This window comes from Pseudophryne corroboree, chromosome 5 (assembly GCF_028390025.1).
Source record: "Pseudophryne corroboree isolate aPseCor3 chromosome 5, aPseCor3.hap2, whole genome shotgun sequence".
Lineage (NCBI taxonomy): Eukaryota > Metazoa > Chordata > Amphibia > Anura > Myobatrachidae > Pseudophryne > Pseudophryne corroboree.
The window spans coordinates 519,028,099-519,100,187 of NC_086448.1; positions in this window are offsets into that span (position 1 = coordinate 519,028,099).

Here is a 72,089-nt window from a genome sequence, read left to right on the forward strand (position 1 = left end):
CCACGCCCAGATAATCGCATCTAAACAAAATGCTGCGATTAGCCAGCCGATCGCCCCAGACCTCCAACGCCACCATAATGGGAAAAACTCCAGAAGCAAAAGGTCCTTCGTGAAACCCCCGCGATGCCATTCTGCCGGCCACGAGGCCGCGCACCAAGATCCCTCCAGATGGCAACCGAATCCAGAGGCGCCCGCTGCGTCGGTGAACAGCTGCAACCTAGCGCTGTCCGCCATTGGGGCCTGCCATATACACACCCCGTTGAAGTCCTCGAGGAACGAGGCCCATATTGCCAACTCCCTCTTAATCTCTGAGGACAAACGCACGAAATGGTGCGTTCTGGCACACCCCGCAGTCGCCCTTCACAGCTTCCGGCAGTACACACCTAAAAGCGAACTCAAATGAGCCGGAAGGCGCCTGGAGCCTTCTTAGGAACCACCCCCACTGGAGAGATGACCAAGTCATCCCCCGAAGGAACACGCCGCGTTGTTAAACGCAAAACATTTTCCTTTTGTGGTGGCACGCCCCCCTGCGCGGACTGCCGACCTACCTGACTTGGCCAATCCGCCGTCCGCGCCGAACCCCTGGGAGGACGACCCTGCGTGGTGCCCGTCCGCCCCCGGCTTCCGGGGCTCCTCCGCCTGTAGCGAAGCCCGGGTGACCTTGAGCCCAACCTCAACGTCCTTGAACCCGAAGTCCATGACCTGCAAACCTTCCTGTTGTTCCCTGAATTCCTGATCGTACCTGCGCCACTCCGATCCCGAAGACGTGCGCTGCATGTCATGTACGAGATGCAGGTACCTAATTATATTCGTGTGCTCTGCCGGCCTGTCCTCCAGGTACGATGCCGCGAAGACCCAGAACCCGGCCAGGCAATTATCGAAGGTACGGAATGCCTCAGCCCCGATGCCCTTCTTTGCGCTGCCACCTTATACTCTTTCTTCGCGACCTTCGTCAATACGAACACGTCCACGAAGTCCCCCCTCCAAATCTTCTTGCGGCAGCTATCTCGCAGCCCCCGCAGTACAGCAGTATAGACGAATCGCACGACACCGGGCAAATTGCGAGCTTCTTGGCCCTACGCGCTTCCTCGCTAAGCCGCTTGCGCCTGTTCCGCTGGCCCGCTGCCCTCTTGGCGAATTTAGTTGCCCGCTTCTTTGCCCTAGTTGTGCTACTGACTTCGGACGCCTGTGACGACATTGAAGATGAAGAGGAGGAAGAGGAAGAACTAAGCGAACTAGAGCTCGTGGAGGAACCCGAATACCGACTGCACCACCTTACCTGATGCCGCCGACTGCCCCGACATGGAATCTTCCGGCGCGTCCAAATCGTTGCCTTCCTCCTCGAAATCTGCCATCGCCTCATCCCCGAGCTCCCTTGAAAAAGAGGAAGAAGCGGAGGACCCCTCCAGCACTCGCGGCACATGCCGCGGCCTCCGTGCTGGGGGCGTTGCGGCCGTGAACTCCCCCGCGTCCTGCCCTGGACCCTGTTGTAATTCTGCGGCGACCGTCCCGAGCTCACGGCAGGCGCGTGCCACCCGCTGCGCCGCCATAGCCCGCAGCCCGCCGGAACGAACAGCCGTTCTAGGGGAGGCAGCCTAACACCTTCACCGCTGTGGCCAGGGCCGAGCCAGCGCTCCGGAGGGGTCGTGACTGCCCCAAAACGCGGTCCTGGGTCCTTCGCCGGGGCCCGCGTGCGACCACGCGCTCACCGCCCGACATGCGTGTGCCGGGCATCCGACGCACGCTGCCCTTGCGGGAAAGCGGAGGCACCGCTGTCGGCGCCCGCACTGCCCTTGCCTCCGAATTTGTCCCCTCTTCCCGTGTATCGGAACTATCCGATGCCGCAGGGGGGGTGGGACCGCCGCGAGCTCCTGCGGCGCGTGCAGCAGCCCCGCGGCCACTAACCCATTCCCTGTCCCCCCTCCTCCCCCGCAGGCCGCTAGATTCCGGCCCCGGGGGAGTGATCTGAAAAGACCGGGAACCCCGCGGCGCAGCAGAGCGCGCGCGCACCGCTCCGCTTGCAGTGGACACGGGCTCGCGCACCTCCCGTGCGCGCACCCCGTGACCTCTTGCTGCCGCACCCCTTCTCCTTGGTATCGCACTGCCCTGCCAGTGATCATAATTGCCCTGTCTCCCCTCTCCCCCCGGCTAGCGGCGCCAGAGGCGAGCGTGGGCGCGCGCGCACCTCGGGCGCACGCCCCACTGCTCTCTGTCACCACAAGGCCTCTTGTCTGGGCTCCTGCATTAAGAGCCCCATTAGCTTAACCTGGTTGATCACTGCCTCTCCCCATCCCTCCCCGCTCCACACCGTGTTCCGGCTGCGGGGGAGAGGGCTGAGGAGACAAGGAGGAAAGCGGCGCGTGGGCGCGCGCGCGTCCCACCGCTTCCGGTCCGTGCTCTCTCAGCCGAAGCGTTTGGGGATGACGCCGTGCGAGGCCCTGCGACAGGCCTCGCTCGGCTGGCCACCGTCCCCCGCCCAGTGCCCTCCCCCCGCCTGGAACCACTAGCCGGCCCCGGCAAGGGGGAAGAGCTGGGCATCGAACTCGGTCTCCGGTCCCTGGATGAGCGCACGGCGCGGCGCGCTCCCGCGGGCACCCGGCACTGGGGCTTCCCCGGCCATGCCCGGAGGCAAGGGCTGCTGCCCGCCCACCTCCGGGCGGCCTGACTCCCTCTCTGATCCTCCTCGTCGGCCGCTCCCGCCAGTCACAGCCGGCCCGGCTTCCGCCAGATCCCTCGAGGAGGCCCTAGGGGACGGGACGCCGTCCCCAGGGCCAGCCAGCTCGCCCCCGGAACCAGCCCCCACCGCCAGATGAGCGGTAACGGGCTGGGGTCCCGGCGGACCGTCGTGGGCGAGTGGCAGCCAGAGCACTGATGTGTGACCTAAATGCAGGGAGCTGACAATAGAGATGGCTACTGACTCTCTGTCTCAACACAGTGACTCGAATCATCAGGAAGTGTGAATGACTCGAGTCACTCACTGTTTCATGAGTCGAGACAGCAGCAGCAGCAGCTTCTCTCAGACAGAGGGAGGAAACTCTGTGTCCTGTGTCCTTCAGTCAGTGTGTTCTGCTGTCTTTAGCTGTGATTGGCCAGAGGCTATACCAGGTGACACCCAGTGGGAGGGGGGAGGGAGCAGTCACGACTCACCAGTCAGTGAGTGCTGTGCTGCTGTGCCTGATCCATGTCATGAATCATGATTCATCCTGAGTCTGCCAGTGAGTTGAGACAGTTGTACACTGTGTAGACTCAGTGACTCAGTGAATGAATCTGATTCATGCAGCAGGAGGTGGAGCCCCTGTGGTACAGGGCTCTCGGCTCAGTGCTCACTGATCCTGCTCAGTGTGATTGTGGGTGGCAAACTCCCTGGAGCCTAGATAGTGGATAATATAATAAATCCAAGCCCACCTAAAATCATCCAATTAGCAAAGTATGCAAAATAAAAAAAAATGTTTTTATTTGGTTTAGTTACAGAATGAATGATGTGTTTCATGGCTGTTAAGCTTTCTCTCCTCAGCCAAAAGTAATGTCATATTCTATAACTAGTATGCAATAAGTGGTTATTAATAATATATCAACATAACAGTAAATCTATGTTAATATATTATTAACAATCAGGGCATAAGCAGCTGCCTCCCCCAGATACACTGTACAATCACTGCAGCTGAATAACTCCATGAGTCCAGCACTGATCCTCCAGCACTGGCAACTCACTGATTCATGTGCAGTCTCTGCAACACATTCCACTACAGATGAGTCATGACTCATGTGCCGAGACACTGACTCGAGACACTTCACTGAACTGAGTCATGTGTCTCAGCTCAGTTCAGTGAATCACTTTGCCCATGACTAGCTGACAAAACACTGAAATGTATAAATCCGAAAAATTAAATGGGGGGATTCTGCAAAGCAGCACTCACCCCAAAGCAAATCCACCAAGAGAACTAAGATGGCCTCACCTTCCCTATATATATCAAACCCTCCCCCTAAAAGGCTGTACTTTCCTAACAGCTAGGTCCACCCCTCCCAAGATGTTTAACTCTTTCCTTTCCTATGCAGTCAATTCTCTCTCCTTGTTGTCTGAGTTCGTATTTCCAAGTGGAATCATCAAGCCTGGTGACTCGCGGCCTTTATAGCAGAACTCCAACCTCCACTCCTATAAAATAGATGTGAGTGGAGGTTGGAGTTCAGATCTAAAGACTGCGCAAAAAAATTAAGTGGTGCTTATAATACATTTAAGCAGTGCCGTAACTAGGCATTTTAGCGCTGTGTGCAAGAACCGACAGTGGCGCCCCCCCCCCCCCCATGTAAGATAGGGGCAGAGCGTGCCGCAGGCGCGCAAAATATTTCTAGGGGCATGGCTTCACGGGGAAGGGGCGTGGCCACAAAATAATAGCAATTCATACTACGGTGCACAGTAGTCTACATTATTCAAATTACGCTGCACAGTAGCGCCACTACACCAGGTAGAGCCCCTTTTATACATTACAGCAGACAGTGTCCCCCTTTTTACACATTGCGGCAGCCAGTCCCCCTTTTTACACATTGCGGCAGATAGACCCTTTTTACACATTGCGGCAGCCAGTCCCCCTTTTTACACATTACAGCAGCCAGTCTCCCTTTTAACACATTGCGGCAGCCGGTCCTTCTTTTTACACATTGCGGCAGACAGCGTCCCTTTTTTACAATTACAGCAGACAGCGTCCCCATTTTTACACATTACGGCAGACGGTGTCCCCCTTTATACACATTGCGGCAGCCAGTCCCCCTTTTTACACATTGCGGCAGCCAGGACCCCATTTTACACATTGCGGCAGCCAGTCCCCATTTTTTACACATTGCGGCAGCCAGTCCCATTTTACACATTGCGGCAGCCAGTCCCATTTTTTACACATTGCGGCAGCCATCCCCATTTTTTACACATTGCGGCAGCCAGTCCCATTTTTTACACATTGCGGCAGGCGGTGTCTGAGAGAGAGACAGAGAGAGAGAGAGACAGAGACAGAGACAGAGAGAGAGAGAGAGAGAGAGGGGGGGGGAATATACTTACCTTCTCCCCGCTGACAGGCTCCTCGTGCTGCTCCCTCGGTGGCGGCAGTGAGATGAGAAGGAGGAGGGAGGGGGAGCAGGGAGCCGCAGCAGCGCTATGTTATTGGTAGTAAGCGCCGCTGCAGCATCCCCCTCTCCTTCTGTATTGGCTGCCGGGCAGCCAATTCAGAAGGAGAGGGGGATGCTGCAGCGGCGCTTACTACCAATAACATAGCGCTGCTGCGGCTCCCTGCTCCCCCTCCCTCCTCCTCCTTGTCCGCTGCCTCCGGCGCTGGTCTCTCTCCTCCAGCGCGGCGCACGGCGCACACAGAGGCGGCATGTAATGAGTCAATTTGACTCATTACATGCCGCTGGCCGTGCGCCCCCAGGGCAACTGTGCTGTGTGCCAAGCCCCCTTGGCACACACATAGTTACGGCTCTGGTTTGGCAAGCCTTACATATGGCAGACAACCGGGATAGCCCCGACTTAGGAACTTACTGATGACCACCAGTGATAATTCAGGAAAATGAATAAGTAGTTCTTGCAGCTTGGCAGATAGCTCAGTCCCTGGTAGAGCTGCATAGGATACTGAGGTATACTTAGTCAACTGAGGCTGAGGATTTTGAATGGAACTCTTGTGTCATGCAAAGGCACCAATAAGTCTACAACAAAGGGTCTGCAGGTTAAAGGGCTCTCATCAAGTCCCTATGGCCATAGATATTGCAAGTATTTATTATGCATGTGCACTCCCTGCTAAGGCACCCCCAATTCTCTGTCAACGTGTCACCCTGAGGGAGGAAGGGTCTGGGGAGCTGTCAGTATTAATGGTACCTGGCTCCTTTGTACACTAGTAGCGGTGGTGACGCTGGGCTCCTTCCCTGTTGACTGCCCCCTCCCCCCGCGCGCGCTCCGGGTCGCGGTATCTCTCTTTCTATACCGAGCTCACACATGGCTTGCCCCTCTGGTCCTGGGCCTCTGGTCACAGCTGCAGCTGCTGGGCTCCCCCTTGGCTCTGCTGCGGCTGGCGGCTCCTCTCTCCCCTCTTGGTGGCAGCGTTTCCCGACTGGCGATGCGCTGCTGCAGCTGGCGGCTTTGGTCTCCCCTCTCGGCGGCAGCGTGTCCCGACTGGCGGTGCGCTGCTGCGGCGGGCGGCTCTGTTAGGTGCTACTGCGGCTGGCGGCTGTTAACAGCGGACGGGTCCCCAGTCACGGCTGCAGCTCTCCTCCTCACAGCGCTGCTTCCGGTCTGGCTCCGGCGCTGGTCTCTCTCCTCCAGCGCGGCGCACACAGAGGCGGCATGTAATGAGTCAATTTGACTCATTACATGCCGCAGGCCGTGCGCCCCCAGGGCAACTGCGCTGTGTGCCAAGCCCCCTTGGCACACACGTAGTTACGGCTCTGCATTTAAGCTGGGTACACACTGGAGCAATGTCGTTCCATAATGCCATTTTAGAAAGACATAGCGCTTACACAGGGCCAACCCCACGCATACGCGGGGTACTCAGTGTAACATGTATAAGGGGTACTACTCATGGACGTGCGGTGAGGTAAATGGCTCAGGAGGTTGTTGCTAGTACCAGAGCTAGATGTACACACAATCTATGAGCCCAATAGTTCATGTGGGCATTGTACACAGGTGCAGCAGTATATACAGTACTGCTGGAAATTTGGTGAACTTTGATTAGAGATGTGCAGATATATTTAAGATTGTATTTTTCATATACTTTATCAAATTAAAATTCTGGCTTATACGTTATTATGACAGTAAAGGCTCTGCCTCACCCCACTGCAGGTCACTTTTACTATTGTGTGGTGTAATGTGAATAGCAGATAGTACTGTTTGGTGTATTGTGAATAGCGGGCACCACTGTGCTGTATAATGTGAATGGCGGACACTTCTGTGTGGTGTAATATGAATAGCGGACAACACTCTGTGGTGTAATGTGAATAGCGGACAACACTGTGGTATAATGTGAATAGCGGACACTACTGTGTGGTGTAATGTGACTAACTGACACCACTGTGCTGTGTAATGTATATAAGGGGTGCTACTATGTGGTGTAATGTGAATAGCGGATACTACTGTGTGGTGTAGTGTGAATAGCGGACAACACTCTGTGGTGTAATGGGAATAAACGGACACTACTGTGTGGTGTAATGTGACTAACGGACACCACTGTGTGGTCTAATATGTAGAAAGAGTACTACTGTGTGGTGTAATGTGACTAGCGGACACCACTGTGCATTGTAATGTGAATAGCGCACACCATTATACGGTCTAATGTGAATAGTGGACACCACTCTGTGGTGTAATGTGAATTGGTACTATTCTGTGGCAATGCTCCTTCACCACGAAGCCAAGCCTCTATATATTCCATTAGGGGGCGCAAAAATATATGTTCGCTTACCCCAAAAATTAGGTTAGGGCCGGCCCTGGCTCAAAGTTTGCCAGTATAAAGTTGCATACACACTGCGTGTTTTTGCCCAGCGTATATGCACAGCGACGATCGCTGACATCGCTTGGCTGAAAATCGCTCAGTGCATACACACTGAGCGCTTTTCCCCCCTGCCCAGCGATGTCAGCGGGGGTGAACGGCTTTCCATAGCAGGACGCGATGGAAAGCCGTCCACCCTGCCGTTCATCTGCTAGTAATACCAGCAGATGAATGGCGGCCGCCGGCAATGAAGCGGGGGCGCGCATCAGCGCTCATCGCCAGGGCATACACACTAGGCAGTTTTGAGCTGAAAGCAGCTCAAAACATCAAAAGTGAGCTGCTTTCAGCTCAAATTCGCCCAGTGTGTATGGGCTTTTAGTCGCTATGTCATATCAGCACTTCTAAATTTGCACTGTCACCGATTCACAAGTTGTGAGTATTAGGTCATTGCAGAGGACGACATGTGACATGTCATCAGTGGGGGCGGGTTGGCACTCCAGTGGTGCAGCAGTGTGAAAATCACCTCTCTCTAACATACAGATGGAGCCCCGCTAGTCGTGGCTCCGTCTGTGCCTAGGCGCGCCTAGAACTCAGCGTCTCTGTCTTCAACTGGGCAGTGAGGATTTATTTGTAATTTGACTGACAGGGACTGTTTAGGAGAGACAAAATAGAATCGCGGCAAAAACACAGGCATGTCACAGCCGTTTTCTGGATGTGTCTCAGCCTACAACTGCGACCTTATACGCACCAGCGTCTCAATTCCCACGGCCATTCCGTACAACTACAGGGTTGCTTACATGCCAACTCAAAGGTCAAATAGACCCAAAACACATGGCTACAGCATTAGCATAATTTCACACTTCCGCTGAGTATTGTATTGCAGCTGCAAATGCACTAGCATACATTTCTGAATCCGTTCCAGGCATCCAAAGTGTCAAAAAAATTTAAACCAATTTATTTAATCAACCTCAAAATATGTGCTCACATTTTCAAAAATCAAACAGGCTACTGTTGCAGGTCCACAGATCGTGGGAATGATGTGAGCTTGGAAACCTGAACACTGATGCACAGATCACTGCTCAGCTAATGGGCTTAAATGCGAGAGATAAAATATATATGAGAATGCGCTGTTTATATATTATCTGGCTTTAATGGTGAGATCATTGCAAGCGCCATTGGCAGATGGAGAGGGAACGAGAAGACATGCTAGACATGAGTATAGAAAAGAAAATCAAAGGACATTGCACTAGCAATGATTACTGACCCAATTCAGCAACAGCATCGTAATCCGAATCTTTACTTTGTGCAAGTGCCTGGTCCTCACATTTTTCTGTTTCCTGGAAAGTTTCCCGAACCACGTACCGGGACCGTTCACCGAACCTCAGCGGCCTGCGGAATAAAGAAATGCAAAGACGTTAGATGGTGCTCAAGCACGGTATTTGAAACGTAATTTCGACTCTTACGCTATAACTATCACTAGCACAGGGCAAGTATTTCGCAATAATAGAACGTCAGTATTGTCTTATGCCTTAATGTTTGTTTTTTTTGCGCGGCCCAACAGTTTCGACAGATAAAGCATCTGTAGAATGTTGGGGCGCACAAAATATTTATCGATCCATCGATCTTTCTATGTATACAGTATACATAAATATATAAATGTACATATATTTATATGTACATATATGTATATCTATCTATCTATCTCTCTCTCTCTCTATCTATCCGTAATGCCCATGCTACAGCTGATAAGAGGTACAGAGGGCATTGGGTGGGCGGAACCTTTACTTGGGGGTAGCATTGACATTCTTACAGCCATGGATGGTGTGTGCGCCGTTTTTCTACTACCTGGCTTGATCAGCGGCGAAAAAGCTTAGGGCGGTGTCTGCCGATGGAGGGGGAGTCCAGAAGACCTGTCGAGGAGGAGCATCACAGTGGAAGGGAGGTGCTGCCATGGGGAAGGTGTACCTGCAAAAGAGGAGACAGGAGTGCACCCGCGGTTTACCGGCCCCCTTGACGTCATGACGAAGCCCCCAGCGAGAGGCAAGTTGATGCAGTCCAGCCATGATGATGCCTGCGTGAAAGAGCCCATGCAGGTCCTGCGCCCCCATATCAGGAAAGGTTCCAGGGGTACCCTGATTTACATACCCCTACCACCACCCCATCCCACTCCCCGCTGCCACTCCCCCTCCGTGGCCCACCAGGGTGTTTTACCCCTTTTTAGAAGAGCTTGAAGGCCTACCTTTTGGGTGAACGTGCCTTTCATTCTAACATATTTGTCTTCCCTAGAGAGTCCTCCGAATCGCGTTCCTAGGACCGTTCACCTAAGCTCAGCGGCCTGCTGAATAAAGAAATGCAGAGATGTTAGATGGGCGCTCAAGCAAGGTATTTGAAACGTCATTTATACTCTTATGCTATAACTTTTGCGAGCAAAGGACAAGTATTTCGCAATAATAGAAAGTCAGCATTGACTTATGCCTTAACGTTTTTGTTTTTTTGCGCATTCCAACAGTTTCGACAGATAAAGCATCTGTCGAATGTTGGGGTGCGCGGTGCGAAATATGTATCGATCAATCTTTTTATGTATATGTATATATATATATATATATATGTACATATATTTCTATGTACATATATCTATATCTGTAATGCCCACGTTACCACCGATAAGAGGTACAGAGGGCATTGGGTGGTCAGAACCTCTTTTTGGGGGTAGCGTTGACGTTCTTACAGCCATGGATGGTGCGTGCACTGTTTTTCCACTAGCTTGTTTGATCGGCGGCGAAAATTCGTAGCGCAGATGCGTCTGCCAATGGATGGGGAGTCCAGAATACCTGCCGAGGAGGAGCATTATTGTGAAAGGTAGGTGCTGCTGCTGGGAAGACGTACCTGCAAAAGAGGAGACGGGAGATTACCCGTGGTTTACCGGCCCCCTTGACGTCCAGATGAATTCCCCAGCGAGAGGCAAGTTGACATGGTCCAGCCACGATGACGCCTGCGTGAAAAAGCCCACGCAGGTCCTGCGTCCCCAGATCAGATAAGGTTCCAGGGTTGCCCTGATTTACATCCCCCTACCTCCACCCCATCCCACTCCCCACTGCCCCTCCCCCTCCGCAGCCCACTAGGGTGTCTTACCCTTTTTTAGAAGGGTTTGAAGGCCTACCTTTTGGTTGAAAATGCCTTACTTTCTAACATATTTGTCTTCTCTAGAGAGACCTCCAAATCGCGTTCCTGGTACCGTTCACTGTAGCTCAGCGGCCTGCGGAAAAAAGAAATGTGGAGACGTTAGATGGGCGCTCAAGCAAGGTATTTGAAACGTCATTTCTACTCTTATGCTATAACTATCGCGAGCACAGGACAAGTATTTTGCAATGATAAAACGTCAGCATTGTGTTATGCCTTAATGTGGTTTTTTTTTGCGCGGCCCAACAGTTTAGACAGATAAAGCAACTGTCGAATGTTGGGGCGCGTGGTGCAAAATATTTATATTTATATTATATTTCTATGTGTATATATATATATATATATATATGTGTGTGTGTGTGTGTGTGTGTGTACATATATTTCTATGTACATATATGTATACCTCTCTCTATCCGTAATGCCCACGCTACCGCTGATAAGAGGTACAGAGGGCATTGGGTAGGTGGAACCTCTTTTTGGGGGTAGCATTGACATTCTTACAGCCATGGATGGCGTGTGTTTCATTTTTCTACTACCTGGCTTGATCGGCGGCGAAAAAGCGTAGCACAGTGGCGTCTGCCGATGGAGGGGGAGTCCAGAAGACCTGCCGAGGAGGAGCATCATGGTGGAAGGGATGTGCTGCCATGGGGAAGGCATAACTGCAAAAGAGGAGACAGGAGTTTATCCGCGATTTACCGGCCCCCTTGAAATCCAGACAAAGCCCCCAGCGAGAGGCAAGTTGACGCGGCCCAGCCACGATGATGCCTGTGGGAAAGAGCCCATGCAGGTCCTGCGCCCCGAATCAGGTAAGGTTCCAGGGTTGCCCTGATTTACATCCCTTTACCCCATCCTACTCCCCGCTGCCCTTCCCACTCCGCGGCCCACCAGGGCGTCTTTCCCCTTTTTAGAAGGGCTTGAAAGTGCCTTTCTTTCTAACAAATTTGTCTTCCCTAGAGAGTCCTCTGAATCGCGTTCCTGGGACCGTTCACTGAAGCTCAGCGGCCTGCGGAATAAAGAAATGCGGAGACGTTAGATGGGTGCTCAAGCAAGGTATTTGAAACGTAATTTCTACTCTTACGCTATAACTATTGCCAGCACAGGGCAAGTATTTCGCAATGATAGAACGTCAGCATTGACTTATGCCTTAATGTTTGGGTTTTTTTGCGCGTCCCAACAGTTTAGACAGATAAAGCATCTGTCGAATGTTGGGGTGCGCGGTGCGAAATATGTATCGATCGATCTTTCTATGTATATGTTTATATATATATGTGTACATATATTTCTATGTACATATATGTAGAGTATATCTCTCTCAATCTACCTGTAATGTCCACGCTACCGCCAATAAGAGGTACGGAGGGCATTGGGTGGTCAGAATCTCCTTTTGGGGGTAGCATTAGCATTCTTTCAGCCATGGATGGTGCGTGCACTTTTTTTCTACTACTTGGCTTGATCGGTGGCGAAAAAGCGTAGTGCAGCGGCGTCTGCCAATGGAGGGGGAGTCCAGAATAACTGCCGAGGAGGAGCATCACGGCGAAAGGGAGGTGCTGCTACAGAGAAGGCGTACCTGCAAAAGAGGAGAAAGGAGTTTCCCCGTGGTTTACTGGCACCCTTGAAGTCCAGACGAAGCCCCCAGTGAGAGACAAGATGATGCGGTCCAGCCACGATGACGCCTGCATGAATGAGCCTATGCAGGTTGTGCGCCCCCGGATCAGGTAAGGTTCCAGGGGTGCCCTGAGTTACATCCCCCTACCCCCACCCCATCCCACTACCCGATGCCACCCCCCTCCGCGGCCCTCCAGGGCGTCTTACCCCTTTTTAGAAGGGCTTGAAGGTCTACCTTTTCTTTCTAACATTTTTTGTCTTCCCTAGAGAGTCCTCCAAATTGCGTTCCTCGGACTGTTCATTGAAGCTCAGCGGCCTGCAGAATAAAGAAATGCGGAGACGATAGATGGGCGCCCAAGCAAGGTATTTGAAACGTCATTTTTACTCTTACGCTATAACTTTTGCGAGCACAGGACAAGTATTTTGCAATGATAGAACAGCAGCATTGTCTTATACCTTAATGTTGTTGTTTTTTGCGCGGCCCAACAGTTTTGACAGATAAAGCATCTGTCGAATGTTAGGGCGTGCAGTGCAAAATATTTATCGATCGATCTTTCTATGTATATTTATATATATATATATTTCTATGTACATATATGTATATCTCTCTCTCTCTATCCGTAATGCCCACGCTACCGCCGATAAGAGGTACAGAGGGCATTCGGTGGGCGGAACCTCTTTTTGGGGGTAGCGTTGGCATTCTTACAGCCATGGATGGTGCGTACACTGTTTTATTACTACCTGGCTTGATCGGCGGCGAAAAAGCGTACCGCGGCGGCGTCTGCCGATGGAGGGGGAGTCCAGAAGACCTGCCGAGGAGGATCATCAGAGCAGAAGGGAGGTGCTGCCGCGGGGAAGGTGTACCTGCAAAAGAGGAGACAAGGAGTTTACCCGCGGTTTACCGGCCCCCTTGATGTCCAGACGAAGCCCTCATCGAGAGGCAAATTGACACGGTCCAGCCACAATGACGCCTGCGGGAAAGAGCCGACATAGGTCCTGCACCCCTAGATCAGGTAAGGTTCCAGGGGTGCCCTGACTTACATTCCACTACTATAAATTGGAGGGTTCTGCGCACTGTGTCTTTATTCTATAGCTAGCTGGGGTGTGCTGCTCGTTCTGATGGGCGTTCCAACCCACCTATACGTAAATGGAGAAGCTTAGTGGATATTAGAGATGAGCGGGTTTGGTTTCTCTGAATCCGAACCCGCCCGAACTTCATGGTTTTTTTCACGGGTCCGAGCAGACTCGGATCCTCCCGCCTTGCTCGGTTAACCCGAGCGCGCCCGAACGTCATCATGACGCTGTCGGATTCTCGCGAGACTCGGATTCTATATAAGGAGCCGCGCGTCGCCGCCATTTTCACACGTGCATTGAGATTGATAGTGAGAGGACGTGGCTGGCGTCCTCTCCATTTAGATTATAAGAGAGAGAGATTTACTGGAGCTTAGGACTAGGAGGAGTACTGTAGAAGTGTAGAGAGTGCAGAGAGTTTACTAGTGAGTGACCACCAGACAGTGCAGTTTATTTAATATATCCGTTCTCTGCCTGAAAAAAGCGATACACACAGTGACTCAGTCACATACCATATCTGTGTGCACTGCTCAGGCTCAGCCCAGTGTGCTGCATCATCTATATATATTATATATCTGTCTGACTGCTCAGCTCACACAGCTTATAATTGTGGGGGAGACTGGGGAGCACTGCAGTGCCAGTTATAGGTTATAGCAGGAGCCAGGAGTACATAATATTATATTAAAATTAAACAGTGCACACTTTTGCTGCAGGAGTGCCACTGCCAGTGTGACTGACCAGTGACCTGACCACACTGACCACCAGTATAGTTAGTAGTATACTTATATTGTGATTGCCTGAAAAAGTTAAACACTCGTCGTGTGACTTCACTTGTGTGTTGTTTTTTTTTTTATTCTATAAAAATAAAACTCATTCTGCTGACAGACAGTGTCCAGCAGGTCCGTCATTATATAATATATAATATATACCTGTCCGGCTGCAGTAGTGATATATATATATTTTTTATATCATTTATCATCCAGTCGCAGCAGACACAGTACGGTAGTTCACGGCTGTGGCTACCTCTGTGTCTGCACTCGGCAGGCAGTCCGTCCATAATTGTATACCACCTAACCGTGGTTTTTTTTTCTTCTTTATACATACATACTACTACGACATCTCTTTATCAACCAGTCTATATTAGCAGCAGACACAGTACAGTACGGTAGTTCACGGCTGTGGCTACCTCTGTGTCTGCACTCGGCAGGCAGTCCGTCCATAATTGTATACCACCTAACCTTTTTCTTTGCATCATGTGCTGATTGGGGAGGGTTTTTTGGAAGGGACATCCTGCGTGACACTGCAGTGCCACTCCTAAATGGGCCCGGTGTTTGTGTCGGCTACTAGGGTCGCTAATCTTACTCACACAGTCAGCTACCTCATTGCGCCTCTTTTTTTCTTTGCGTCATGTGCTGTTTGGGGAGGGTTTTTTGGAAGGGACATCCTGCGTGACACTGCAGTGCCACTCCTAGATGGGCCCGGTGTTTGTGTCGGCCACTAGGGTCGCTAATCTTACTCACACAGCTACCTCATTGCGCCTCTTTTTTTCTTTGCGTCATGTGCTGTTTGGGGAGGGTTTTTTGGAAGGGACATCCTGCGTGACACTGCAGTGCCACTCCTAGATGGGCCCGGTGTTTGCGTCGGCCACTAGGGTCGCTAATCTTACTCACACAGCTACCTCATTGCGCCTCTTTTTTTCTTTGCGTCATGTGCTGTTTGGGGAGGGTTTTTTGGAAGGGCCATCCTGCGTGACACTGCAGTGCCACTCCTAGATGGGCCCGGTGTTTGTGTCGGCCACTAGGGTCGCTAATCTTACTCACACAGCTACCTCATTGCGCCTCTTTTTTTCTTTGCGTCATGTGCTGTTTGGGGAGGTTTTTTTGGAAGGGACATCCTGCGTGACACTGCAGTGCCACTCCTAGATGGGCCCGGTGTTTGTGTCGGCCACTAGGGTCGCTTATCTTACTCACACAGCGACCTCGGTGCAAATTTTAGGACTAAAAATAATATTGTGAGGTGTGAGGTATTCAGAATAGACTGAAAATGAGTGTAAATTATGGTTTTTGAGGTTAATAATACTTTGGGATCAAAATGACCCCCAAATTCTATGATTTAAGCTGTTTTTTAGTGTTTTTTAAAAAAAACACCCGAATCCAAAACACACCCGAATCCGACAAAAAAAATTCGGTGAGGTTTTGCCAAAACGCGTTCGAACCCAAAACACGGCCGCGGAACCGAACCCAAAACCAAAACACAAAACCCGAAAAATTTCAGGCGCTCATCTCTAGTGGATATACCACAATAAAACTGCGCTCAACCCCTAAGGTGTGTGTGTTTAGCTAACGAATGCACATCAGATTTAATAAAGGATAATGTATGAACAGACCCAAATATGAGTTTGCACTTGGATATAAAAATCACAAAAATAACAATATGATGCGAATTAATTGTTGTGAGCCACTGTATTTATTGTATACTGGCCAATCTAAAGGTGTGCAGTAAATGCCCAGGGTGGGTGATATTGTCTCTTATAAAGTTCATGCAGGTTATAATACAGACTGCGGCGTCCCGCACATCTGCTGTTGAAAAGACTTTAGGAAAAAAATAATATTAATAACAAATGCTGGTGTTGGTAAAAAATCTTTAAAACCATCACGATGCCCTGAGCTTACGGTGGTGGCATAAGTGGGGTAAAAAAGGGGTCTCCGGACTGGTTTCCCCTCTCTGCCCCTGCTGCCCGTGGTGCATCCTTGTTCAGACGCCCCCCGGGTGCAGGTCGGTCAGAGAAGTGGACCTGTCTAGCGGTGGGGAAAGGATTCAGATGCTGCTCTGCAGAGCGGCTAGCTGTGCCTCTCCCACCGCTTACAGAGAACTCACCTGTCGCCCGCTCCAGCTGCACGCCGTGCTCCGTCACCGGCTTCCTCCGCTGTCTGGTATCCTAGCAGTGTTGCTGGCTTCCGGGTTGGTCCGGTCACGTGACTGGGTATTTTTGATGTGGGAAAGAGTCTGCCTGATGAAGTCTTTGAATCTGTAGTGGTTCTTTCTTTGTAGTTCCTCCAACACGTTTCAACCTTTCGGTTATAAACAGTCCCTAGAAGTATATTTGTTCTAATAAAAAAGGATATTTATGTACATATAGTAATTTTTGGCTTGAGGAGCCTGCACACAACTCAAGCCGAGTGCCAAACATTTGTTTTTTTACTTTATTGCTCCTCTCCCTGATGTCACATTGAGATAATACATACCTCAGTTTTTTTTTATGTGAGTAAGTTATACAATAGTATAATCCAAATTCATCCCGTAGTTTTTGCGTGATGCCGGCTGTAAGAATGCCAAAACTACCCGCCAAGAAGAGGTTCAGCCCACCCAGTGCCCTCTGTATCTCTTGTTGGATGTAGCATTGGCATAACAGATAGATAGAGAGAGAGAGAGATAGAGAGATACATATATGTACATAGAAATATATGTACATAGAAAGATTGATCGATAAATATTTCGCACCATGCGTCCCAACATTTGATAGATGTTTTATCTGTCAAAACTGTTGGGCTGCAAAAAATTAAAAACCTTAAGGCATAAGACAATGCTGACATTCTATCATTGCGAAATACTTGTCCTGTGCTAGCAATAATCATAGCGTATGAGTAGAAATTACTTTTCAAATACCCTGCTTGAGCGCCTTCTAACGTTTCTGTATTTCTTTATTCTGCAGGCCACTGAGCTTCGGTGAACGGTCCCAGGAACGTGATTTAGAGGTCTCTCTATGGAAAACAAATATGTTAGAAAGAAAGGCACTTTTGGACAAAAAGTAGGCCTTAAAGCCCTTCTAAAAAGGGGTAAGACGCCCTGGTCGGGGGCCCAGAGGGGGAGGGGCAGTGGGGAGTGGGATGGGGCAGGGGGATGTCAGTCAGGGCACCCCTGGAACCTTGCCTGATCCGGGGGAGCTGGACCTGTGTGGGCTCTTTCCCGCAGGTGTCATCGTGGCTAGACCGATTCAACTTGCCTCTCACTAGGGGCTTCGTCTGGATGTCAAGGGGGCCCGTAAACCGTGGGTAAACTCCTGTCTCTTTTTTTCAGGCACGCCTTCCCTGTGGCAGCACCTCCCTTCCAACGTGATGCTCATCCTCGGCAGGTCTTCTGGACTCCCCCTTGACTGGCAGACGCCGCCGCGCTAAGCATTTTCGCCACCGATCAAGCCAGGTAGTAAAAAAACTGCGCACGCAACATCCATGGCTATGCCAATGCTACCCCCAAAAAGAGGTTCCGCCCACCCAATGCCCTCTGTACCTCTTATCATCGGTAGCGTGGGCATTACAGATATATATATATATATATATATATATACACATAGAAATATATGTATATATATATATATATATATATACATAGAAAGATCGATTGATCGATAAATATTTTGCACCGTGCTCCCCAACAATCAACAGATACTTTATCTGTCAAAGCTGCTGGGTCGCACAAAAAACAACATAAAGGTATAAGACAATGCTGCCATTCTATCATTACAAAATACTTGTCCTGTGCTCGCGATAGTTATAGCGAAAGAGTAAAATTGACGTTTCAAATACCTTGCTTGAGCGGCGATCTATCGTCTCCGCATTTCGTTATTCTGCAGGCCGCTGAGCTTCAATGAACAGTCCAAGGAAAGCGATTTAGAGGACTCTCTAGGGAAGACAAGTATGTTAGAAAGAAAGGCACTTTCACCTAAAAAGTAGGCCTTCAAGCCCTTCTAAAAAGGGGTAAGATGCCCTGGTGGGCCGCGGAGGCAGGGGGGCAGCGGGGAGTGGGATGGGGTGGGGGTAGGGGGATGTAACTCAGGGCACCCCTGGAACCTTACCTGATCCGGTGGCGCACGATCTGCATGGGCTCTTTCCTGCAGGTGTCAATGTGGCTGTACCGTGTCATCTTGACTCTTGCTGAGGGCTTTGTGTGGATGTCAAGGGGGCCGGTAAACCGCGGGTAAACTCCTGTCTCCTCTATTGCAGGTACGCATTCCCCGTGGCAGCACCTCCCTTCTGCCGTGATGCTCCTCCTCGGCAGGTCTTCTGGACTCCCCTCCATCGGCAGACGCCGCCGCGGTACGCTTTTTCGCCGCCAGGTAGTAGAAAAACGGCGCACGCAGCATCCATGCCTGTAAGAATGCCAATGCTAACCCCAAAAAGAGGTTCCACCCACCCAATGCCCCCTGTACCTCTTATCGGCGGTAACGTGGGCATTACGGATAGAGAGATATACATATTTATATATATATATACATATTTATATATATATATATATATATATATACATAGAAAGATCGATCGATAAATATTTTGCACCGTGCGCTCCAACATTCGTTAGATGTTTTATCTGTCGAAACTATGCACAAAAAAACCCCAAAACGTTAAGGCATAAGACAATGCTGATGTTCTATCATTGCGAAATACTTGTCCTGTGCTCGCAATAGTTATAGCATAAGAGTAGAAATGACATTTCAAATACCTTGCTTGAGCGCCCATCTAACGTCTCCGCATTTCTTTATTCCGCAGGCCGCTGAGCTTCAGTGAACGGTCCCAGGAACGCGATTCAGAGGACTCTCTAGGGAAGACAAATATGTTAGAAAGAAAGGCACTTTCACCCAAAAGGTATGCCTTCAAGCCCTTCTAAAAAGGTGTAAGATGCCCTGGTGGGCCACGGAGGGATAGGGGCAGCGAGGCGTAGGATTGGGTGGGGGTAGGGGGATGTAAATCAGGGTACCCCTGAAACCTTACCTGATCCGGTGGTGCAGGACCTACATGGGTTCTTTCACGCAGGCGTCATCGTGGCTGGACCGCATCAACTTTCCTCTCGCTGGGTGCTTTGTCTGGACATCAAGGGGGCCGGTAAACCTGCGGGTAAACTCCTGTCTCCTCTTTTCCAGGTACACCTTCCCCGCGGCAGCACCTCCCTTCCACCGTAATGCTCCTCCTCAGCAGATCTTCTGGACTCCCCTTCCATCGGCAGACAAAATACATTTTAACCAGAATTTGCACAGGCTCAAGTTCAAAATGACCATATGCTCTGTATATAAATATATAAACAATATATACATATATTGCACACCTGGAAAGCAAACATTTATATATGTATATATGTATGTATGTATGCATATATAAATACATAGATATATATATCTCAAGATCTATTTCGCAGGAAAATCAGACTATATATCAATCACTAATCAGGCAGTTTATCTTGACTCATGAAGTTGCAGTGTACATGTCAATCCAATACTACATATCATAGAGTCACTGGTCATGTTACTTGCAACCTTTCAGTGTTACTGTTGATTAAGTAGCAACGAAGTTGGGATCTACAAGATAATATTTGTTTGACTAAAGTGAACTTAGAGTAAACCGTGAGATTGCCCTTTGAATTGGCTTTTGTAGAAAAAAATATAAAGCTGTGGATTATTGCTTATCGGTGTACTGTTGAAGGGACAAACGCTCAGGGCTGCAGCCATAGATCTCAGGACCAGATGCTTCTTCCATGGACTGCTTTACATGGCCCCAAGCATTGTTCTGTGTTAATCCCTGGAGGAAAAACTGAAAATATTGTTCACAAAGACATTGTGTGATCAATGTCTACAATATAAAATATGCAAGAACAAAAGCATTTTGTTTCCCCCAGCACCCTGAATGATAGCAGTAACCAGATATATGTAGACAGTGGAAAAAGTGGAAAAAGAGGGATGGCGCTGAGAATAAATCGCTAATACTTATCTGAATATCAGGATGTGCTGATATTGTGGGTGGTCTTCCTTCTCCTTCTGTTTTCTTTGAAGGTAATCTTCCAAAGAATTTCAGATGGTGTATGTAAATAGAAAAATTGGAATAACTAGGTTATATACTAGTTCCAATTTATTCTATGTAAATTATGCGATATAATTTTTTTGCCGGATATACCTAGCTTACACAATAAATAGTAAGTCACAGCACATAACGGTTTCTTTAAATGATGATTGGAGCTAGAAGATCTCTCAATCAGGCGCACTTTTTAAAGTGAGTGCGTACCTCCACTTACACTATAACGATAGCTGGTAAACTTATAAAGGTATCTTTTTTTTCTTCAAATTCGTATCGGGGTTTGATCTTAATTTCAGATGATGTTACAAATACATAGACATGGATATCTCCAATGCGTACCTAACTTACACTCGTTAGGTGCAATATCCTCATGTAAAGGTATCTTTATAGGTGTAGAAAGTCGTACCAGTACTCACGATGTTGGTGTGTGTTACATTCGCATCAAGGTATCTTTGTTCTTCATGAAGATTGAGGCTTGTATATATATGTGATGAATTTTAAAAATTTATTTAACAGAATTTCTTTTTACAAAACAATAATGAGATCCAAAAATTTTTTTTAAAATAAAATATTATATTGGCTGCCGGAGGGCACCGCCCGTATTAGGATTTAGGAAGACCAGCCAAATCTGTACATAGGAACCGGTAACTATGAAACTGAGATGGAAAAAACAAAGAAGGTCGTACCTTTAATCCAAACAGCGGGCGGTGTGGTATCCAGCAGGCAATAGTCCTCAGCCGACGCGTTTCGAGTATGCTACTCTTTTTCAAGGCTGATGGAGGACTGTGTTTGCGGGTTATTTAAGGTAAAAGGCCGGAAATTAAAAAAAATGACATCACTTCCGGTTCCGGTGAATCTCGGAAGGTGTGCATCTAAATTACTAGTTTTTCTGATGTTAATACATCCTAATCAATAAAACTGTGGGGTATATAAGTATTCTGTATTGTTTAATGATGATCTAACTTCATTTAATAAAATTATAGAAAAACCGCAGCACCGGAAGTGATAGTGCGGGTTTCTGGGAAATGTAGTTTTTTTCTATTAAACGAATATTACTTTTTCCTATGGAGTGTTCCTTTTTGGATATTAACATATTCTGTGCATTGGTTTGAGATTACTTCAGTTCGTTGGTGATATAGTGATAAGTCCTATATAAACTCTGAAAAAGAGTGGTGTTTATGTGCCGCAACCGGAAGTCCGCAACCGGAAGTCTTCTCCGAGGCTTCTGGGTAATGTAGTTCTCATAGTGAAACAGAGTCGCGTTTTTTTCTGTTGTTATTTCTTGTGTTAAACATTTTTAGTACATAAGAATCAGTCCAAGGACTTAGGAGATGTGTCCGAAAACTTGACGATAGGTGCTGTTATACGAAAAAAAGCGTTCCTAATCGGGTGCCGCAACCGGAAGTGGCCCGCCATGGTTTCTGGGAGATGTAGTTTTTGGAAAGAGACACTCGATTTTATCTCCCTCATATTGGAGCCTGCATCGTCCATAGAGGGGGAATCTTGGTGCATGTGGTCGATGTTGATAGTTGTCTGAACGATGTTTCAAATAAAGTTGAAGTTGGGTGGTTCTATTTAATGTTTTTTAAAACTACAAAATATAGAAGTTTATAAACAATTAGTATAGATGACCTCCTTTAGAGGCAAATGACAATTATTAAAGTGATAAAAGTATCATCTTTTTAGGTGAAGTAGAATGAGAAGAAAGGTTTTTAGATATAGTTGGAACCAGTGTGAGGAGGTGCTTATAAATGGGTATTTATAAATAAAATGGTATTTCATAAATAAAAAACCCACTGGATCAGTGTGCATGCATTTATTTATTTTATGGTGAGTATCAGAAAAAAGGCTAGTGTGATTAGGGTGGTCATAGAAATGAAAACGTTGTTCATAAGAACCACTTAAGTTCAAAATCGTGGTTCAATCCTCTTGGATGGAGTGTTTTCAAATCAAAGATGGTTCGCATTTCTGTTCTTGCTAGTCTGTTTTCTATGTTTTTGTCCTTCCATGTTGTCTTTATGTGTTTCAACCCGACGAATCTTTTTATATGGTTAGTGGAACAATTGTGTTCCATCTTAAAATGGTTGGACAGGTGGTGTGTTGGGAGTCCTCTTTTAATATTCCTTAAATGTTCGGAAATTCTTGTCTTAAAAGGCCTGGAGGTCCTCCCAATATATGATAGACCACATGAACATTCAATTAGGTAGACCACATTTGAGGTGTTACATGTAATGAAATCTGTGATTTTCATAGTTTTGTTATTGATTTTGACCTCTGTGTATTTGGAATTGGAATCTTTGATGTTCCGACATCCTATACATGTCCCACACCGGTGAAATCCTTTAGTTCTAATTAGATTTTTTGATGGTATGGGAAATGCACTTCTTACTAACATGTCTTTTAAATTCCTTGATTTCCGATATATGAACGATGGTTTTTCGGGAATTATCTTCTTAAGGACAGGATCTCGTTGTAAGAGATGCCAATTCTTCTGAATTATTTTTTCCAATTGTTTGTGTTGTGTATCATATTTGGTAATAAATGCCCATTTCGCATGGTCCTTATTTTTTTCCCCTTCTTGTTTTTTTTCCCGTGGTTGAAGTATAATGTCCCTCTTTTTTTTGTCTATTTCCTCTATTGCTTGATCTAGTATTTCCTCTTTGTATCCCTTCTCCATGAATTCCTTCTTCATTAGTTGGGTTTGTTCGTTGCAAATTTCTTTTTTGCTGCAGTTGCGTTTGACTCGAAGGAACTGGCTCTTGGGTACTCCTTTGAGCCAGATATGATGGTGTTGACTATCCATGGGTATATATGTATTTACATCTGTGGGTTTGTGGAAAGTTTTTGTTTGTATACTGTTGTCTTCTATGTAGATGGTTAGATCCAAAAAGTTTATTTGGACTTTACTGTGAGATAGAGTGAAAATTATATTGAAATCATTGTTATTGATTGATTCGAGGAATGTTAATAGGGAATCTTCATCTCCCTCCCATTAGAGTAGGACATCGTCTATATATCTTTGCCATTTGATTAATTGGGTACCCCAAGCTACGCTATGGTAGTGTTATGCACACCAGTGCCTGCAGGAAAGTACTAGTGTCAGAACTGTTATGCACTCCAGTGTCTGCAGGAATGTACTGGTGTTTGAACTGTTATGCAAAACAAATGGACTCACAGACAAACTGGGGAATATGACATAACGTACACAGAAGGTGATAGGGTAACAAAATACACACACAGTGAACAGAGAAGCCCAGAGGCTAAGGAACTGGGTATCTCCCTTGTATTAGAACTGCTCAGATGTAAAAAGCAAGATGTTGTGTTTTAATACGTAGAGAACCCGAAATGCTGTTGCTAAGGGCAACAGCAAAACCCTAAAGGGTTACCAACGGGTGTGGCAGTAAACTCCTTGGTCAGAGATGGAATGATAGACACAAGGAGAGCCTCCACAATCCTGATTCTCACTTGCAGTGCACATGTTTAAGCTTACTGCCACTAAACTGACCCCTGACACCTAGCACAGTGAGACAGGATTAGACAGGCAAGTGTTAGAATACAGCCGCAAACTTGCTAAGTTCACAGAGTAATAACAGAACCCCAGCAAGCTAAACGACTGACTCCAGTCTTACTGCTAGGTCTGGATTGGCAGAGTGTAATACCAAATCCCCAGGCCTATTTGCAGTAAGCAACAAACAAATACAAAGCTACACAGTACTGGCTAACTTTCATGAACTGACTAACCAACAGAGATTCAGCAGCATCTGCTTACCCTGAAAAGAGGCCTTATAAAGCAGGTGCTGTCCACGCCCCACTCAGACCTCACAGACTGTGAGCACAAAAACCAGCACCGGATCCCCTGCCGTGCACAGAGCCTATAACCACTGCACAGCAAAAGACCCGAACCGGAGTATCAGCTGCGCTCAGGTTACTCCACTAGCACTTGTCTCCCGGTTGCCATGACGACGTGGCAGCACAGGGCAGGAGACCCTAACAGGTAGATGTTCTCTTCCTCCCAATAATTCATGAATAAATTAGCGTAGCTTGGGGCGAATTTCGTCCCCATTGCGGTTCCTGTGCGTTGTAAATAGAAATCCCCATTGAAGAAAAAAAAGTTGTTTTCTAGAATGAATTTTATGGAATCGATGATGAAAGCTTTTTTCTCTTCGGAGTAGTCGGACTTCTCTAGGGACCATTTGATGGCTTCTATCCCTTTGGAGTGTTCTATACAAGTGTAAAGAGATGTCACGTCTGCTGAAGTGAGAAGGCAATTGGTGTTCCATTCAAAACTTTTTAGTTTGGTGAGCGTGTCTCCTGTGTCTTTAAGATATGACTTACCCTTTACTACTAGGGGTTGTAAGAAGGAGTCAATGAGTGACGATAAATTCGATGTCAGGCTATTAGTTCCGGCAATAATAGGCCGTCCTGGTGGATTGGTGAGGCTTTTGTGGATCTTAGGTAGTATATAGATACTTGGAGTATTCGGTTCTTGAATGTCCACAAATTCATACTCGCTTTTAGTGATTCCTCCTTTTTCCAGATGTTTTATAATCATTTTCTCAAAACTTTCTTTTATTTTGTTGCTGGGATCTCCTTTTAATTTGGTGTAGGTGGATGTTTCTGCCAATTGTCTGTATACTTCTTTTGTGTAGTCTTCCTTGTTGAGAATGGCAATACCACCTCCCTTGTCGCATGGCTTGATTACTATGGTTTCGTCCTTTGCCAGATCCTGAATCATAGCTTTTTGTTTCTTGGTTAGATTTGGTTTGATCTTGGGTTTTTTCATGTGTTCTACTTCATCTAAAACTATTTTTGTGAAGGTGTCTATGAAATTCCCCTTCATATATGTAGGGTAGAAGGTAGATTTCTTTCTTTTCTTCTTTTTCTGGGATTCCTCGTCTTGATTCTGTTCCTCATTTTTTTGTTCCAGGTGATCTTCGTTGTTGGTGGTATTATTTTCTGTTTTGCTGGCGAAGAACTTTTTTAAGGTGATTTTGCGTATAAATTTTTGGATGTCAACATATTTATCAAATTCTTCCGTTTGTGATGTCGGTGCGTATTTTAAACCTTTTTTTTTAATTTTTTCTTCTTCCATTGTTAGAACTCTATGGCTTAAATTGTATATAAGCTTTCTGTTCTCGGGAACATGGGTATCGGCAATGGGTTGTTCTCCAGTTTTTTGGGCGATTTTTTTTATTTTTATTTTCTTTTTTATTCCTCCACGACAGCCCCTTTTTTTTGGTGGATTTTTTTGTGTCGTTTCCTTTCGGGGATCGTTTTTTAGTGATATATTTTTGTCTGTGGACTCCTGTCTGTCTGTTGTATGTTTCGTCGTCCATCTGGAATCCTGGACCTTTCTCCTAAAAAAGGGGATTTTGATGATCGGCGGTTCTTTTCTATTTCTCTTTTTTCATGATCTTTAGTGGTCTTCAATGGAGTCCTCCGGGTTTTTCTTCTATTGGTTTCTTCATATCCTCTTTTCGTAGAGGTTTGTCTAAACCAGTATTTTGTTCTTGATGGATAGCGTTGTGAGTGTCTGGATCTGTAGTCTCTATATCTTCTTTCTTTCTCATCTTGATATTTGGTTGTTATTTGGTTGTGGTATCTTGATTCGGATGATTTTGATCTCCTGAACTCCCTTTCTGACTGGTCGCACTTTCTTGATGTATACTATAATGGTGATAATTCTTATCGTGAATTAGATCTCTGTTTTCTTTCCATGGTCTTTGTTGGTTTCTATCGCGAGTTCGATCTCTATTTTCTCTCCAAGATCTTTGTTGATTGTAGGGCCTCCCAGATCTTTCCATGAGTGGTCTTCTCACGTCCTCAATTTTTTTTATGTTGACGATTTTCTTTATGATGAAATTTTGATGATGGATGATGGGTTCTTACTGGACTTCTATTTCTTATCTCTGTCCGTTGTCCTTTTCTTTTGTCCTTTATTACGCCAAATTTGTAGTAGTCGAAGTCTCGTTGGAGTTTACCTTGCTTTTTCTTAATTAGGAACTCTGTGTTTTTTTGAATTTTTTCAGTTACCTCTTTTTCCAAAGTTGCAAAAAGAGGAATTTTTTCGAAGGGTTGAATAAGAGATTTTAATATTTAAATTCTTTCGTTGATTTCCTTGAGTTTTTCCTTTCTTTCTTTAAGGATCAGGTTCATGAGAGAAAAGGAACAGGTTTCCAGTATTTCTTCCCATTCAGACCAGAAGCTGTGAGAAGCATCTTGAAATGAGGCTGGTTTGATGATTTTTAGGCCCTTGGGTATAACTTGGTCAGATGTGTATTTCTCTAAGGTGGCCACCTCCCACCACAATTTATTTTCTTTTAGCAGCCATTCACATAGCCTATGCATAGCAGTTTCTAGGTTATCGTCTGTCATTTCTATATTTTCTTCTTGAAAGTCAATTCTGAAGACTTCTTCTGTTTTTTTCTTTCTGTCTTCAATGTGTTTAAACATGGTGCTGCCTGAATTCCCCTGAAGGGATAAATATGCACAGTTTTATAGATGATTGTTTGGGGAATCCGTTGGCGCTCCAAATGGTCTCTGCTGCCTCCTACTTTTATCCCGGATCTATCCCAGAAGATCCAAAAGGAAATATGTAGACAGTGGAAAAAGTGGAAAAAGAGGGATGGCGCTGAGAATAAATCGCTAATACTTATCTGAATATCAGGATGTGCTGATATTGTGGGTGGTCTTCCTTCTCCTTCTGTTTTCTTTGAAGGTAATCTTCCAAAGAATTTCAGATGGTGTATGTAAATAGAAAAATTGGAATAACTAGGTTATATAGTAGTTCCAATTTATTCTATGTAAATTATGCGATATAATTTTATTGCCGGATATACCTAGCTTACACAATAAATAGTAAGTTACAGCACATAACGGTTTCTTTAAATGATGATTGGAGCTAGAAGATCTCTCAATCAGGCGCACTTTTTAAAGTGAGTGCGTACCTCCACTTACACTATAACGATAGCTGGTAAACTTATAAAGGTATCTTTTTTTTCTTCAAATTCGTATCGGGGTTTGATCTTAATTTCAGATGATGTTACAAATACATAGACATGGATATCTCCAATGCGTACCTAACTTACACTCGTTAGGTGCAATATCCTCATGTAAAGGTATCTTTATAGGTGTAGAAAGTCGTACCAGTACTCACGATGTTGGTGTGTGTTACATTCGCATCAAGGTATCTTTGTTCTTCATGAAGATTGAGGCTTGTATATATATGTGATGAATTTTAAAAATTTATTTAACAGAATTTCTTTTTACAAAACAATAATGAGATCCAAAAATTTTTTTTAAAATAAAATATTATATTGGCTGCCGGAGGGCACCGCCCGTATTAGGATTTAGGAAGACCAGCCAAATCTGTACATAGGAACCGGTAACTATGAAACTGAGATGGAAAAAACAAAGAAGGTCGTACCTTTAATCCAAACAGCGGGCGATGTGGTATCCAGCAGGCAATAGTCCTCAGCCGACGCGTTTCGAGTATGCTACTCTTTTTCAAGGCTGATGGAGGACTGTGTTTGCGGGTTATTTAAGGTAAAAGGCCGGAAATTAAAAAAAAAATGACATCACTTCCGGTTCCGGTGAATCTCGGAAGGTGTGCATCTAAATTACTAGTTTTTCTGATGTTAATACATCCTAATCAATAAAACTGTGGGGTATATAAGTATTCTGTATTGTTTAATGATGATCTAACTTCATTTAATAAAATTATAGAAAAACCGCCGCACCGGAAGTGATAGTGCGGGTTTCTGGGAAATGTAGTTTTTTTCTATTAAACGAATATTACTTTTTCCTATGGAGTGTTCCTTTTTGGATATTAACATATTCTGTGCATTGGTTTGAGATTACTTCAGTTCGTTGGTGATATAGTGATAAGTCCTATATAAACTCTGAAAAAGAGTGGTGTTTATGTGCCGCAACCGGAAGTCCGCAACCGGAAGTCTTCTCCGAGGCTTCTGGGTAATGTAGTTCTCATAGTGAAACAGAGTCGCGTTTTTTTCTGTTGTTATTTCTTGTGTTAAACATTTTTAGTACATAAGAATCAGTCCAAGGACTTAGGAGATGTGTCCGAAAACTTGACGATAGGTGCTGTTATACGAAAAAAAGCGTTCCTAATCGGGTGCCGCAACCGGAAGTGGCCCGCCATGGTTTCTGGGAGATGTAGTTTTTGGAAAGAGACACTCGATTTTATCTCCCTCATATTGGAGCCTGCATCGTCCATAGAGGGGGAATCTTGGTGCATGTGGTCGATGTTGATAGTTGTCTGAACGATGTTTCAAATAAAGTTGAAGTTGGGTGGTTCTATTTAATGTTTTTTAAAACTACAAAATATAGAAGTTTATAAACAATTAGTATAGATGACCTCCTTTAGAGGCAAATGACAATTATTAAAGTGATAAAAGTATCATCTTTTTAGGTGAAGTAGAATGAGAAGAAAGGTTTTTAGATATAGTTGGAACCAGTGTGAGGAGGTGCTTATAAATGGGTATTTATAAATAAAATGGTATTTCATAAATAAAAAACCCACTGGATCAGTGTGCATGCATTTATTTATTTTATGGTGAGTATCAGAAAAAAGGCTAGTGTGATTAGGGTGGTTATAGAAATGAAAACGTTGTTCATAAGAACCACTTAAGTTCAAAATCGTGGTTCAATCCTCTTGGATGGAGTGTTTTCAAATCAAAGATGGTTCGCATTTCTGTTCTTGCTAGTCTGTTTTCTATGTTTTTGTCCTTCCATGTTGTCTTTATGTGTTTCAACCCGACGAATCTTTTTATATGGTTAGTGGTACAATTGTGTTCCATCTTAAAATGGTTGGACAGGTGGTGTGTTGGGAGTCCTTTTTTAATATTCCTTAAATGTTCGGAAATTCTTGTCTTAAAAGGCCTGGAGGTCCTCCCAATATATGATAGACCACATGAACATTCAATTAGGTAGACCACATTTGAGGTGTTACATGTAATGAAATCTGTGATTTTCATAGTTTTGTTATTGATTTTGACCTCTGTGTATTTGGAATTGGAATCTTTGATGTTCCGACATCCTATACATGTCCCACACCGGTGAAATCCTTTAGTTCTAATTAGATTTTTTGATGGTATGGGAAGTGCACTTCTTACTAACATGTCTTTTAAATTCCTTGATTTCCGATATATGAACGATGGTTTTTCGGGAATTATCTTCTTAAGGACAGGATCTCGTTGTAAGAGATGCCAATTCTTCTGAATTATTTTTTCCAATTGTTTGTGTTGTGTATCATATTTGGTAATAAATGCCCATTTCGCATGGTCCTTATTTTTTTCCCCTTCTTGTTTTTTTTCCCGTGGTTGAAGTATAATGTCCCTCTTTTTTTTGTCTATTTCCTCTATTGCTTGATCTAGTATTTCCTCTTTGTATCCCTTCTCCATGAATTCCTTCTTCATTAGTTGGGTTTGTTCGTTGCAAATTTCTTTTTTGCTGCAGTTGCGTTTGACTCGAAGGAACTGGCTCTTGGGTACTCCTTTGAGCCAGATATGATGGTGTTGACTATCCATGGGTATATATGTATTTACATCTGTGGGTTTGTGGAAAGTTTTTGTTTGTATACTGTTGTCTTCTATGTAGATGGTTAGATCCAAAAAGTTTATTTGGACTTTACTGTGAGATAGAGTGAAAATGATATTGAAATCATTGTTATTGATTGATTCGAGGAATGTTAATAGGGAATCTTCATCTCCCTCCCATAAGAGTAGGACATCGTCTATATATCTTTGCCATTTGATTAATTGGGTACCCCAAGCTACGCTATGGTAGATGTTCTCTTCCTCCCAATAATTCATGAATAAATTAGCGTAGCTTGGGGCGAATTTCGTCCCCATTGGGGTTCCTGTGCGTTGTAAATAGAAATCCCCATTGAAGAAAAAAAAGTTGTTTTCTAGAATGAATTTTATGGAATCGATGATGAAAGCTTTTTTCTCTTCGGAGTAGTCGGACTTCTCTAGGGACCATTTGATGGCTTCTATCCCTTTGGAGTGTTCTATACAAGTGTAAAGAGATGTCACGTCTGCTGAAGCGAGAAGGCAATTGGTGTTCCATTCAAAACTTTTTAGTTTGGTGAGCGTGTCTCCTGTGTCTTTAAGATATGACTTACCCTTTACTACTAGGGGTTGTAAGAAGGAGTCAATGAGTGACGATAAATTCGATGTCAGGCTATTAGTTCCGGCAATAATAGGCCGTCCTGGTGGATTGGTGAGGCTTTTGTGGATCTTAGGTAGTATATAGATACTTGGAGTATTCGGTTCTTGAATGTCCACAAATTCATACTCGCTTTTAGTGATTCCTCCTTTTTCCAGATGTTTTATAATCATTTTCTCAAAACTTTCTTTTATTTTGTTGCTGGGATCTCCTTTTAATTTGGTGTAGGTGGATGTTTCTGCCAATTGTCTGTATACTTCTTTTGTGTAGTCTTCCTTGTTGAGAATGGCAATACCACCTCCCTTGTCGCATGGCTTGATTACTATGGTTTCGTCCTTTGCCAGATCCTGAATCATAGCTTTTTGTTTCTTGGTTAGATTTGGTTTGATCTTGGGTTTTTTCATGTGTTCTACTTCATCTAAAACTATTTTTGTGAAGGTGTCTATGAAATTCCCCTTCATATATGTAGGGTAGAAGGTAGATTTCTTTCTTTTCTTCTTTTTCTGGGATTCCTCGTCTTGATTCTGTTCCTCATTTTTTTGTTCCAGGTGATCTTCGTTGTTGGTGGTATTATTTTCTGTTTTGCTGGCGAAGAACTTTTTTAAGGTGATTTTGCGTATAAATTTTTGGATGTCAACATATTTATCAAATTCTTCCGTTTGTGATGTCGGTGCGTATTTTAAACCTTTTTTTTAAATTTTTTCTTCTTCCATTGTTAGAACTCTATGGCTTAAATTGTATATAAGCTTTCTGTTCTCGGGAACATGGGTATCGGCAATAGGTTGTTCTCCAGTTTTTTGGGCGATTTTTTTTATTTTGATTTTCTTTTTTATTCCTCCACGACAGCCCCTTTTTTTTGGTGGATTTTTTTGTGTCGTTTCCTTTCGGGGATCATTTTTTAGTGATATATTTTTGTCTGTGGACTCCTGTCTGTCTGTTGTATGTTTCGTCGTCCATCTGGAATCCTGGACCTTTCTCCTAAAAAAGGGGATTTTGATGATCGGCGGTTCTTTTCTATTTCTCTTTTTTCATGATCTTTAGTGGTCTTCAATGGAGTCCTCCGGGTTTTTCTTCTATTGGTTTCTTCATATCCTCTTTTCGTAGAGGTTTGTCTAAACCAGTATTTTGTTCTTGATGGATAGCGTTGTGAGTGTCTGGATCTGTAGTCTCTATATCTTCTTTCTTTCTCATCTTGATATTTGGTTGTTATTTGGTTGTGGTATCTTGATTCGGATGATTTTGATCTCCTGAACTCCCTTTCTGACTGGTCGCACTTTCTTGATGTATAATGGTGATAATTCTTATCGTGAATTCGATCTCTGTTTTCTTTCCATGGTCTTTGTTGGTTTCTATCGCGAGTTCGATCTCTATTTTCTCTCCAAGATCTTTGTTGATTGTAGGGCCTCCCAGATCTTTCCATGAGTGGTCTTCTCACGTCCTCAATTTTTTTTATGTTGACGATTTTCTTTATGATGAAATTTTGATGATGGATGATGGGTTCTTACTGGACTTCTATTTCTTATCTCTGTCCGTTGTCCTTTTCTTTTGTCCTTTATTACGCCAAATTTGTAGTAGTCGAAGTCTCGTTGGAGTTTACCTTGCTTTTTCTTAATTAGGAACTCTGTGTTTTTTTGAATTTTTTCAGTTACCTCTTTTTCCAAAGTTGCAAAAAGAGGAATTTTTTCGAAGGGTTGAATAAGAGATTTTAATATTTAAATTCTTTCGTTGATTTCCTTGAGTTTTTCCTTTCTTTCTTTAAGGATCAGGTTCATGAGAGAAAAGGAACAGGTTTCCAGTATTTCTTCCCATTCAGACCAGAAGCTGTCAGAAGCATCTTGAAATGAGGCTGGTTTGATGATTTTTAGGCCCTTGGGTATAACTTGGTCAGATGTGTATTTCTCTAAGGTGGCCACCTCCCACCACAATTTATTTTCTTTTAGCAGCCATTCACATAGCCTATGCATAGCAGTTTCTAGGTTATCGTCTGTCATTTCTATATTTTCTTCTTGAAAGTCAATTCTGAAGACTTCTTCTGTTTTTTTCTTTCTGTCTTCAATGTGTTTAAACATGGTGCTGCCTGAATTCCCCTGAAGGGATAAATATACACAGTTTTATAGATGATTGTTTGGGGAATCCGTTGGCGCTCCAAATGGTCTCTGCTGCCTCCTACTTTTATCCCGGATCTATCCCAGAAGATCCAAAAGGAAATATGTAGACAGTGGAAAAAGTGGAAAAAGAGGGATGGCGCTGAGAATAAATCGCTAATACTTATCTGAATATCAGGATGTGCTGATATTGTGGGTGGTCTTCCTTCTCCTTCTGTTTTCTTTGAAGGTAATCTTCCAAAGAATTTCAGATGGTGTATGTAAATAGAAAAATTGGAATAACTAGGTTATATAGTAGTTCCAATTTATTCTATGTAAATTATGCGATATAATTTTATTGCCGGATATACCTAGCTTACACAATAAATAGTAAGTCACAGCACATAACGGTTTCGTTAAATGATGATTGGAGCTAGAAGATCTCTCAATCAGGCGCACTTTTTAAAGTGAGTGCGTACCTCCACTTACACTATAACGATAGCTGGTAAACTTATAAAGGTATCTTTTTTTTCTTCAAATTCGTATCGGGGTTTGATCTTAATTTCAGATGATGTTACAAATACATAGACATGGATATCTCCAATGCGTACCTAACTTACACTCGTTAGGTGCAATATCCTCATGTAAAGGTATCTTTATAGGTGTAGAAAGTCGTACCAGTACTCACGATGTTGGTGTGTGTTACATTCGCATCAAGGTATCTTTGTTCTTCATGAAGATTGAGGCTTGTATATATATGTGATGAATTTTAAAAATTTATTTAACAGAATTTCTTTTTACAAAACAATAATGAGATCCAAAAATTTTTTTTAAAATAAAATATTATATTGGCTGCCGGAGGGCACCGCCCGTATTAGGATTTAGGAAGACCAGCCAAATCTGTACATAGGAACCAGTAACTATGAAACTGAGATGGAAAAAACAAAGAAGGTCGTACCTTTAATCCAAACAGCGGGCGATGTGGTATCCAGCAGGCAATAGTCCTCAGCCGACGCGTTTCGAGTATGCTACTCTTTTTCAAGGCTGATGGAGGACTGTGTTTGCGGGTTATTTAAGGTAAAAGGCCGGAAATTAAAAAAAAATGACATCACTTCCGGTTCCGGTGAATCTCGGAAGGTGTGCATCTAAATTACTAGTTTTTCTGATGTTAATACATCCTAATCAATAAAACTGTGGGGTATATAAGTATTCTGTATTGTTTAATGATGATCTAACTTCATTTAATAAAATTATAGAAAAACCGCCGCACCGGAAGTGATAGTGCGGGTTTCTGGGAAATGTAGTTTTTTTCTATTAAACGAATATTACTTTTTCCTATGGAGTGTTCCTTTTTGGATATTAACATATTCTGTGCATTGGTTTGAGATTACTTCAGTTCGTTGGTGATATAGTGATAAGTCCTATATAAACTCTGAAAAAGAGTGGTGTTTATGTGCCGCAACCGGAAGTCCGCAACCGGAAGTCTTCTCCGAGGCTTCTGGGTAATGTAGTTCTCATAGTGAAACAGAGTCGCGTTTTTTTCTGTTGTTATTTCTTGTGTTAAACATTTTTAGTACATAAGAATCAGTCCAAGGACTTAGGAGATGTGTCCGAAAACTTGACGATAGGTGCTGTTATACGAAAAAAAGCGTTCCTAATCGGGTGCCGCAACCGGAAGTGGCCCGCCATGGTTTCTGGGAGATGTAGTTTTTGGAAAGAGACACTCGATTTTATCTCCCTCATATTGGAGCCTGCATCGTCCATAGAGGGGGAATCTTGGTGCATGTGGTCGATGTTGATAGTTGTCTGAACGATGTTTCAAATAAAGTTGAAGTTGGGTGGTTCTATTTAATGTTTTTTAAAACTACAAAATATAGAAGTTTATAAACAATTAGTATAGATGACCTCCTTTAGAGGCAAATGACAATTATTAAAGTGATAAAAGTATCATCTTTTTAGGTGAAGTAGAATGAGAAGAAAGGTTTTTAGATATAGTTGGAACCAGTGTGAGGAGGTGCTTATAAATGGGTATTTATAAATAAAATGGTATTTCATAAATAAAAAACCCACTGGATCAGTGTGCATGCATTTATTTATTTTATGGTGAGTATCAGAAAAAAGGCTAGTGTGATTAGGGTGGTTATAGAAATGAAAACGTTGTTCATAAGAACCACTTAAGTTCAAAATCGTGGTTCAATCCTCTTGGATGGAGTGTTTTCAAATCAAAGATGGTTCGCATTTCTGTTCTTGCTAGTCTGTTTTCTATGTTTTTGTCCTTCCATGTTGTCTTTATGTGTTTCAACCCGACGAATCTTTTTATATGGTTAGTGGTACAATTGTGTTCCATCTTAAAATGGTTGGACAGGTGGTGTGTTGGGAGTCCTTTTTTAATATTCCTTAAATGTTCGGAAATTCTTGTCTTAAAAGGCCTGGAGGTCCTCCCAATATATGATAGACCACATGAACATTCAATTAGGTAGACCACATTTGAGGTGTTACATGTAATGAAATCTGTGATTTTCATAGTTTTGTTATTGATTTTGACCTCTGTGTATTTGGAATTGGAATCTTTGATGTTCCGACATCCTATACATGTCCCACACCGGTGAAATCCTTTAGTTCTAATTAGATTTTTTGATGGTATGGGAAGTGCACTTCTTACTAACATGTCTTTTAAATTCCTTGATTTCCGATATATGAACGATGGTTTTTCGGGAATTATCTTCTTAAGGACAGGATCTCGTTGTAAGAGATGCCAATTCTTCTGAATTATTTTTTCCAATTGTTTGTGTTGTGTATCATATTTGGTAATAAATGCCCATTTCGCATGGTCCTTATTTTTTTCCCCTTCTTGTTTTTTTTCCCGTGGTTGAAGTATAATGTCCCTCTTTTTTTTGTCTATTTCCTCTATTGCTTGATCTAGTATTTCCTCTTTGTATCCCTTCTCCATGAATTCCTTCTTCATTAGTTGGGTTTGTTCGTTGCACATTTCTTTTTTGCTGCAGTTGCGTTTGACTCGAAGGAACTGGCTCTTGGGTACTCCTTTGAGCCAGATATGATGGTGTTGACTATCCATGGGTATATATGTATTTACATCTGTGGGTTTGTGGAAAGTTTTTGTTTGTATACTGTTGTCTTCTATGTAGATGGTTAGATCCAAAAAGTTTATTTGGACTTTACTGTGAGATAGAGTGAAAATGATATTGAAATCATTGTTATTGATTGATTCGAGGAATGTTAATAGGGAATCTTCATCTCCCTCCCATAAGAGTAGGACATCGTCTATATATCTTTGCCATTTGATTAATTGGGTACCCCAAGCTAGGCTATGGTAGATGTTCTCTTCCTCCCAATAATTCATGAATAAATTAGCGTAGCTTGGGGCGAATTTCGTCCCCATTGGGGTTCCTGTGCGTTGTAAATAGAAATCCCCATTGAAGAAAAAAAAGTTGTTTTCTAGAATGAATTTTATGGAATCGATGATGAAAGCTTTTTTCTCTTCGGAGTAGTCGGACTTCTCTAGGGACCATTTGATGGCTTCTATCCCTTTGGAGTGTTCTATACAAGTGTAAAGAGATGTCACGTCTGCTGAAGCGAGAAGGCAATTGGTGTTCCATTCAAAACTTTTTAGTTTGGTGAGCGTGTCTCCTGTGTCTTTAAGATATGACTTACCCTTTACTACTAGGGGTTGTAAGAAGGAGTCAATGAGTGACGATAAATTCGATGTCAGGCTATTAGTTCCGGCAATAATAGGCCGTCCTGGTGGATTGGTGAGGCTTTTGTGGATCTTAGGTAGTATATAGATACTTGGAGTATTCGGTTCTTGAATGTCCACAAATTCATACTCGCTTTTAGTGATTCCTCCTTTTTCCAGATGTTTTATAATCATTTTCTCAAAACTTTCTTTTATTTTGTTGCTGGGATCTCCTTTTAATTTGGTGTAGGTGGATGTTTCTGCCAATTGTCTGTATACTTCTTTTGTGTAGTCTTCCTTGTTGAGAATGGCAATACCACCTCCCTTGTCGCATGGCTTGATTACTATGGTTTCGTCCTTTGCCAGATCCTGAATCATAGCTTTTTGTTTCTTGGTTAGATTTGGTTTGATCTTGGGTTTTTTCATGTGTTCTACTTCATCTAAAACTATTTTTGTGAAGGTGTCTATGAAATTCCCCTTCATATATGTAGGGTAGAAGGTAGATTTCTTTCTTTTCTTCTTTTTCTGGGATTCCTCGTCTTGATTCTGTTCCTCATTTTTTTGTTCCAGGTGATCTTCGTTGTTGGTGGTATTATTTTCTGTTTTGCTGGCGAAGAACTTTTTTAAGGTGATTTTGCGTATAAATTTTTGGATGTCAACATATTTATCAAATTCTTCCGTTTGTGATGTCGGTGCGTATTTTAAACCTTTTTTTTAAATTTTTTCTTCTTCCATTGTTAGAACTCTATGGCTTAAATTGTATATAAGCTTTCTGTTCTCGGGAACATGGGTATCGGCAATGGGTTGTTCTCCAGTTTTTTGGGCGATTTTTTTTATTTTGATTTTCTTTTTTATTCCTCCACGACAGCCCCTTTTTTTTGGTGGATTTTTTTGTGTCGTTTCCTTTCGGGGATCGTTTTTTAGTGATATATTTTTGTCTGTGGACTCCTGTCTGTCTGTTGTATGTTTCGTCGTCCATCTGGAATCCTGGACCTTTCTCCTAAAAAAGGGGATTTTGATGATCGGCGGTTCTTTTCTATTTCTCTTTTTTCATGATCTTTAGTGGTCTTCAATGGAGTCCTCCGGGTTTTTCTTCTATTGGTTTCTTCATATCCTCTTTTCGTAGAGGTTTGTCTAAACCAGTATTTTGTTCTTGATGGATAGCGTTGTGAGTGTCTGGATCTGTAGTCTCTATATCTTCTTTCTTTCTCATCTTGATATTTGGTTGTTATTTGGTTGTGGTATCTTGATTCGGATGATTTTGATCTCCTGAACTCCCTTTCTGACTGGTCGCACTTTCTTGATGTATAATGGTGATAATTCTTATCGTGAATTCGATCTCTGTTTTCTTTCCATGGTCTTTGTTGGTTTCTATCGCGAGTTCGATCTCTATTTTCTCTCCAAGATCTTTGTTGATTGTAGGGCCTCCCAGATCTTTCCATGAGTGGTCTTCTCACGTCCTCAATTTTTTTTATGTTGACGATTTTCTTTATGATGAAATTTTGATGATGGATGATGGGTTCTTACTGGACTTCTATTTCTTATCTCTGTCCGTTGTCCTTTTCTTTTGTCCTTTATTACGCCAAATTTGTAGTAGTCGAAGTCTCGTTGGAGTTTACCTTGCTTTTTCTTAATTAGGAACTCTGTGTTTTTTTGAATTTTTTCAGTTACCTCTTTTTCCAAAGTTGCAAAAAGAGGAATTTTTTCGAAGGGTTGAATAAGAGATTTTAATATTTCAATTCTTTCGTTGATTTCCTTGAGTTTTTCCTTTCTTTCTTTAAGGATCAGGTTCATGAGAGAAAAGGAACAGGTTTCCAGTATTTCTTCCCATTCAGACCAGAAGCTGTCAGAAGCATCTTGAAATGAGGCTGGTTTGATGATTTTTAGGCCCTTGGGTATAACTTGGTCAGATGTGTATTTCTCTAAGGTGGCCACCTCCCACCACAATTTATTTTCTTTTAGCAGCCATTCACATAGCCTATGCATAGCAGTTTCTAGGTTATCGTCTGTCATTTCTATATTTTCTTCTTGAAAGTCAATTCTGAAGACTTCTTCTGTTTTTTTCTTTCTGTCTTCAATGTGTTTAAACATGGTGCTGCCTGAATTCCCCTGAAGGGATAAATATACACAGTTTTATAGATGATTGTTTGGGGAATCCGTTGGCGCTCCAAATGGTCTCTGCTGCCTCCTACTTTTATCCCGGATCTATCCCAGAAGATCCAAAAGGAAATATGTAGACAGTGGAAAAAGTGGAAAAAGAGGGATGGCGCTGAGAATAAATCGCTAATACTTATCTGAATATCAGGATGTGCTGATATTGTGGGTGGTCTTCCTTCTCCTTCTGTTTTCTTTGAAGGTAATCTTCCAAAGAATTTCAGATGGTGTATGTAAATAGAAAAATTGGAATAACTAGGTTATATAGTAGTTCCAATTTATTCTATGTAAATTATGCGATATAATTTTATTGCCGGATATACCTAGCTTACACAATAAATAGTAAGTCACAGCACATAACGGTTTCGTTAAATGATGATTGGAGCTAGAAGATCTCTCAATCAGGCGCACTTTTTAAAGTGAGTGCGTACCTCCACTTACACTATAACGATAGCTGGTAAACTTATAAAGGTATCTTTTTTTTCTTCAAATTCGTATCGGGGTTTGATCTTAATTTCAGATGATGTTACAAATACATAGACATGGATATCTCCAATGCGTACCTAACTTACACTCGTTAGGTGCAATATCCTCATGTAAAGGTATCTTTATAGGTGTAGAAAGTCGTACCAGTACTCACGATGTTGGTGTGTGTTACATTCGCATCAAGGTATCTTTGTTCTTCATGAAGATTGAGGCTTGTATATATATGTGATGAATTTTAAAAATTTATTTAACAGAATTTCTTTTTACAAAACAATAATGAGATCCAAAAATTTTTTTTAAAATAAAATATTATATTGGCTGCCGGAGGGCACCGCCCGTATTAGGATTTAGGAAGACCAGCCAAATCTGTACATAGGAACCAGTAACTATGAAACTGAGATGGAAAAAACAAAGAAGGTCGTACCTTTAATCCAAACAGCGGGCGATGTGGTATCCAGCAGGCAATAGTCCTCAGCCGACGCGTTTCGAGTATGCTACTCTTTTTCAAGGCTGATGGAGGACTGTGTTTGCGGGTTATTTAAGGTAAAAGGCCGGAAATTAAAAAAAAATGACATCACTTCCGGTTCCGGTGAATCTCGGAAGGTGTGCATCTAAATTACTAGTTTTTCTGATGTTAATACATCCTAATCAATAAAACTGTGGGGTATATAAGTATTCTGTATTGTTTAATGATGATCTAACTTCATTTAATAAAATTATAGAAAAACCGCCGCACCGGAAGTGATAGTGCGGGTTTCTGGGAAATGTAGTTTTTTTCTATTAAACGAATATTACTTTTTCCTATGGAGTGTTCCTTTTTGGATATTAACATATTCTGTGCATTGGTTTGAGATTACTTCAGTTCGTTGGTGATATAGTGATAAGTCCTATATAAACTCTGAAAAAGAGTGGTGTTTATGTGCCGCAACCGGAAGTCCGCAACCGGAAGTCTTCTCCGAGGCTTCTGGGTAATGTAGTTCTCATAGTGAAACAGAGTCGCGTTTTTTTCTGTTGTTATTTCTTGTGTTAAACATTTTTAGTACATAAGAATCAGTCCAAGGACTTAGGAGATGTGTCCGAAAACTTGACGATAGGTGCTGTTATACGAAAAAAAGCGTTCCTAATCGGGTGCCGCAACCGGAAGTGGCCCGCCATGGTTTCTGGGAGATGTAGTTTTTGGAAAGAGACACTCGATTTTATCTCCCTCATATTGGAGCCTGCATCGTCCATAGAGGGGGAATCTTGGTGCATGTGGTCGATGTTGATAGTTGTCTGAACGATGTTTCAAATAAAGTTGAAGTTGGGTGGTTCTATTTAATGTTTTTTAAAACTACAAAATATAGAAGTTTATAAACAATTAGTATAGATGACCTCCTTTAGAGGCAAATGACAATTATTAAAGTGATAAAAGTATCATCTTTTTAGGTGAAGTAGAATGAGAAGAAAGGTTTTTAGATATAGTTGGAACCAGTGTGAGGAGGTGCTTATAAATGGGTATTTATAAATAAAATGGTATTTCATAAATAAAAAACCCACTGGATCAGTGTGCATGCATTTATTTATTTTATGGTGAGTATCAGAAAAAAGGCTAGTGTGATTAGGGTGGTTATAGAAATGAAAACGTTGTTCATAAGAACCACTTAAGTTCAAAATCGTGGTTCAATCCTCTTGGATGGAGTGTTTTCAAATCAAAGATGGTTCGCATTTCTGTTCTTGCTAGTCTGTTTTCTATGTTTTTGTCCTTCCATGTTGTCTTTATGTGTTTCAACCCGACGAATCTTTTTATATGGTTAGTGGTACAATTGTGTTCCATCTTAAAATGGTTGGACAGGTGGTGTGTTGGGAGTCCTTTTTTAATATTCCTTAAATGTTCGGAAATTCTTGTCTTAAAAGGCCTGGAGGTCCTCCCAATATATGATAGACCACATGAACATTCAATTAGGTAGACCACATTTGAGGTGTTACATGTAATGAAATCTGTGATTTTCATAGTTTTGTTATTGATTTTGACCTCTGTGTATTTGGAATTGGAATCTTTGATGTTCCGACATCCTATACATGTCCCACACCGGTGAAATCCTTTAGTTCTAATTAGATTTTTTGATGGTATGGGAAGTGCACTTCTTACTAACATGTCTTTTAAATTCCTTGATTTCCGATATATGAACGATGGTTTTTCGGGAATTATCTTCTTAAGGACAGGATCTCGTTGTAAGAGATGCCAATTCTTCTGAATTATTTTTTCCAATTGTTTGTGTTGTGTATCATATTTGGTAATAAATGCCCATTTCGCATGGTCCTTATTTTTTTCCCCTTCTTGTTTTTTTTCCCGTGGTTGAAGTATAATGTCCCTCTTTTTTTTGTCTATTTCCTCTATTGCTTGATCTAGTATTTCCTCTTTGTATCCCTTCTCCATGAATTCCTTCTTCATTAGTTGGGTTTGTTCGTTGCACATTTCTTTTTTGCTGCAGTTGCGTTTGACTCGAAGGAACTGGCTCTTGGGTACTCCTTTGAGCCAGATATGATGGTGTTGACTATCCATGGGTATATATGTATTTACATCTGTGGGTTTGTGGAAAGTTTTTGTTTGTATACTGTTGTCTTCTATGTAGATGGTTAGATCCAAAAAGTTTATTTGGACTTTACTGTGAGATAGAGTGAAAATGATATTGAAATCATTGTTATTGATTGATTCGAGGAATGTTAATAGGGAATCTTCATCTCCCTCCCATAAGAGTAGGACATCGTCTATATATCTTTGCCATTTGATTAATTGGGTACCCCAAGCTACGCTATGGTAGATGTTCTCTTCCTCCCAATAATTCATGAATAAATTAGCGTAGCTTGGGGCGAATTTCGTCCCCATTGGGGTTCCTGTGCGTTGTAAATAGAAATCCCCATTGAAGAAAAAAAAGTTGTTTTCTAGAATGAATTTTATGGAATCGATGATGAAAGCTTTTTTCTCTTCGGAGTAGTCGGACTTCTCTAGGGACCATTTGATGGCTTCTATCCCTTTGGAGTGTTCTATACAAGTGTAAAGAGATGTCACGTCTGCTGAAGCGAGAAGGCAATTGGTGTTCCATTCAAAACTTTTTAGTTTGGTGAGCGTGTCTCCTGTGTCTTTAAGATATGACTTACCCTTTACTACTAGGGGTTGTAAGAAGGAGTCAATGAGTGACGATAAATTCGATGTCAGGCTATTAGTTCCGGCAATAATAGGCCGTCCTGGTGGATTGGTGAGGCTTTTGTGGATCTTAGGTAGTATATAGATACTTGGAGTATTCGGTTCTTGAATGTCCACAAATTCATACTCGCTTTTAGTGATTCCTCCTTTTTCCAGATGTTTTATAATCATTTTCTCAAAACTTTCTTTTATTTTGTTGCTGGGATCTCCTTTTAATTTGGTGTAGGTGGATGTTTCTGCCAATTGTCTGTATACTTCTTTTGTGTAGTCTTCCTTGTTGAGAATGGCAATACCACCTCCCTTGTCGCATGGCTTGATTACTATGGTTTCGTCCTTTGCCAGATCCTGAATCATAGCTTTTTGTTTCTTGGTTAGATTTGGTTTGATCTTGGGTTTTTTCATGTGTTCTACTTCATCTAAAACTATTTTTGTGAAGGTGTCTATGAAATTCCCCTTCATATATGTAGGGTAGAAGGTAGATTTCTTTCTTTTCTTCTTTTTCTGGGATTCCTCGTCTTGATTCTGTTCCTCATTTTTTTGTTCCAGGTGATCTTCGTTGTTGGTGGTATTATTTTCTGTTTTGCTGGCGAAGAACTTTTTTAAGGTGATTTTGCGTATAAATTTTTGGATGTCAACATATTTATCAAATTCTTCCGTTTGTGATGTCGGTGCGTATTTTAAACCTTTTTTTTAAATTTTTTCTTCTTCCATTGTTAGAACTCTATGGCTTAAATTGTATATAAGCTTTCTGTTCTCGGGAACATGGGTATCGGCAATGGGTTGTTCTCCAGTTTTTTGGGCGATTTTTTTTATTTTGATTTTCTTTTTTATTCCTCCACGACAGCCCCTTTTTTTTGGTGGATTTTTTTGTGTCGTTTCCTTTCGGGGATCGTTTTTTAGTGATATATTTTTGTCTGTGGACTCCTGTCTGTCTGTTGTATGTTTCGTCGTCCATCTGGAATCCTGGACCTTTCTCCTAAAAAAGGGGATTTTGATGATCGGTGGTTCTTTTCTATTTCTCTTTTTTCATGATCTTTAGTGGTCTTCAATGGAGTCCTCCGGGTTTTTCTTCTATTGGTTTCTTCATATCCTCTTTTCGTAGAGGTTTGTCTAAACCAGTATTTTGTTCTTGATGGATAGCGTTGTGAGTGTCTGGATCTGTAGTCTCTATATCTTCTTTCTTTCTCATCTTGATATTTGGTTGTTATTTGGTTGTGGTATCTTGATTCGGATGATTTTGATCTCCTGAACTCCCTTTCTGACTGGTCGCACTTTCTTGATGTATAATGGTGATAATTCTTATCGTGAATTCGATCTCTGTTTTCTTTCCATGGTCTTTGTTGGTTTCTATCGCGAGTTCGATCTCTATTTTCTCTCCAAGATCTTTGTTGATTGTAGGGCCTCCCAGATCTTTCCATGAGTGGTCTTCTCACGTCCTCAATTTTTTTTATGTTGACGATTTTCTTTATGATGAAATTTTGATGATGGATGATGGGTTCTTACTGGACTTCTATTTCTTATCTCTGTCCGTTGTCCTTTTCTTTTGTCCTTTATTACGCCAAATTTGTAGTAGTCGAAGTCTCGTTGGAGTTTACCTTGCTTTTTCTTAATTAGGAACTCTGTGTTTTTTTGAATTTTTTCAGTTACCTCTTTTTCCAAAGTTGCAAAAAGAGGAATTTTTTCGAAGGGTTGAATAAGAGATTTTAATATTTCAATTCTTTCGTTGATTTCCTTGAGTTTTTCCTTTCTTTCTTTAAGGATCAGGTTCATGAGAGAAAAGGAACAGGTTTCCAGTATTTCTTCCCATTCAGACCAGAAGCTGTCAGAAGCATCTTGAAATGAGGCTGGTTTGATGATTTTTAGGCCCTTGGGTATAACTTGGTCAGATGTGTATTTCTCTAAGGTGGCCACCTCCCACCACAATTTATTTTCTTTTAGCAGCCATTCACATAGCCTATGCATAGCAGTTTCTAGGTTATCGTCTGTCATTTCTATATTTTCTTCTTGAAAGTCAATTCTGAAGACTTCTTCTGTTTTTTTCTTTCTGTCTTCAATGTGTTTAAACATGGTGCTGCCTGAATTCCCCTGAAGGGATAAATATACACAGTTTTATAGATGATTGTTTGGGGAATCCGTTGGCGCTCCAAATGGTCTCTGCTGCCTCCTACTTTTATCCCGGATCTATCCCAGAAGATCCAAAAGGAAATATGTAGACAGTGGAAAAAGTGGAAAAAGAGGGATGGCGCTGAGAATAAATCGCTAATACTTATCTGAATATCAGGATGTGCTGATATTGTGGGTGGTCTTCCTTCTCCTTCTGTTTTCTTTGAAGGTAATCTTCCAAAGAATTTCAGATGGTGTATGTAAATAGAAAAATTGGAATAACTAGGTTATATAGTAGTTCCAATTTATTCTATGTAAATTATGCGATATAATTTTATTGCCGGATATACCTAGCTTACACAATAAATAGTAAGTCACAGCACATAACGGTTTCTTTAAATGATGATTGGAGCTAGAAGATCTCTCAATCAGGCGCACTTTTTAAAGTGAGTGCGTACCTCCACTTACACTATAACGATAGCTGGTAAACTTATAAAGGTATCTTTTTTTTCTTCAAATTCGTATCGGGGTTTGATCTTAATTTCAGATGATGTTACAAATACATAGACATGGATATCTCCAATGCGTACCTAACTTACACTCGTTAGGTGCAATATCCTCATGTAAAGGTATCTTTATAGGTGTAGAAAGTCGTACCAGTACTCACGATGTTGGTGTGTGTTACATTCGCATCAAGGTATCTTTGTTCTTCATGAAGATTGAGGCTTGTATATATATGTGATGAATTTTAAAAATTTATTTAACAGAATTTCTTTTTACAAAACAATAATGAGATCCAAAAATTTTTTTTAAAATAAAATATTATATTGGCTGCCGGAGGGCACCGCCCGTATTAGGATTTAGGAAGACCAGCCAAATCTGTACATAGGAACCGGTAACTATGAAACTGAGATGGAAAAAACAAAGAAGGTCGTACCTTTAATCCAAACAGCGGGCGATGTGGTATCCAGCAGGCAATAGTCCTCAGCCGGCGCGTTTCGAGTATGCTACTCTTTTTCAAGGCTGATGGAGGACTGTGTTTGCGGGTTATTTAAGGTAAAAGGCCGGAAATTTAAAAAAAATGACATCACTTCCGGTTCCGGTGAATCTCGGAAGGTGTGCATCTAAATTACTAGTTTTTCTGATGTTAATACATCCTAATCAATAAAACTGTGGGGTATATAAGTATTCTGTATTGTTTAATGATGATCTAACTTCATTTAATAAAATTATAGAAAAACCGCCGCACCGGAAGTGATAGTGCGGGTTTCTGGGAAATGTAGTTTTTTTCTATTAAACGAATATTACTTTTTCCTATGGAGTGTTCCTTTTTGGATATTAACATATTCTGTGCATTGGTTTGAGATTACTTCAGTTCGTTGGTGATATAGTGATAAGTCCTATATAAACTCTGAAAAAGAGTGGTGTTTATGTGCCGCAACCGGAAGTCCGCAACCGGAAGTCTTCTCCGAGGCTTCTGGGTAATGTAGTTCTCATAGTGAAACAGAGTCGCGTTTTTTTCTGTTGTTATTTCTTGTGTTAAACATTTTTAGTACATAAGAATCAGTCCAAGGACTTAGGAGATGTGTCCGAAAACTTGACGATAGGTGCTGTTATACGAAAAAAAGCGTTCCTAATCGGGTGCCGCAACCGGAAGTGGCCCGCCATGGTTTCTGGGAGATGTAGTTTTTGGAAAGAGACACTCGATTTTATCTCCCTCATATTGGAGCCTGCATCGTCCATAGAGGGGGAATCTTGGTGCATGTGGTCGATGTTGATAGTTGTCTGAACGATGTTTCAAATAAAGTTGAAGTTGGGTGGTTCTATTTAATGTTTTTTAAAACTACAAAATATAGAAGTTTATAAACAATTAGTATAGATGACCTCCTTTAGAGGCAAATGACAATTATTAAAGTGATAAAAGTATCATCTTTTTAGGTGAAGTAGAATGAGAAGAAAGGTTTTTAGATATAGTTGGAACCAGTGTGAGGAGGTGCTTATAAATGGGTATTTATAAATAAAATGGTATTTCATAAATAAAAAACCCACTGGATCAGTGTGCATGCATTTATTTATTTTATGGTGAGTATCAGAAAAAAGGCTAGTGTGATTAGGGTGGTTATAGAAATGAAAACGTTGTTCATAAGAACCACTTAAGTTCAAAATCGTGGTTCAATCCTCTTGGATGGAGTGTTTTCAAATCAAAGATGGTTCGCATTTCTGTTCTTGCTAGTCTGTTTTCTATGTTTTTGTCCTTCCATGTTGTCTTTATGTGTTTCAACCCGACGAATCTTTTTATATGGTTAGTGGTACAATTGTGTTCCATCTTAAAATGGTTGGACAGGTGGTGTGTTGGGAGTCCTTTTTTAATATTCCTTAAATGTTCGGAAATTCTTGTCTTAAAAGGCCTGGAGGTCCTCCCAATATATGATAGACCACATGAACATTCAATTAGGTAGACCACATTTGAGGTGTTACATGTAATGAAATCTGTGATTTTCATAGTTTTGTTATTGATTTTGACCTCTGTGTATTTGGAATTGGAATCTTTGATGTTCCGACATCCTATACATGTCCCACACCGGTGAAATCCTTTAGTTCTAATTAGATTTTTTGATGGTATGGGAAGTGCACTTCTTACTAACATGTCTTTTAAATTCCTTGATTTCCGATATATGAACGATGGTTTTTCGGGAATTATCTTCTTAAGGACAGGATCTCGTTGTAAGAGATGCCAATTCTTCTGAATTATTTTTTCCAATTGTTTGTGTTGTGTATCATATTTGGTAATAAATGCCCATTTCGCATGGTCCTTATTTTTTTCCCCTTCTTGTTTTTTTTCCCGTGGTTGAAGTATAATGTCCCTCTTTTTTTTGTCTATTTCCTCTATTGCTTGATCTAGTATTTCCTCTTTGTATCCCTTCTCCATGAATTCCTTCTTCATTAGTTGGGTTTGTTCGTTGCACATTTCTTTTTTGCTGCAGTTGCGTTTGACTCGAAGGAACTGGCTCTTGGGTACTCCTTTGAGCCAGATATGATGGTGTTGACTATCCATGGGTATATATGTATTTACATCTGTGGGTTTGTGGAAAGTTTTTGTTTGTATACTGTTGTCTTCTATGTAGATGGTTAGATCCAAAAAGTTTATTTGGACTTTACTGTGAGATAGAGTGAAAATGATATTGAAATCATTGTTATTGATTGATTCGAGGAATGTTAATAGGGAATCTTCATCTCCCTCCCATAAGAGTAGGACATCGTCTATATATCTTTGCCATTTGATTAATTGGGTACCCCAAGCTACGCTATGGTAGATGTTCTCTTCCTCCCAATAATTCATGAATAAATTAGCGTAGCTTGGGGCGAATTTCGTCCCCATTGGGGTTCCTGTGCGTTGTAAATAGAAATCCCCATTGAAGAAAAAAAAGTTGTTTTCTAGAATGAATTTTATGGAATCGATGATGAAAGCTTTTTTCTCTTCGGAGTAGTCGGACTTCTCTAGGGACCATTTGATGGCTTCTATCCCTTTGGAGTGTTCTATACAAGTGTAAAGAGATGTCACGTCTGCTGAAGCGAGAAGGCAATTGGTGTTCCATTCAAAACTTTTTAGTTTGGTGAGCGTGTCTCCTGTGTCTTTAAGATATGACTTACCCTTTACTACTAGGGGTTGTAAGAAGGAGTCAATGAGTGACGATAAATTCGATGTCAGGCTATTAGTTCCGGCAATAATAGGCCGTCCTGGTGGATTGGTGAGGCTTTTGTGGATCTTAGGTAGTATATAGATACTTGGAGTATTCGGTTCTTGAATGTCCACAAATTCATACTCGCTTTTAGTGATTCCTCCTTTTTCCAGATGTTTTATAATCATTTTCTCAAAACTTTCTTTTATTTTGTTGCTGGGATCTCCTTTTAATTTGGTGTAGGTGGATGTTTCTGCCAATTGTCTGTATACTTCTTTTGTGTAGTCTTCCTTGTTGAGAATGGCAATACCACCTCCCTTGTCGCATGGCTTGATTACTATGGTTTCGTCCTTTGCCAGATCCTGAATCATAGCTTTTTGTTTCTTGGTTAGATTTGGTTTGATCTTGGGTTTTTTCATGTGTTCTACTTCATCTAAAACTATTTTTGTGAAGGTGTCTATGAAATTCCCCTTCATATATGTAGGGTAGAAGGTAGATTTCTTTCTTTTCTTCTTTTTCTGGGATTCCTCGTCTTGATTCTGTTCCTCATTTTTTTGTTCCAGGTGATCTTCGTTGTTGGTGGTATTATTTTCTGTTTTGCTGGCGAAGAACTTTTTTAAGGTGATTTTGCGTATAAATTTTTGGATGTCAACATATTTATCAAATTCTTCCGTTTGTGATGTCGGTGCGTATTTTAAACCTTTTTTTTAAATTTTTTCTTCTTCCATTGTTAGAACTCTATGGCTTAAATTGTATATAAGCTTTCTGTTCTCGGGAACATGGGTATCGGCAATGGGTTGTTCTCCAGTTTTTTGGGCGATTTTTTTTATTTTGATTTTCTTTTTTATTCCTCCACGACAGCCCCTTTTTTTTGGTGGATTTTTTTGTGTCGTTTCCTTTCGGGGATCGTTTTTTAGTGATATATTTTTGTCTGTGGACTCCTGTCTGTCTGTTGTATGTTTCGTCGTCCATCTGGAATCCTGGACCTTTCTCCTAAAAAAGGGGATTTTGATGATCGGCGGTTCTTTTCTATTTCTCTTTTTTCATGATCTTTAGTGGTCTTCAATGGAGTCCTCCGGGTTTTTCTTCTATTGGTTTCTTCATATCCTCTTTTCGTAGAGGTTTGTCTAAACCAGTATTTTGTTCTTGATGGATAGCGTTGTGAGTGTCTGGATCTGTAGTCTCTATATCTTCTTTCTTTCTCATCTTGATATTTGGTTGTTATTTGGTTGTGGTATCTTGATTCGGATGATTTTGATCTCCTGAACTCCCTTTCTGACTGGTCGCACTTTCTTGATGTATACTATAATGGTGATAATTCTTATCGTGAATTAGATCTCTGTTTTCTTTCCATGGTCTTTGTTGGTTTCTATCGCGAGTTCGATCTCTATTTTCTCTCCAAGATCTTTGTTGATTGTAGGGCCTCCCAGATCTTTCCATGAGTGGTCTTCTCACGTCCTCAATTTTTTTTATGTTGACGATTTTCTTTATGATGAAATTTTGATGATGGATGATGGGTTCTTACTGGACTTCTATTTCTTATCTCTGTCCGTTGTCCTTTTCTTTTGTCCTTTATTACGCCAAATTTGTAGTAGTCGAAGTCTCGTTGGAGTTTACCTTGCTTTTTCTTAATTAGGAACTCTGTGTTTTTTTGAATTTTTTCAGTTACCTCTTTTTCCAAAGTTGCAAAAAGAGGAATTTTTTCGAAGGGTTGAATAAGAGATTTTAATATTTAAATTCTTTCGTTGATTTCCTTGAGTTTTTCCTTTCTTTCTTTAAGGATCAGGTTCATGAGAGAAAAGGAACAGGTTTCCAGTATTTCTTCCCATTCAGACCAGAAGCTGTGAGAAGCATCTTGAAATGAGGCTGGTTTGATGATTTTTAGGCCCTTGGGTATAACTTGGTCAGATGTGTATTTCTCTAAGGTGGCCACCTCCCACCACAATTTATTTTCTTTTAGCAGCCATTCACATAGCCTATGCATAGCAGTTTCTAGGTTATCGTCTGTCATTTCTATATTTTCTTCTTGAAAGTCAATTCTGAAGACTTCTTCTGTTTTTTTCTTTCTGTCTTCAATGTGTTTAAACATGGTGCTGCCTGAATTCCCCTGAAGGGATAAATATACACAGTTTTATAGATGATTGTTTGGGGAATCCGTTGGCGCTCCAAATGGTCTCTGCTGCCTCCTACTTTTATCCCGGATCTATCCCAGAAGATCCAAAAGGAAATATGTAGACAGTGGAAAAAGTGGAAAAAGAGGGATGGCGCTGAGAATAAATCGCTAATACTTATCTGAATATCAGGATGTGCTGATATTGTGGGTGGTCTTCCTTCTCCTTCTGTTTTCTTTGAAGGTAATCTTCCAAAGAATTTCAGATGGTGTATGTAAATAGAAAAATTGGAATAACTAGGTTATATAGTAGTTCCAATTTATTCTATGTAAATTATGCGATATAATTTTATTGCCGGATATACCTAGCTTACACAATAAATAGTAAGTCACAGCACATAACGGTTTCTTTAAATGATGATTGGAGCTAGAAGATCTCTCAATCAGGCGCACTTTTTAAAGTGAGTGCGTACCTCCACTTACACTATAACGATAGCTGGTAAACTTATAAAGGTATCTTTTTTTTCTTCAAATTCGTATCGGGGTTTGATCTTAATTTCAGATGATGTTACAAATACATAGACATGGATATCTCCAATGCGTACCTAACTTACACTCGTTAGGTGCAATATCCTCATGTAAAGGTATCTTTATAGGTGTAGAAAGTCGTACCAGTACTCACGATGTTGGTGTGTGTTACATTCGCATCAAGGTATCTTTGTTCTTCATGAAGATTGAGGCTTGTATATATATGTGATGAATTTTAAAAATTTATTTAACAGAATTTCTTTTTACAAAACAATAATGAGATCCAAAAATTTTTTTTAAAATAAAATATTATATTGGCTGCCGGAGGGCACCGCCCGTATTAGGATTTAGGAAGACCAGCCAAATCTGTACATAGGAACCGGTAACTATGAAACTGAGATGGAAAAAACAAAGAAGGTCGTACCTTTAATCCAAACAGCGGGCGATGTGGTATCCAGCAGGCAATAGTCCTCAGCCGACGCGTTTCGAGTATGCTACTCTTTTTCAAGGCTGATGGAGGACTGTGTTTGCGGGTTATTTAAGGTAAAAGGCCGGAAATAAAAAAAAAATGACATCACTTCCGGTTCCGGTGAATCTCGGAAGGTGTGCATCTAAATTACTAGTTTTTCTGATGTTAATACATCCTAATCAATAAAACTGTGGGGTATATAAGTATTCTGTATTGTTTAATGATGATCTAACTTCATTTAATAAAATTATAGAAAAACCGCCGCACCGGAAGTGATAGTGCGGGTTTCTGGGAAATGTAGTTTTTTTCTATTAAACGAATATTACTTTTTCCTATGGAGTGTTCCTTTTTGGATATTAACATATTCTGTGCATTGGTTTGAGATTACTTCAGTTCGTTGGTGATATAGTGATAAGTCCTATATAAACTCTGAAAAAGAGTGGTGTTTATGTGCCGCAACCGGAAGTCCGCAACCGGAAGTCTTCTCCGAGGCTTCTGGGTAATGTAGTTCTCATAGTGAAACAGAGTCGCGTTTTTTTCTGTTGTTATTTCTTGTGTTAAACATTTTTAGTACATAAGAATCAGTCCAAGGACTTAGGAGATGTGTCCGAAAACTTGACGATAGGTGCTGTTATACGAAAAAAAGCGTTCCTAATCGGGTGCCGCAACCGGAAGTGGCCCGCCATGGTTTCTGGGAGATGTAGTTTTTGGAAAGAGACACTCGATTTTATCTCCCTCATATTGGAGCCTGCATCGTCCATAGAGGGGGAATCTTGGTGCATGTGGTCGATGTTGATAGTTGTCTGAACGATGTTTCAAATAAAGTTGAAGTTGGGTGGTTCTATTTAATGTTTTTTAAAACTACAAAATATAGAAGTTTATAAACAATTAGTATAGATGACCTCCTTTAGAGGCAAATGACAATTATTAAAGTGATAAAAGTATCATCTTTTTAGGTGAAGTAGAATGAGAAGAAAGGTTTTTAGATATAGTTGGAACCAGTGTGAGGAGGTGCTTATAAATGGGTATTTATAAATAAAATGGTATTTCATAAATAAAAAACCCACTGGATCAGTGTGCATGCATTTATTTATTTTATGGTGAGTATCAGAAAAAAGGCTAGTGTGATTAGGGTGGTTATAGAAATGAAAACGTTGTTCATAAGAACCACTTAAGTTCAAAATCGTGGTTCAATCCTCTTGGATGGAGTGTTTTCAAATCAAAGATGGTTCGCATTTCTGTTCTTGCTAGTCTGTTTTCTATGTTTTTGTCCTTCCATGTTGTCTTTATGTGTTTCAACCCGACGAATCTTTTTATATGGTTAGTGGTACAATTGTGTTCCATCTTAAAATGGTTGGACAGGTGGTGTGTTGGGAGTCCTTTTTTAATATTCCTTAAATGTTCGGAAATTCTTGTCTTAAAAGGCCTGGAGGTCCTCCCAATATATGATAGACCACATGAACATTCAATTAGGTAGACCACATTTGAGGTGTTACATGTAATGAAATCTGTGATTTTCATAGTTTTGTTATTGATTTTGACCTCTGTGTATTTGGAATTGGAATCTTTGATGTTCCGACATCCTATACATGTCCCACACCGGTGAAATCCTTTAGTTCTAATTAGATTTTTTGATGGTATGGGAAGTGCACTTCTTACTAACATGTCTTTTAAGTTCCTTGATTTCCGATATATGAACGATGGTTTTTCGGGAATTATCTTCTTAAGGACAGGATCTCGTTGTAAGAGATGCCAATTCTTCTGAATTATTTTTTCCAATTGTTTGTGTTGTGTATCATATTTGGTAATAAATGCCCATTTCGCATGGTCCTTATTTTTTTCCCCTTCTTGTTTTTTTTCCCGTGGTTGAAGTATAATGTCCCTCTTTTTTTTGTCTATTTCCTCTATTGCTTGATCTAGTATTTCCTCTTTGTATCCCTTCTCCATGAATTCCTTCTTCATTAGTTGGGTTTGTTCGTTGCACATTTCTTTTTTGCTGCAGTTGCGTTTGACTCGAAGGAACTGGCTCTTGGGTACTCCTTTGAGCCAGATATGATGGTGTTGACTATCCATGGGTATATATGTATTTACATCTGTGGGTTTGTGGAAAGTTTTTGTTTGTATACTGTTGTCTTCTATGTAGATGGTTAGATCCAAAAAGTTTATTTGGACTTTACTGTGAGATAGAGTGAAAATTATATTGAAATCATTGTTATTGATTGATTCGAGGAATGTTAATAGGGAATCTTCATCTCCCTCCCATAAGAGTAGGACATCGTCTATATATCTTTGCCATTTGATTAATTGGGTACCCCAAGCTACGCTATGGTAGATGTTCTCTTCCTCCCAATAATTCATGAATAAATTAGCGTAGCTTGGGGCGAATTTCGTCCCCATTGGGGTTCCTGTGCGTTGTAAATAGAAATCCCCATTGAAGAAAAAAAAGTTGTTTTCTAGAATGAATTTTATGGAATCGATGATGAAAGCTTTTTTCTCTTCGGAGTAGTCGGACTTCTCTAGGGACCATTTGATGGCTTCTATCCCTTTGGAGTGTTCTATACAAGTGTAAAGAGATGTCACGTCTGCTGAAGCGAGAAGGCAATTGGTGTTCCATTCAAAACTTTTTAGTTTGGTGAGCGTGTCTCCTGTGTCTTTAAGATATGACTTACCCTTTACTACTAGGGGTTGTAAGAAGGAGTCAATGAGTGATGATAAATTCGATGTCAGGCTATTAGTTCCGGCAATAATAGGCCGTCCTGGTGGATTGGTGAGGCTTTTGTGGATCTTAGGTAGTATATAGATACTTGGAGTATTCGGTTCTTGAATGTCCACAAATTCATACTCGCTTTTAGTGATTCCTCCTTTTTCCAGATGTTTTATAATCATTTTCTCAAAACTTTCTTTTATTTTGTTGCTGGGATCTCCTTTTAATTTGGTGTAGGTGGATGTTTCTGCCAATTGTCTGTATACTTCTTTTGTGTAGTCTTCCTTGTTGAGAATGGCAATACCACCTCCCTTGTCGCATGGCTTGATTACTATGGTTTCGTCCTTTGCCAGATCCTGAATCATAGCTTTTTGTTTCTTGGTTAGATTTGGTTTGATCTTGGGTTTTTTCATGTGTTCTACTTCATCTAAAACTATTTTTGTGAAGGTGTCTATGAAATTCCCCTTCATATATGTAGGGTAGAAGGTAGATTTCTTTCTTTTCTTCTTTTTCTGGGATTCCTCGTCTTGATTCTGTTCCTCATTTTTTTGTTCCAGGTGATCTTCGTTGTTGGTGGTATTATTTTCTGTTTTGCTGGCGAAGAACTTTTTTAAGGTGATTTTGCGTATAAATTTTTGGATGTCAACATATTTATCAAATTCTTCCGTTTGTGATGTCGGTGCGTATTTTAAACCTTTTTTTTAAATTTTTTCTTCTTCCATTGTTAGAACTCTATGGCTTAAATTGTATATAAGCTTTCTGTTCTCGGGAACATGGGTATCGGCAATGGGTTGTTCTCCAGTTTTTTGGGCGATTTTTTTTATTTTGATTTTCTTTTTTATTCCTCCACGACAGCCCCTTTTTTTTGGTGGATTTTTTTGTGTCGTTTCCTTTCGGGGATCGTTTTTTAGTGATATATTTTTGTCTGTGGACTCCTGTCTGTCTGTTGTATGTTTCGTCGTCCATCTGGAATCCTGGACCTTTCTCCTAAAAAAGGGGATTTTGATGATCGGCGGTTCTTTTCTATTTCTCTTTTTTCATGATCTTTAGTGGTCTTCAATGGAGTCCTCCGGGTTTTTCTTCTATTGGTTTCTTCATATCCTCTTTTCGTAGAGGTTTGTCTAAACCAGTATTTTGTTCTTGATGGATAGCGTTGTGAGTGTCTGGATCTGTAGTCTCTATATCTTCTTTCTTTCTCATCTTGATATTTGGTTGTTATTTGGTTGTGGTATCTTGATTCGGATGATTTTGATCTCCTGAACTCCCTTTCTGACTGGTCGTACTTTCTTGATGTATAATGGTGATAATTCTTATCGTGAATTCGATCTCTGTTTTCTTTCCATGGTCTTTGTTGGTTTCTATCGCGAGTTCGATCTCTATTTTCTCTCCAAGATCTTTGTTGATTGTAGGGCCTCCCAGATCTTTCCATGAGTGGTCTTCTCACGTCCTCAATTTTTTTATGTTGACGATTTTCTTTATGATGAAATTTTGATGATGGATGATGGGTTCTTACTGGACTTCTATTTCTTATCTCTGTCCGTTGTCCTTTTCTTTTGTCCTTTATTACGCCAAATTTGTAGTAGTCGAAGTCTCGTTGGAGTTTACCTTGCTTTTTCTTAATTAGGAACTCTGTGTTTTTTTGAATTTTTTCAGTTACCTCTTTTTCCAAAGTTGCAAAAAGAGGAATTTTTTCGAAGGGTTGAATAAGAGATTTTAATATTTCAATTCTTTCGTTGATTTCCTTGAGTTTTTCCTTTCTTTCTTTAAGGATCAGGTTCATGAGAGAAAAGGAACAGGTTTCCAGTATTTCTTCCCATTCAGACCAGAAGCTGTCAGAAGCATCTTGAAATGAGGCTGGTTTGATGATTTTTAGGCCCTTGGGTATAACTTGGTCAGATGTGTATTTCTCTAAGGTGGCCACCTCCCACCACAATTTATTTTCTTTTAGCAGCCATTCACATAGCCTATGCATAGCAGTTTCTAGGTTATCGTCTGTCATTTCTATATTTTCTTCTTGAAAGTCAATTCTGAAGACTTCTTCTGTTTTTTTCTTTCTGTCTTCAATGTGTTTAAACATGGTGCTGCCTGAATTCCCCTGAAGGGATAAATATACACAGTTTTATAGATGATTGTTTGGGGAATCCGTTGGCGCTCCAAATGGTCTCTGCTGCCTCCTACTTTTATCCCGGATCTATCCCAGAAGATCCAAAAGGAAATATGTAGACAGTGGAAAAAGTGGAAAAAGAGGGATGGCGCTGAGAATAAATCGCTAATACTTATCTGAATATCAGGATGTGCTGATATTGTGGGTGGTCTTCCTTCTCCTTCTGTTTTCTTTGAAGGTAATCTTCCAAAGAATTTCAGATGGTGTATGTAAATATAAAAATTGGAATAACTAGGTTATATAGTAGTTCCAATTTATTCTATGTAAATTATGCGATATAATTTTATTGCCGGATATACCTAGCTTACACAATAAATAGTAAGTCACAGCACATAACGGTTTCTTTAAATGATGATTGGAGCTAGAAGATCTCTCAATCAGGCGCACTTTTTAAAGTGAGTGCGTACCTCCACTTACACTATAACGATAGCTGGTAAACTTATAAAGGTATCTTTTTTTTCTTCAAATTCGTATCGGGGTTTGATCTTAATTTCAGATGATGTTACAAATACATAGACATGGATATCTCCAATGCGTACCTAACTTACACTCGTTAGGTGCAATATCCTCATGTAAAGGTATCTTTATAGGTGTAGAAAGTCGTACCAGTACTCACGATGTTGGTGTGTGTTACATTCGCATCAAGGTATCTTTGTTCTTCATGAAGATTGAGGCTTGTATATATATGTGATGAATTTTAAAAATTTATTTAACAGAATTTCTTTTTACAAAACAATAATGAGATCCAAAAAATTTTTTTAAAATAAAATATTATATTGGCTGCCGGAGGGCACCGCCCGTATTAGGATTTAGGAAGACCAGCCAAATCTGTACATAGGAACCGGTAACTATGAAACTGAGATGGAAAAAACAAAGAAGGTCGTACCTTTAATCCAAACAGCGGGCGGTGTGGTATCCAGCAGGCAATAGTCCTCAGCCGACGCGTTTCGAGTATGCTACTCTTTTTCAATGCTGATGGAGGACTGTGTTTGCGGGTTATTTAAGGTAAAAGGCCGGAAATAAAAAAAAATGACATCACTTCCGGTTCCGGTGAATCTCGGAAGGTGTGCATCTAAATTACTAGTTTTTCTGATGTTAATACATCCTAATCAATAAAACTGTGGGGTATATAAGTATTCTGTATTGTTTAATGATGATCTAACTTCATTTAATAAAATTATAGAAAAACCGCCGCACCGAAAGTGATAGTGCGGGTTTCTGGGAAATGTAGTTTTTTTCTATTAAACGAATATTACTTTTTCCTATGGAGTGTTCCTTTTTGGATATTAACATATTCTGTGCATTGGTTTGAGATTACTTCAGTTCGTTGGTGATATAGTGATAAGTCCTATATAAACTCTGAAAAAGAGTGGTGTTTATGTGCCGCAACCGGAAGTCCGCAACCGGAAGTCTTCTCCGAGGCTTCTGGGTAATGTAGTTCTCATAGTGAAACAGAGTTGCGTTTTTTTCTGTTGTTATTTCTTGTGTTAAACATTTTTAGTACATAAGAATCAGTCTCATGAACCTGATCCTTAAAGAAAGAAAGGAAAAACTCAAGGAAATCAACGAAAGAATTGAAATATTAAAATCTCTTATTCAACCCTTCGAAAAAATTCCTCTTTTTGCAACTTTGGAAAAAGAGGTAACTGAAAAAATAAAAAAAAACAAAGAGTTCCTAATTAAGAAAAAGCAAGGTAAACTCCAACGAGACTTCGACTACTACAAATTTGGCGTAATAAAGGACAAAAGAAAAGGACAACGGACAGAGATAAGAAATAGAAGTCCAGTAAGAACCCATCATCCATCATCAAAATTTCATCATAAAGAAAATCGTCAACATAAAAAAATTGAGGACGTGAGAAGACCACTCATGGAAAGATCTGGGAGGCCCTACAATCAACAAAGATCTTGGAGAGAAAATAGAGATCGAACTCGCGATAGAAACCAACAAAGACCATGGAAAGAAAACAGAGATCGAATTCACGATAAGAATTATCACCATTATACATCAAGAAAGTACGACCAGTCAGAAAGGGAGTTCAGGAGATCAAAATCATCCGAATCAAGATACCACAACCAAATAACAACCAAATATCAAGATGAGAAAGAAAGAAGATATAGAGACTACAGATCCAGACACTCACAACGCTATCCATCAAGAACAAAATACTGGTTTAGACAAACCTCTACGAAAAGAGGATATGAAGAAACCAATAGAAGAAAAACCCGGAGGACTCCATTGAAGACCACTAAAGATCATGAAAAAAGAGAAATAGAAAAGAACCGCCGATCATCAAAATCCCCTTTTTTAGGAGAAAGGTCCAGGATTCCAGATGGACGACGAAACATACAACAGACAGACAGGAGTCCACAGACAAAAATATATCACTAAAAAACGATCCCCGAAAGGAAACGACACAAAAAAATCCACCAAAAAAAAGGGGCTGTCGTGGAGGAATAAAAAAGAAAATAAAAATTAAAAAAAACGCCCAAAAAACTGGAGAACAACCCATTGCCGATACCCATGTTCCCGAGAACAGAAAGCTTATATACAATTTAAGCCATAGAGTTCTAACAATGGAAGAAGAAAAATTTTTAAAAAAAGGTTTAAAATACGCACCGACATCACAAACGGAAGAATTTGATAAATATGTTGACATCCAAAAATTTATACGCAAAATCACCTTAAAAAAGTTCTTCGCCAGCAAAACAGAAAATAATACCACCAACAACGAAGATCACCTGGAACAAAAAAATGAGGAACAGAATCAAGACGAGGAATCCCAGAAAAAGAAGAAAAGAAAGAAATCTACCTTCTACCCTACATATATGAAGGGGAATTTCATAGACACCTTCACAAAAATAGTTTTAGATGAAGTAGAACACATGAAAAAACCCAAGATCAAACCAAATCTAACCAAGAAACAAAAAGCTATGATTCAGGATCTGGCAAAGGACGAAACCATAGTAATCAAGCCATGCGACAAGGGAGGTGGTATTGCCATTCTCAAAAAGGAAGACTACACAAAAGAAGTATACAGACAATTGGCAGAAACATCCACCTACACCAAATTAAAAGGAGATCCCAGCAACAAAATAAAAGAAAGTTTTGAGAAAATGATTATAAAACATCTGGAAAAAGGAGGAATCACTAAAAGCGAGTATGAATTTGCGGACATTCAAGAACCGAATACTCCAAGTATCTATATACTACCTAAGATCCACAAAAGCCTCACCAATCCACCAGGACGGCCTATTATTGCCAGAACTAATAGCCTGACATCGAATTTATCGTCACTCATTGACTCCTTCTTACAACCCCTAGTAGTAAAGGGTAAGTCATATCTTAAAGACACAGGAGACACGCTCACCAAACTAAAAAGTTTTGAATGGAACACCAATTGCCTTCTCGCTTCAGCAGACGTGACATCTCTTTACACTTGTATAGAACACTCCAAAGGGATAGAAGCCATCAAATGGTCCCTAGAGAAGTCCGACTACTCCGAAGAGAAAAAAGCTTTCATCATCGATTCCATAAAATTCATTCTAGAAAACAACTTTTTTTTCTTCAATGGGGATTTCTATTTACAACGCACAGGAACCGCAATGGGGACGAAATTCGCCCCAAGCTACGCTAATTTATTCATGAATTATTGGGAGGAAGAGAACATCTACCATAGCGTAGCTTGGGGTACCCAATTAATCAAATGGCAAAGATATATAGACGATGTCCTACTCTTATGGGAGGGAGATGAAGATTCCCTATTAACATTCCTCGAATCAATCAATAACAATGATTTCAATATCATTTTCACTCTATCTCACAGTAAAGTCCAAATAAACTTTTTGGATCTAACCATTTACATAGCAGACAACAGTATACAAACAAAAACTTTCCACAAACCCACAGATGTAAATACATATATACCCATGGATAGTCAACACCATCATATCTGGCTCAAAGGAGTACCCAAGAGCCAGTTCCTTCGAGTCAAACGCAACTGCAGCAAAAAAGAAATTTGCAACGAACAAACCCAACTAATGAAGAAGGAATTCATGGAGAAGGGATACAAAGAGGAAATACTAGATCAAGCAATAGAGGAAATAGACAAAAAAAAGAGGGACATTATACTTCAACCACGGGAAAAAAAACAAGAAGGGGAAAAAAATAAGGACCATGCGAAATGGGCATTTATTACCAAATATGATACACAACACAAACAATTGGAAAAAATAATTCAGAAGAATTGGCATCTCTTACAACGAGATCCTGTCCTTAAGAAGATAATTCCCGAAAAACCATCGTTCATATATCGGAAATCAAGGAATTTAAAAGACATGTTAGTAAGAAGTGCACTTCCCATACCATCAAAAAATCTAATTAGAACTAAAGGATTTCACCGGTGTGGGACATGTATAGGATGTCGGAACATCAAAGATTCCAATTCCAAATACACAGAGGTCAAAATCAATAACAAAACTATGAAAATCACAGATTTCATTACATGTAACACCTCAAATGTGGTCTACCTAATTGAATGTTCATGTGGTCTATCATATATTGGGAGGACCTCCAGGCCTTTTAAGACAAGAATTTCCGAACATTTAAGGAATATTAAAAAAGGACTCCCAACACACCACCTGTCCAACCATTTTAAGATGGAACACAATTGTTAACCATATAAAAAGATTCGTCGAGTTGAAACACATAAAGACAACATGGAAGGACAAAAACATAGAAAACAGACTAGCAAGAACAGAAATGCGAACCATCTTTGATTTGAAAACACTCCATCCAAGAGGATTGAACCACGATTTTGAACTTAAGTGGTTCTTATGAACAACGTTTTCATTTCTATAACCACCCTAATCACACTAGCCTTTTTTCTGATACTCACCATAAAATAAATAAATGCATGCACACTGATCCAGTGGGTTTTTTATTTATGAAATACCATTTTATTTATAAATACCCATTTATAAGCACCTCCTCACACTGGTTCCAACTATATCTAAAAACCTTTCTTCTCATTCTACTTCACCTAAAAAGATGATACTTTTATCACTTTAATAATTGTCATTTGCCTCTAAAGGAGGTCATCTATACTAATTGTTTATAAACTTCTATATTTTGTAGTTTTAAAAAACATTAAATAGAACCACCCAACTTCAACTTTATTTGAAACATCGTTCAGACAACTATCAACATCGACCACATGCACCAAGATTCCCCCTCTATGGACGATGCAGGCTCCAATATGAGGGAGATAAAATCGAGTGTCTCTTTCCAAAAACTACATCTCCCAGAAACCATGGCGGGCCACTTCCGGTTGCGGCACCCGATTAGGAACGCTTTTTTTCGTATAACAGCACCTATCGTCAAGTTTTCGGACACATCTCCTAAGTCCTTGGACTGATTCTTATGTACTAAAAATGTTTAACACAAGAAATAACAACAGAAAAAAACACGACTCTGTTTCACTATGAGAACTACATTACCCAGAAGCCTCGGAGAAGACTTCCGGTTGCGGACTTCCGGTTGCGGCACATAAACACCACTCTTTTTCAGAGTTTATATAGGACTTATCACTATATCACCAACGAACTGAAGTAATCTCAAACCAATGCACAGAATATGTTAATATCCAAAAAGGAACACTCCATAGGAAAAAGTAATATTCGTTTAATAGAAAAAAACTACATTTCCCAGAAACCCGCACTATCACTTCCGGTGCGGCGGTTTTTCTATAATTTTATTAAATGAAGTTAGATCATCATTAAACAATACAGAATACTTATATACCCCACAGTTTTATTGATTAGGATGTATTAACATCAGAAAAACTAGTAATTTAGATGCACACCTTCCGAGATTCACCGGAACCGGAAGTGATGTCATTTTTTTTTTTTTTTTTTCGGCCTTTTACCTTAAATAACCCGCAAACACAGTCCTCCATCAGCCTTGAAAAAGAGTAGCATACTCGAAACGCGTCGGCTGAGGACTATTGCCTGCTGGATACCACACCGCCCGCTGTTTGGATTAAAGGTACGACCTTCTTTGTTTTTTCCATCTCAGTTTCATAGTTACCGGTTCCTATGTACAGATTTGGCTGGTCTTCCTAAATCCTAATATGGGCGGTGCCCTCCGGCAGCCAATATAATATTTTATTTTAAAAAAAAATTTTGGATCTCATTATTGTTTTGTAAAAAGAAATTCTGTTAAATAAATTTTTAAAATTCATCACATATATATACAAGCCTCAATCTTCATGAAGAACAAAGATACCTTGATGCGAATGTAACACACACCAACATCGTGAGTACTGGTACGACTTCCTACACCTATAAAGATACCTTTACATGAGGATATTGCACCTAACGAGTGTAAGTTAGGTACGCATTGGAGATATCCATGTCTATGTATTTGTAACATCATCTGAAATTAAGATCAAACCCCGATACGAATTTGAAGAAAAAAAAGATACCTTTATAAGTTTACCAGCTATCGTTATAGTGTAAGTGGAGGTACGCACTCACTTTAAAAAGTGCGCCTGATTGAGAGATCTTCTAGCTCCAATCATCATTTAAAGAAACCGTTATGTGCTGTGACTTACTATTTATTGTGTAAGCTAGGTATATCCGGCAATAAAATTATATCGCATAATTTACATAGAATAAATTGGAACTAGTATATAACCTAGTTATTCCAATTTTTCTATTTACATACACCTTCTGAAATTCTTTGGAAGATTACCTTCAAAGAAAACAGAAGGAGAAGGAAGACCACCCACAATATCAGCACATCCTGATATTCAGATAAGTATTAGCGATTTATTCTCAGCGCCATCCCTCTTTTTCCACTTTTTCCACTGTCTACATCTTTCCTTTTGGATCTTCTGGGATAGATCCGGGATAAAAGTAGGAGGCAGCAGAGACCATTTGGAGCGCCAACGGATTCCCCAAACAATCATCTAGTAACCAGATATACACTGCTCAAAAAAATAAAGGGAACACTAAAATAACACATCCTAGATCTGAATGAATGAAATATTCTTATTAAATACTTTGTTCTTTACACAGTTGAATGTGCTGACAACAAAATCACACAAAAATTATCAATGGAAATCAAATTTGTTAACCCATGGAGGTCTGGATTTGGAGTCACACTCAAAATTAAAGTGGAAAAACACACTACAGGCTGATCCAACTTTGATGTAATGTCCTTAAAACAAGTAAAAATGAGGCTCAGTAGTGTGTGTGGCCTCCACGTGCCTGTATGACCTCCCTACAATGCCTGGGCATGCTCCTGATGAGGTGGCGGTTGGTATCCTGAGTAATCTCCTCCCAGACCTGGACTAGAGCATCCGCCAACTCCTGGACAGTCTGTGGTGCAACGTGGCGTTGGTGGATGGAGCGAGACATGATGTCCCAGATGTGCTCAATTGGATTCAGGTCTGAGGAACGGGCGGGCCAGTCCATAGCATCAATGCCTTCGTCTTGCAGGAACTGCTGACACACTCCAGCCACATGAGGTCTAGCATTGTCTTGCATTAGGAGGAACCCAGGGCCAACCGCACCAGCATATGGTCTCACAAGGGGTCTGAGGATCTCATCTCGGTACCTAATGGCAGTCAGGCTACCTCTGGTGAGCACATGGAGGGCTGTGCGGCCCCCCAAAGAAATGCCACCCCACACCATTACAGACCCACTGCCAAACCGGTCATGCTGGAGGATGTTGCAGGCAGCAGAACGTTCTCCTTGGCGTCTCCAGACTCTGTCACGTCTGTCACATGTGGGAACTTGCTTTCATCTATGAAGAGCACAGGGCGCCAGTGGCGAATTTGCCAATCTTGGTGTTCTCTGGCAAATGCCAAACGTCCTGCACGGTGTTAAGCTGTAAGCACAACCCCTACCTGTGGACGTCGGGCCCTCATACCATCCTCATGGAGTCTGTTTCTGATCGTTTGAGTAGTCACATGCACATTTGTGGCTTGCTGGGGGTCATTTTGCAGGGCTCTGGCAGTCCTCCTCCTGTTCCTCCTTGCACAAAGGCGGAGGTAGCGGTCCTGCTGCTGGGTTGTTGCCCTCCTACGGCCTCCTCCACGTCTCCTGATGTACTGGCCTGTCTCCTGGTCGCGCCTCCATGCTCTGGACACTACGCTGACAGTCACAGCAAACCTTCTTGCCACAGCTCGCATTGATGTGCCATCCTGGATGAGCTGCACTACCTGAGCCACTTGTGTGGGTTGTAGACTCCGTCTCATGATAGCACTGGAGTGAAAGCACTGCCAGCTTTCAAAAGTGACCAAAACATCAGCCAGAAAGCATAGGAGCTGAGAAGTGGTCTGTGGTCACCACCTGCAGAATAACTCCTTTGTTGGGGGTGTCTTGCTAATTGCCTATAATTTCCACCTGTTGTCAATTCCATTTGCACAACAGCATGTGAAATTGATTGTCAATCAGTGTTGCTTCCTAAGTGGACAGTTTGAGTTCACAGAAGTGTGATTGACTTTACATTGTGTTGTTTAAGTGTTCCCTTTATTTTTTTGATCAGTGTAAATCCCACACAATATTAGAAATCTCGGTTACATATATTTGCGCAAATGTATGATTAAGCCCCCAAGCCGCGTCAAGGCCTCTCTGTATATTGGGGGTCCCTAGCACTATATCTAGGTGCAGGGTGTGGCACCCCAAAAATCAGCATAAGCCAGAAAGCCCAGGGCAGCATACCAGTGAAAAAACTATAGTGTTAATAAATTAGTGTTAGGAAGTCAAAGCTATAAAGAAAGTGATACAAAAATGAGATGTAATTAAAATAAGAAATAGTGTTAAAGAAATTAGTAAGTGTTAATAGAATGTAAAGGTATGCCATACTGAAGCCATCCAGCTCAGCCAATACAGGGGCACCACACCCCACACTTCCATAACCCCAATCTGGGTCTATGATTACCCAGCAAAGAGCCACATGATAATGGCTCCTTACTTAAATATATCTAGGCTATGAGCTACCTACCTTGGAGCAACCCCATATCACTAGGCTAATTGAGCATATGCCACTATATATGTCTGTTGTGAGAGGCAGAAAGGATCCTGCATTAGTAGGAGGTGCAGGTCCTGATATGCCATATGGAGCATTATGGGGTTGCCCCAAGGCTCAATCTAGTCAGGTCGCTCACTCACCACTGGATGAATTGAGCTGCCCCCCCCCCTCCTCACTCAGCACACATCGCGCTGTGCTGAGCGAGGGGAGAGATGTCTGCTGAGCTTTCTGTGACAGATTACTCAGCACACATCTCTCTAGTGTGTACTGGCCTTAAGCAATCTAGTCAGATTGCTTAGAATTTAAGCACGGATCTCTCCGTGTGTACTCCCCTTAAGGCTGAATTCTTTGCTCAAGTTAAGGGAGGTACACACGCAGTGATGTTCAGCTCATTTCTAAGCGATCTGACTAGATTGCTTAGAACATCGCTCCATGTGTAGGGATGCCGGCGACAGGGATGCACGGTCCCGCGCATCGCTATCGCCGGTGCTAGAGTGGCCACAATCTAGCAGGTCACTCATTTCACCGCTGGGTGAAATGAGCGCCTCCCCATGTGCCCCCCCCCCTTGCCCAGCACATCGCACTGTGCTGAGCGGGGGGAGAGATGTGTGCTGAACGGTCTGTGCTAGACTGCTCACCACACATCTCTGGAGAAATCTCCCTGTCAGTACGGCCCTTTAAACTGAGTGATCTTGTATTTCCTGTTCTGTGCAAGCAGTTAGGCATCCACAAGCCTAACAATAGACTTGTCATGAGTGTTTTATAATAATAAGACGTTAATTCATAGGTCTCAGAATTTTTCAGAAAACTCTACCCCAAGCCTGACAGTTCCAGTATTACATAAAGTTAACAGGAAACATAGTTCTGATTCTGCGAGTCATTGTAAAGTCTCATCATTCATCATAATTGAAAAAGCTGATATAAACAATCAAGCACTACTACTACATATCTGTGTGTAAGGAATTAACATAACATATTGGTTGTAGTCTCTAGATGGCACTACATCATTGTACCAATTCCAATGCAAAGGAGCACAGACTTACAGTTTAGCTTATATTTACAATTTTTATAATTTTAATAATGCTTATTTGTAGGCAATTACCATTGTTTATAAAATAACGCACTTTAATTACATGTACAATTGTATATTCTCCCTGTGCTTGCGTGGGTTTCCTCCAGGTACTCCGGTTTCCTCCCACAAAAAAAAACTGTTAGGTTAACTGGCTCCCAACCAGGGCCATCTTAAGAGCACTGTAGGCCCCTGGGCAAAGCTATGCACCGGGACCCTTACCCATCCTCTAGAGATAGGGGATGCTATCAGCCGAAACCTTGATGTCCAGCAGGCGGTTGGGAGTGTTCTATCTTCCGCTCAGCATATAGGTCCTGGAACAGTTATTTCTGCTAATTACTCCTTTACTGCATAGATGGTGGGAAATGGGGTGGGAGGGAGAACACTAAACTGTTGAAGGGGGCATTTGGCTGAAAGAAGGGTCCCCGACTCATGACTTCCAGGGTGGTAGGAGGGTGTTTAATATGCAGGGGAGGGGTTGATAGTAGAGTGGGCTTAATAGTCATCATTTTCCTGAGGGAGGGCAGCTTGCTTCACTGCAGATATCTCCAGTTCCTAGAAATAGATTTCTTAGCTTTCAATTGGATAAAAATCTAGAGAGTCCCATCTTTCAGGAGGTACTGGGGACTTGGGGATCAGAGTTCAGGAGCCAGAGCAATCCACCAACGAAAATATAAAACAGCATACTAGGTGTGTGGAGCTGGAGCAGGGACCAGCTGCAGGAAAGCTGATTTCTCTGGTTCTGGGCATAGAAGAGACAAGCTGCCAGTGTCCACCAAAAGGGGAGAGTCCCGGGGGGCGTGGCCTGGCCTGTGAGCTGAGAGGAGGTGAACTCTGTGAGCTCCTGCTGGCCTTGCTCTTTTACCAGCTTTAAATAGTGACTTGGGGGCTTACACACACCTATAACACAGTGTACCCACTCCCTAAATCACCTGGACTTGGAGGAGCCGGGGAGCCCCTTTCAGGGTTCCTGCAGGTTGCGGCCTTCCCCTCCACAAGAAGCCGGGGACTGTAGTAGGATTCCTCCCCCCCCCCCCCCGGTCCTGAGGTGTGGCGGTGCGGGCCGATCGACGAAGGAACCTGGGAGAGTACTCACATACTCCGGAGAAGAGACTGGCGGTGCCCCCGGTGCCTGTGACCTCCTGTGTCCCTGCAGCGGATATCTAGATCGAGGAGTGCTGTCGGCGGCGGCCCCGTGCGGCGGGTGAGTCCCCTCACGCGGGTTCATTCCAGCGCAGCATCGGGGAACCTTCCCCTCTCCCACCGCTGTCCCTACCCCTCGCGACATACCTGCTGCAGCCGGGTACGTGCCGCGGAATCGGGGAGCAGAACTGGAGCTCCCGCGGATTGCGGCCTATCAGCTTCCTGCAAGCCGGGACATCGATTTTACCGCCGGACTGGCGAGGCCCGCGATTGCCGCGGATCAGGCTCCTTCCCTTCGCTCCCGGGCACTCGGCCCGCCGCCGCACACCCCCGTGGGAGCCTCCCTGCTGCCCTGGCCCTGGACCACACCGTAAGCCGTGCTGCTTTGTGGAGCTGAGGGACGCCCGGCGGCCATCTTGGAGGGGTCTCAGCTCTCCTCTGGATCCCCTGCTAGTCTCCGGGGTGTAAGGTGAGCAGCATAGTAGATCCCACCGGCCTCCGGGACACCTGCTAGGTGCCCCTGGGTATAATATCTCTGCACAGCCTCATATTATACCGCTGAGAAGCTCACTGCACTGCTGTTGGGAGAACACCCCCTACCTGAGCCTACTCTCTACCCCTCAGTATATCCTCTGCTTGTGCTCTCACGGGGCTAAGCTGCCCTTACCAAGTACTCGCTGACAGGCTCTGTAGTACCCCAACCTATATCCTTGTGCCTCTAAAAGCACCTTAGTGGTGCTCCCTCTTGCACCCCTACATATTACAGCTGCGGTGATTAAGGTGTCTCCTATATGAGCCTCAGCCTCCGGAATCTACCCCCGCACATTGCGGTGCACCTGGCTAGGCCCCCCCGGCCGCACTCTGTGACCTACCTATGATGTGATCTCATGTGTTACACCCGGTCCTGTGGGTGACCCCCATGCTATAGGAGCTTTCCCGTCCCTAACTAGGTGTCGACTACCAATCTTCCTCATCCCTCTCCGTCACTATGCCTAAAGGAGGGAAAAAATCCAATGCCCATAACTTGGTGGGCTACTTCAAGAACTCCACCCCGTCTTCTACTCGGAAATCATCATCACCTCCACCTATATCAGCAACATCCGACCGCGACTCGGACGATGACTCTTCCTCCACTCCTGCCACTAAAGCGGACGTTGCTCTTCTCCTGTCCGAGATGCGCAATATAAAAAAGTCGATCCGTGCAGAGGTGCAAGAAGCTATTTCTGGTTTGAAAACAGACGTGGACAACCTGGGATCCAGAGTTGACGCTGTTGAAAGGAAACAAGAGGAGCTTATTGCTTTTCAACAAGAATCGGAACAGGAGTTGGCCCAAATGCGTACAGATGTTATGCTACTAGCGGATAAGCAAGAGGATATAGACAACAGAGGCCGTCGGAACAATCTCCGAATCCGCAACGTCCCCGAGACGGTAGAACAGTCCCACCTCTCTAACTACAGTACCTGCTCCGACTGTTCCGCTCACTCGCTCCCTCAATTCCTGACGATATGCTACTTCTAGATAGGGCACACAGAGCCCTACGTCCTAGATCTCAAGATGCTAAAACACCGAGGGATGTAATTCTACGTTTTCATTATTTTGCGGTCAAAGACCAAGTCTACGCCAAAACTCGGATGTCTCCAACCATACCCTTCGAGGGCTCCGACCTCCTAGTTTTCCAGGACTTGTCACCGGTCACGCAGAACAGACGGAGGGAATTAAAGGACATAACTAAAACCCTGAGAGACAAAAACATCAGATACAGATGGGGCTTCCCCTTTGCCCTACAGGTCCGATCTGATGGTAAAGTCCTCTTTGCTAGATCCCCCGACGAGGCCCTCCAACTGCTCCGCCACTTGAACATCTCTGGCCCTCTGTCTGCCTCGCAACGCCCTCCCCCAGTCGACACCTCTCCTTCCCTCAAGGCCCCGTCCCTCGATTGGAACACCGTTGGTTCCGCCTCCCACACCCCTAAGGGTACATGACTCTACATCTGGTGCGGCCCCTGAGCGGACCTCTTCCCCGCACTGGTTATACATGGGATCTCCGGATGTCGTCTGTTGCTCCATCAGCGTCCACACATTCTGTGGAGCCCTATGTTTAGTTAATGTTTGCTGTTTTTAACATGTATATGTCTGTGGGGGCTGGGCCTGTTTGGGCCCTGGGACCGGGGGCCTCCGCGGTTGGCCGCGCGGCCCCCGGCCCCGGGTGTCCCGACCGGGTCACGCTCTCTTTTCTGTGCTCTTAAATAGTCATAACGTTACTGTTCCCTTTTGGTGTATTGTTTTTGTTTTGTTTTTTTTCCCTCTCTTTTTCCCCCCTCTCCCTCCCATGCGATTATATGCTTACTCTTCCATGACTTGAGAAGTGGGGGCCCACGGACCTCCATCTCTTCTGGGGTCGGATGGTCGTTATACCATGTTTACTCTCTGTTCCTTTAGTTTTGCTCCCCCTCCTCGCCTTCCCCACTCCCCCCCCCCCCTCCCCCCCTTTAGCTCCTTCAACCTACTAACTACAATTTGCACTCTGCATGGGTTTTGCCCACCCACGGGACACGGCCCTCACAACCCTCTCCTCTGAACGGCTGGGTTCACCCACCCCCCATTCGGCCCTAAGGGTCGACGTCGGACGAATTTGGCCCACAGGCCTGGTCTTTCCCTGGGTCCGACCAGTGAGAATAGACTCTCTATGTTTGTTCATTGCAATCACTACCATACACCTGTCTCTCCTCTGTTCTCTTTCTACCTATCTTCTTCCTTCTCAGGTCTTCTTCCCTTCTTTCCCCCCTCTCTCTTCGGGGGTCCCGCAGGTGCGCTTCAGTCTGAGTGGTGCTCCAAGTACTTTCCATGGTTCTTAGAATAGTTTCCCTGAACACGAAGGGCCTGAACAGTCCACACAAACGCTCTCTCCTATTTCAAACCGTCAAACAACTCAGAGGCGATATTATATTCTTACAAGAGACCCACTTCTCGGACACATCACACCCTGAACTTAGGTCTAAAACCTTCCCGCACACATTCCATGCTTGCGATCCTATACACAAAAAGAAGGGGGTGTCTATACTCTTTGCTAACCACCTTGCTTTTACCCCCTCCAATATATTAAGGGACCCTGAGGGTAGATACCTATTGTTAGTGGGACTGTTGAACGGGATCCCCTACACATTCCTGAATGTCTATGCTCCAAACCAACTTCAGGCCCCCTTTTTCCATTCCCTGAATGACCTCCTAGCTCTGCACAGACACGGTAATGTGGTTCTAGGTGGGGATTTTAATGTGACCCTGGACAGCGCCCTGGACAGATCTAAACCTCTACCCAGATCAATGCGCTCCTCTCACTCACGTAATGCAGCAGCTCTGAATCTCTTGCTATCCAGACACCTTCTCTTCGATACATGGAGAGTGAAGGAGTCGACCGCTCGGGATTACACTTACTACTCCTCTATCTATGATGTATATACAAGATTGGACATGCTCTTTCTGAGTACAGAACCTGCCCAATGCATTCTAGACGCCTCCATATACCCTAGTACGTGGTCAGACCACGGCCCAGTTACGGTGGACGTCCCAGGTCCGCACCCTCCCGCTCGCCACCCTACGTGGCGGTTGAATGACAGAATCCTTCTTAATCCCCAAACAAAAGCCCACATAGCAGCCGAAATATCTCATTACTTTCATACAAACACGTCCTCAACTATTTCTCCTATGTTATTGTGGGATGCCCACAAGGCGGTTATACGGGGTTGCCTGATTAGCGCCTCTTCTTATAACAAGAAGGCTAGAACCAACCGTATCCGGGAACTCTCGGACTTGGTCACATCCCTTTCGCTGAAACACAAAACGTCAGGGTCAGAAGCGGATCTTTCTGCTCTGTCCTCTGCCAAAGGCGAATTGAACATGCTCTTGACGGCTAAGGTGGAAACTAGCTTGAAATGGCTCAACCAGTCTTTTTACGAAAAAGGGGATAAGGCGGATCGGCTACTAGCCTCACGGCTTCGGACTAAGCGGGCAAGGATTAACGTGCTGTCCATTCAATCCTCCCCTGGGAAGAAAACTTGTGAGCCCAAGCGTATCACCGAGACTTTCTCTTGCTTCTATAAGAAGCTATATAATGCTTACGGGCCCTCACATCCTAGCCCGGATTTTCTTACAGACGTACGTTCCTTTCTGTCCCAATGCCATCTACCTCATCTATCCCCAACGATCTCCGCGGAATTAAACACTAGAATCACCGATGAAGAAATCACCAACGTCATTAAAGATTTGAAACCTAACAAGGCTCCCGGTCCAGGCGGTTTCTCGGCCGTCTACTAAAAGACTTTTCTGCCCCAGCTTCTGCCACACCTTTCGACCCTATTTAATGCTGTCCTACAGGGTACCTCTTTTTCTAAATCGGCGCTGGAGGCCAGGATCATAGTTATTCCCAAGGAAGGCAAAGATGCATCCAACTGCGCTAACTATAGACCTATATCGCTGCTCAACTCTGACATTAAGATATACGCGAAAATCTTGGCCCTCCGATTGAACAACGTATTACCCCACCTTGTCCATAATAACCAGGTGGGATTCATTCCGGGTCGTCAAGCCCGCGACAATACGAGACGGGTCATCAGCCTTGCCCATCATATCAACCTTACCCGTACCCCTGCTCTTATGCTTTCTCTGGACGCGGAGAAGGCGTTTGACAGGATAGGATGGCCCTTTATGTTCGAAACTCTCGCTCATTTTGGCTTTCAAGGGGAATTTCTCACGGGGATCCAGGCTCTATATTCGGTTCCGTCAGCACGGGTCTCCGTGAATGGAGTACTGTCGGACCCTTTGGGTATCTCCAACGGCACCAGACAGGGATGCCCACTCTCACCCCTGATATTTGCTCTAGTAATAGAACCGCTGGCTGCACGCATCCGGACCTCGTCTGATATTGGGGGATTAGAGGTGGGGAGCTCAGTCTACAAGATTTCCCTGTTTGCGGACGATGTCCTTCTTTCGCTCTCCTCACCACACACTTCTTTGCCGAACCTTCTCCATCTTCTTTCGGAGTACGGACATGTATCGGGATATAAGGTCAATTGGTCCAAGACAGAAGCTCTCCCCTTCCATGTTTCTTCTACCCACTTAGCTCGCATGCAATCTAACTTTA